Source organism: Cibotium barometz, chromosome 45 (genome assembly GCF_041138505.1).
Source record: "Cibotium barometz isolate CiBa-2024 chromosome 45, ASM4113850v1, whole genome shotgun sequence".
Classification (NCBI taxonomy): Eukaryota; Viridiplantae; Streptophyta; class Polypodiopsida; order Cyatheales; family Cibotiaceae; genus Cibotium; species Cibotium barometz.
This window is the reverse complement of record NC_141090.1, coordinates 7761371-7833459: the sequence shown is the minus strand read 5'-3', so window position 1 is coordinate 7833459 and position 72089 is coordinate 7761371. Positions and strand designations below refer to the sequence as shown.

Here is a 72089-nt window from a genome sequence, read left to right as displayed (position 1 = left end):
TGTTGACCTTCCCAAAACAAGTATTGAAACACCAGTTGTCCCAATTTCTCCTTGTTACACAATTCCACCATCAACTTGTGTACCTAAGACAAATCCAACTTTACATGAGTCTCCTTTGAGCATAGATTCTAGCACTTCAATGCCTAAATCATCTTATCTTGCTCAAATTCCTCGACAATTGCTAACCTTCCCACCTCTTAAGAAGGACATACCCAAAACCAAAGGTAAGGCATTAACACTACAATTGAAGCTCTTTGGTAGATCAGTGTTTGAATAGTCTCACATTTACTAATGTGGTTAATATGCCTTTAGAGGATTGTGTTCTTTTTGAGATGATCTTATCTACAATGTTTTTGATTGGGATTGTAATGATGGATATGAGTGTATAAAGTTTGAAGTTTCTAAATTTCATTGTTCTACGACCAGATACCTCCTGATGGATACTTAGCGAGATACATGTCCACCATGCATTGACCCTGATAGTACTCAACCTGAACATCGCGGGGGGTTATAGTGCTCCTCCTTTTCAAACTCATTCTAGGTACTTTTATGCTCCCTTAGGTGAAAATTGCTATGGGCATCACTTTGTCACTTTATTCTATCAACAGCATCACCCATTTCCACATTGTCAAGAGTGTACACGACTCGTATTAGGAGAAGCTTCACACATTTGTTGGCTATGCCACTCTTACTTTTGACGATATGGCACGGGCTTAATGAAACAAATTGTGGGAATTACACCCCAACGCCATAACCTTCTTGATGTGAGAGTACCAGACCGAGGACTAAATTAACGTAGATTACCTGAGGAGGTTCAAGCACAACAATGGAGAGATACATGCATAAATGACTTGCAACCACCTATCTTGCAAGCGCTCCTTCCCCCAGCCTCAACATGTCAATTTTGGATCACTATGAGTACCTATATTGAGAAATTCCAAAATCGGAATTGTTTGCTTAACCTTCCCATAGAACCAATGCCATATTTTAACGAGAAAGCACTCCTTCCTCTACCACCTTCTCCAGAGGCCGGTTTTTGTACAGGATTGTCCTTGCATCTCGTGAAGTGATTAATACCATCTTTCCAACAGAAGTGGACACGGATCCACCACCAGTACAAGGGTAATCAACTCCACAATAAGATCAACAAGCCAGGGCACTTTTCTCCCACTGGGTTTTTTCCCTTGGCTATATTGGCACCAATAACAAATTTTATTCCTTTCTTTTCTTTTCTTGTTTGTTAATAAACATTTTGCAGAGATCTCAGCTAAACAAGATCATACAAACACGCCCCAATAGTCCACCTACCGTGCACACAAATTAGGAAGGGGGGAGACATGCAATGCCTACAAAGAGCAAAGAGAAGCAATCTGCACAACATCAGCAATGCATCAATGCAAACGCACAACATCAACGAGTACTACAACAGGTGTATTCAAATCATAATCTTTTGTTCTTTATATGCTTTTAACTTTTGGATACATTGTTTGCATGTTCACACACAGTTGGCTGGTTTAAGTTTTAAATTAGTTGTTAAAATGTGGTGAGTGATTTCTAGATTCTTAGAGGACTTAGTAGAAGGTATTTCTATTTGAAGACCGTGTAGGATATTTACCAACGGAGTATGCCAAGTTCTTATGCTCTCGAAGTATATTAGTTATCCCTAGTGGTGGTAGATACCTCTTAGGTATGGGCTAGGTGCTAGGATTAATAAAAAATTTACAAAAATCATGTCCTAAAAAATATATACAAGTGAATCGAGACATGACGTGTCTACAGCCATGTGGAATGCTTGGTAGGACCTGGGGTTGTCTTAGCACCTTGGGGCCGATGCCTTAGTTTCCATGGGGTGAACACTGACGTCTAAAAGATTCAGAAAAAGATCTTCAAGGACTCTATCGCCTTGATAGATGTTGGTAGGACTCTGGGGTACATTATGGGCCCTCGAGACCGATGCCCTCATCTTCATGGGATACTCCTTATGTCAAAAAGAAAGAAAAGGGTGTGTCGCCCTTGAGATACTTAGCGGCCTTTAGATTCTCTTGGCAGAGGTCTCTTGGCCATTGCTTGGGTCTCATTGGGATGGAACCTTCCTCTTTATTCATCTTTTACACACACTAAAAAAAAAAGAGAGAGAGAAAATAAAAAAAAGAAAAAAGAAAAAAAAAGTCCAATCACCATTGCTCATATTTAGGAGTCGGGTTGCCACTTAGGAATAACTTAAACACTTGTAGGACATTGAGACTGCGGTCATAACCTATGGTGTACAAGCACACTTACCTTTACATAGCACTATCTACCACTTAGTCTCACTTTGACTAGTCTTTACTCACCTCTTTTAGCACTCTTTAAAACTCTAATCAACCTTTCACTTATATGCTCACGTGTGAGATTGTCATTGCTGGTTTTTTTTTCAATAAAAGGCTTTACTTGTATCCATTGTTTTTTGCAGCTTTTGCTTCTACCGCGCTCGAGGACGTGCGCAAAATAGGAAGGGGGGAGTGTTGCGTGATGAGTGGTGATCCATGCAAGGATGCAACACAAAGATGCAAGCAGGAAAACAAGAGACTTGACATTCTTATTTAGGGCTCTTGTAAAGAGTTCCAAGTTGTAGATGAGCGTGGGAGTGGGCTTGAGAATAATCCCACATGGGAAGTTTTGGGAGTTTTAGAGTTTTAGTGTAAAAAGTGGCTCATTTGAGAGCTTATGGACACATTGGGCTAAACTTATGCTTGAGCTCTCTTGAGACTAGCTCTCCCTCTTGTTCATAGAGGTGCAAGCTCTTCTCTCTCCCCATCTACATTATTGTATGAGTAAAACGATCAGATGGATTCCAACCAGGAGAAAAGCTAAAAATTGTTAGCAAAAATCACAAAAAAATGAAGAAACAAAAACCAAAACTCAAGTCTAAAACCGATTCAAAAGAGAATGTCAGAAGTGCAAAGATAACGGTTAAACAAAAAAATCTGATGCAAGATTGCAAAGGAGAGCTCAAAACCGCATGGTCTTCAATGAGTGACGACTCAAGTGGACAAGAACAAGGTCTCAATGTTCCCCCCAACTTCACACAGTAGACTCTTCAAGATCGGAAGATTGTTCTTCAACAGCCCACGCGACAAAAGCCAAGCATGCCAGGGGTTTCATATGATGGTCCAGAAGATGCAAAAAAAATTTGATATCGCTAAGCCAGGAGAAGAGCCTCGCTATGTGTGGATTGCCGCAGACTTGTCCTTAGATGAGGAGAAGCTATTAATTCAAACAATAAAGGAGTATCGCGATGTTTTTGCTTGGAGTTATAAAGACCTCAAAGGAGTTGATCCAAGTATATGTCAGCATACAATTCCATTGCGAGAGGATGCAAAGCCTTCCAAGCAACATCCTTATACCTACAATGAGAATTTTGCACGAAAGATAAAAGAAGAAATAGACAAGCTCTTAGAGGCAGAATTTATCTATGAGATTGAACACATTGAATGGGTCTCCCCTATTGTAGTGGTGCCCAAGAAAACTGGAAAACTTTGAGTATGTGTAAACCTCAAGAAGGTAAATGCAGCTACTGTCACTCCTTGGGGAGTGGGCTACATATAGGGCTCAACTTCCCATAAGCTCTCACTTGAAAGAAAGCTATGGAGGCTCACTCTCCTATATATATATATCAAAAGACCGAGGCCGGGGTCGGGGTCAGGGTCGGGGTCGGGGTCAATTGGGGGTTTTTCTTTTCAAAAAAAATTTCTCCAAATAAAAAATCTTTCCTCTCCACATGTTTAGTTTTTTTCTTTTTAAAAAAAGTTTATTTTTTTTCAGAATTAATTTTTCTTTCTTTTTTTTGTTGGGGATAAGTTTTCTAGGGTTTCTTTCTGGGGTTCAGACTTTGCCGCGGCGCAGTTCGCACACAGCACAAGCCTGGGGATTCAAAAATCCCCCCTCACACGCAGAAAACCAGAAAACAGAACGCACGCCCACATGCGGAGCAAAAAAGTAACAAAAGAAGCAGAATTGCAGAAGACAAGTTGCAGAAACTGATTTCAAAACACGGAAATACCTCAACAACAAACACACAGTCGCCTTTCCTACAGTGTAAATTTCACTTCACGCAGCAGCCTGAGCTGCAAACTGGAGCTTGGTGCAGGGCATATCCCCAGCACAGCGGTGCCAAAAATGTGCGTTTTTGCCGCACATTTTTAGCTAGGGACTTGCCGAACACCGTATGCGAGCCACGAATGGCTGCAAGCATACATCCAGGAAAGCAAGCTCAAACAGAATGCAAAGGTGTGTCACTCACCGCTCTAACCGCCGTCGCGAAGGATTCCCGCATCGCAGCAGTGAAGGAGGAGCCGCCGTCGCCTCGTCCCGCCGTGCCGCTACACAGTGCTCGATCACTCTCTCTCTCTCTCTCTCTCTCTCTCTCTCTCTCTCTCTCTCTCTCTCTCTCTCTCTCTCTCTCGCACACACGCAGGAGAAGGAAACCAAGGAGATAAGGCAAGAGCACTCTTGTATTCAACACATGAGAATGAGAGTTTTAGGGTTACATTTGGCTCTTATAGGTGACTTGGCCCTTCACACATGGGCGTCCATACATGGCCGGCCGATCCTAACCCTTACCCTGCTGATATTCAAGGTGCGCCTCTCATCGGCGATCACCCAATCCCTTTATCCTTAACATATGGTGCCGACAAACCCGGCCCATGACTCAGAATATTTAAATTAATGACGTAAAACATAGTACGTCTCAATGTCCGTCATAGGTTAACAAGTCTAGTAGTGTGTGTGTGGATAATAATGGCCATGTCCAGCTGGCCAAGTGTGTGGATATTAGACTTAGGTTATTTTAGTGTGAACTTATCACTAGTGTAGAGTGCTGTGTTTTGTGGTGTGCAATGAAGGAAAGCTATGGAGCTTCTCTATTATGTATATGTTGATGGTTTGAGATAATGAGAGCTAATTAGGGTTTGCCTCTCTACCCTTATGTCTATCTCCTCTCTCTTTTCAGATCATACACATGTGCAACCATTGTTATGAGTCCTTGCACAGGCCTAACATAATCAAAGCAAACCCAAGCTTTTTTAAATCACCATCTCTTATTTAACACATACAGCTCACTAAGTCTAAACCTGCTGATGCGGGCCCTATGTGGTTGACATTTTTAATATGTAGCACATCTCTGACTCATCCAAAGCGTGGCCTAGAAAACGACTACCACAGAAGAACTTAAAAGTGCATTGTCTCTTCAAATCTAGAATACTGAACTCTGCACCTTGTACTATATTGTTGTTTCTAGAAGCACATAGCATCCATGTATATACAAGAGAAATGGATAACTTAGCAATTTATTTAAAATCGTGTTGAGAATCACAATCATGTAGTTAACTTACCTTTGACATTCAGCCAGAGGATGCATATGTTACAATAATTGTGACAACTCCATGTTACTAATATTTGATACATCCCTTATATGCTTTCTAACAACTACATCCAATCTTATTTGTTTTGTGGTATCCATTTGAATCTTTCTCGGACCACTTATAAAACCTTCAACACTGCCTCTTACATATGTTACATTTTGCAATGCATGCCTCTTTACAGCTCATGCAAATGTTTCCCTTGATGTATTCTCAATCTACTCATATGCAGGTCATCAAATATACAATAGTAGACTGTAGCATCACACGCTTCTACATATAGGTCTAGTCTTACAGTGGAAGTAAGCTAGAGAGCCATATCCATCCAATGTTAAGCTAAGCAAGGGAGGCTTTTCTGTGATCTTAAAAAATATAAATTTTCAATATATACTCTTATCAATCAATGTTTATTGAAATTGAACTAAGGTATAAAGCTTACCAATACGTAAATTTATATTGTCATCATACTGAAAAATAACGCATAATCATTTCCTCACATAATAACATGTGGACATTAATAGATGGATATGCAAATGCATAACACAAAAAAACATACACCACGTGTCACCTATTATAAAGGAATGGGGGGTCCTTGATCACAAAACACCATATGCACAGTGGCTCAAAAGCAAGATCTATGGGATATAACTACATAATATCACTTATCCACTATTCCTCAACTACCCCAAGGATGATTATCTAAAAGATGAGAGAAAAATATATCTGCAGAGGCATTGCCAAAAAAAACAAGCAAGAGTGGTAAGTTGTCTTTTAACAAAATTTGTTGTATTGGTTAAACAACATGGTTAAACAACAAAGAATTACTATATGGGGTTTATATCCTTATATGAAACAAGCATTAGTTATGTATCTTACATTGGAAATTGTTACTTTATGCAAAGGAAAAAATGCTAAGGAGTTAGTCTCTGATTCTTGGAGACAAAGGCAAGGACAAGTTACCTTTCAGTAACAAGGAACAGGAAGAACATGAGGAAGATGCCAAGGATCAAGATGAAGATGAGGAAAATGCCAAGGATTAAGAAGATGAGGAAGAGGTTGTTGCTAGCGACCTCTCAACGTGTAGCACATGGATCACAAATCCCTACTCAGGCAAGAGAAACAATTTCACATTTATTGTTCATAGTCCCAATAACATTATTATAAGCAAGAATAATAGTTAATAATAATTTTTTATATATAGAGAATTAATGTAATAGGTGCACAAAGGGGTAAACCTCCTATGACTCTATTGTGAGTGAAGCTACTTTTATCATGGAATCCTTTGACACCAATCAAGTTCCATATCCTAGGTATTCACACGGAAACTTCAATAGTTGGTCTCTAATCTATAAAAATATTTGCTTAATAGTTACTTACATGACAGATGTCAATAGGAGAGGAACAAACGAGCGAAGTTAGAAAATCAACAATTCTTGATGTGGTGTAGAAGGTAATTGATCTCAACAAGTAATAACTAGATAATTGGCATTTTCATCTAAATTTTGTGTATGATGTCTAATATATAGTATACATTCCATGTGTCCCAGCCTCTCCTCTACAAAATGTATGCATTGATGTAGATGTAGGTGTAAGCATGTAGATGAGAGGTACATTTGAGAACGTTTATTGATGTATAATGGATTCATATAACATATAGGAAATCCACCAAAAGTTAATTGTTCATAGAGGAAGGCCAACATACACTATACATTGGTAGTGAAATTGTTGTTGCTATGGGAACCCATCTCTTAATCCATTCCAAAACAACAGTAAGCTTGCTTCTGAATACACAATAATAATATCTTTTCTAATAACAACTAAGTTTTCAGAAATCAATTAGAAAGTGGCTTTTCTTTACTTCAAGACTTTGGACACAGGGGAAAATAAAGACGTTTGTCGACAACCCTATGAAAATAGGACGGGCCATTAGAAGTTTGAAAGTAAATGAAGAATATATTAACCTCCACGAAGCCCTTCTAGGTAATGCTACTATCACGGACACCTTCAAAATTCAAGGAATTGATTCAAGCACATAGGCTGCCATACGATGATCGTAAAGCTACCCACTAATGGTCCCATGTTTGGTATTGATACAAACATAACCCCTACATGAAACGAGATTGGTGGTGAGTGCTTTTAAAGATAGTAGATTACATCAAAAGAGTATTTTGAACACCATACTTACAAGTGTTTATAAACTGCATTGTAGATGGCAAATAGCAATATCTATTTGCTAGGTTAGAGAGGAGGAGCTAAGCTAGGTTGGGCTGGGTTGGGATGGGATGGGTGGGGCTAGGCTAGGATAGGCTGAGCTAGGATGGGCTAGGCTAGGCTGGGAGGTGGTGGGAGATGGTGATGGGGAGAGTTAGAGAGAGAGTGCCCAAAGTAGAGAGAGAGAGAGAGAGAGAGAGAGAGAGAGAGAGAGAGAGAGAGAGAGAGAGAGAGAGAGAAAGGTAGAAAGGTATTCAAGAAAACTCTAAAGCTCCCTCCACCAAGCTCCCTCATTGACAACCCCCATCATGAAATGAGCAACATTCAAAGGCTCGCAATGGGAAGAGGAGTTGTGTAAGAAGCACTTCCCTTATAGAATTTTGTGCCAAGGGAAATGGCTATATAGCACAAGTACCACATAAGATCTAAGGCTAGAAAGATGCAGTTGAAGCATGAGTTGCATAAAATTTCATTGAAGATTAAAGGGCTTACCGATGCCGTTAACTGTATTGGAGATGATGATGACTTGGTCTCTATCACATTCAATGGGTTGGAAAAGATTATGAGCGGTTTTGGATTTCTATTCCAACTCAAGAAATTTTCCCTAACTTTCAGGACCTTATAGCCCTTTTGATTAGTGATGAGGAGATGAATGTTGGGGAGCAAATCATGTTCTAGTAATACGCATGAGAGCATGCCTTCTACCCATACATCGGTAGAGGTAGAGGCAAATCTTCATCTAGAGGCCCCTTTATGGAATTAAGAACGTGGATAACAAAGAGCAAGACTCTCAATCATAAATAGATGGAATATTCCTTTTTAAAGGAGGGGGAGCGAGAGAGGCCAAGATGAATGGCAAAGAAATTAGATTAGAAATAGCATGGAATACCGATACAGCTCACCCTATTTACCCATGTTGGTAAAGTTACTTTGTATGCAGGAGGATGGAAAAATAAAGTACCTTGCTGATGTGCTTCATGTTCCAAACATAACAAAGAATATGGTTTCTATTAGTTAAATGATTGAGCAAGGTTTGCAAGTGAAGTTTAACCTACATGGATGTTATGTGAAGATTTCACAATGAACAGTGTTGCTTAGTTGCAAAGGGAAATAGAGTTGGCATAATGTTTACATTGTGGATGTAGATATATAGAAGTATTATGTTGAGGACATAAGTAAGCCATGGGCACTTTTATCCCACTTGGTTTTTTCCCATAGCCATCCAGGTGTGAACGGGCACCTTAGTTAGTATATAAGCAACCTCATTCTCAGTTTAAGGTTGCTATTCATTTGTAATTTCTCTTTGTACTTGTAAAGAGCTTTATCTCTCTCCTTTTTGAGCTTGCCAATCTCTCTCACACTCTACACCTCTGTGTAGGCTTGTCTTTGAGCATTGTGTGTATGTAAGTCCAGCTCCATTTTGTGTGAGATAACAAAGCATACTTGAAGTGAAGGTTACAATGTTTGCACATGGTATAGGTGTGATTGCAAACATTGATATTTGACATAAACGTATTGGATATGTTAATATTCAACGGAAAATTTACAAGCCTAAAACATTGTCACAGGTTTGCCAAAGTTCACGGTGGATGAAATGTATAAATTATGTGAAGTATGCCAATTGGGCAAGTAGGGTAGGCATGTATTTACAAATGATAAGAATGTAAGTCAAAGATCTTTGGATGTGGTACACACTCAGATGTTTTGGAAGCAACTAAGTGAGAATCAATCAAAGGATAGCACTATTATATGACTTCCATTGATAATCACACTAGGAAAGGAAGGTTGTATTTCATGAAAGACAAGATTAAAGTGTTCACACTAGGAAAGTGTGGTTGTATTTTATAAAAGAGAAGAGTGAAGTGTTCACTCACATTTAGAGCTTCAAAGCTATGTAGATAAAGACAAAGGCATGCACAGACTTCTATAGCTAATCACACTAGGAAAGTGTGGTTATATTTCATGAAAGAGAAGGCTGAAGAGTGTGGTTGTATTTCATGAAAGAGGAGTGAAGTGTTTACTTGCTTTTAGAACTTCAAAGCTATGGTAGAGAAAGACAAAGGCATGTATATAAAATTCTTAAGGTCAGATAATGGGGGAAAATATTTCTCTAATGAATTTAGTGATTATTTAAGAGAGCATAGAATAAAGAGGCATTTTATGCAACAAAATGAGGTTGCAAGAAGGAAGAACATGCGCATAAGTTGCTTGTGCATTGATAACTAAGAAAGGGATGCCTCAGTATTTTTTTGGTGTAAAGTAGTAGCAACAACTGCAGTTTATATCATGAGTAGGATGCCCAATACAATAGCGATGGGTGTCCTATTCATGATATAGAATGCCATGCCATGAACTGCAGTAGTACCAGCAGATGTTCATGGCATGACACTAATGGTAGAAAATCATATTGGCACACTTGAAAGTGTTTGGGTGCATTACTTATATACAAGTACCAAATGAGGTAGAAGTAAGTTGGATCGCAAGGTTAAAAAATGTATATTTATTAGTTATCACTTAAGTAGAAAGGTTGTAGATGCTATAACCCCATTACATATGAGACAAAAGTGAGCAGGATGTTATGTTTGATGAGATGAGTAGCTAGTATATTGCAGTGGTGAGGAATCTATGGAGGCTTAAGCAAATAATCAGATGGGTGCCTCAAATACAAAGCAAAAATCAGAGACACTTAAGTGGACTAGGAGACTCCTTTAGCAATGAGTTGAATATGAGACCTTGGTTAGACAGGTTTTGGCACAATGTTAGGCATTCAAACATATCACATGATGTACTAGAGGTGTCTAAAAATTCAACAATTTTACATGTATCATGACATGAGGGAAAAGAGAAGGCATATCAACCTTTAATAATGCATTACAGAAATGGAGCTCAGTGTACTTGAGGTGGAATTAGGTAAATAAGAGCAGAGAAGGCACTGATAGGTTTATTCAAGTGAACAACTAACAAGGGTTTAGGCCAATCGTCTCCTACGACTTCTCAAAGAAGAGGTAAGCCCTCTTTTTCCATTCTTTGTTTATGCTTTTCTCTTTGTATTATTTCACCCTTGGGTGTCGGGATTAGGGTTAGGTCAAGTTATGCATAAGCCTTATGCATAACCTTACATAAGCCTTATGCAAGCTTATGCATATAAGACTTATGCATAAGCCTTATGCTTAAGTCTTATACATAAGCCTATGCTTAAGGCCTAAGTCTTATGCATTATGAAAGCTCTATGCATAAGCTCTCTTTGCATAAGCTTCATGCATAGGCTTAAACTTATGCATAGAGTTTAAGCATAAGGCTTAAGCTGGTGAAGAAATGGCTACATTAGATGCAAATATGATTTGGGAGTCGGTGTTTTGACTAAGGAGAAGAAAGAAATTAGATTTAAGTTAGTTTTCAAAGTGAAACACATTTTAGATGGGTTGGCATGTGCAAAGCAAGATTGGTTACCTAGGGATATGCACATATATATGGCATTAACTATGAGGAGACATTTGCCCCGATGGATGCAACCTTGAGAATAGTTATTTCTATATGTAACTACAGCTAAGGGATGGTCTTTATATCAAATGGATGTAGAGAATGAATTTTTACATGGTGATTTAATAAGGAGGTTTACATGGTGTAGCCACCAAGATATGAGGATCATGCACACCCCAATTTTGTTTGTAGGTTGCACAAAGCCTTATATGGCTTAAAGTAGGCACTTAGACCATGATTAGGAGACAATAAGTACATTGTAACTAGGGGATTATGGGATGGTAGTAAAATGTGTGATAAGACAATGCTAGATTCATAATATAAGAAACATGAGCATATACATAATTCATATTATAATAAGAGGATCAATCTTCAGCATGTTGTTTTTGAGATGCTAGATTTATAATATAAGAAACATGAGCATATACGTAGTTCATATTACAATAAGAGGATCAATCTTCAACATGTTGATTTTGAGATGCCTAAAGCTTACAATCTGAAGATAGTAAAATGTATGGTAAGACAATTCTAGATTTACAATGTAAGAAACATGAGCATGTATGTACTTCATATTACAATAAGAGGATCAATCTTTAGCATTTGATGCTTAAAGAAACATGAGCATGTATGTACTTCCTAATACAATAAGAGGATCAGTCTTTAGCATGTTGATGCTTGAAGAAATATGAGCATGTATATACTTCATATTATAATAAGAGGATCAACCTTTAGCATGTTGATGCTTGAAGCTTGCATCCCATTAGTGTTTATTAAGCTTTATCATCATATATCACATATTCTTGTTAGCTTGATCATTTATGTTCTTGATAGATAAATCATCCTACAGCTACTTTAAAAATTACAATCCAGCCTGTAGAAGAGGTTTGAGAGGATTAAGGAGTACACGGCAAAGTTTCGGATGGTTAACAATCACATGGATATCAATTTCTGGCCCAATGATTATAATCACATGGATATCAATTTCTGGCCCAATGATTATCTTTTGGTGGTATGGTTTGGGGCCTCTACAAAAGCGATTCAATGCCTCTATCACCTCTAAGGATTTTTCTCGCAAAACTTTTAAGTAAGTTGTGGTGGTAGCAACAACAATCCGATTGGAACACATATTGGATCTATTTGGGAAGGAAGAAGAAGACAATGTTGTATGATTCAAAGGAGTCCGACTCTTCAGACTTTGATGAAGACATTGACTTCGAATCTGATTCAGACTATAACTACAAAAGCAAAGTCCCAAAGAAAGAAGGATATGAAGATGGCTACTGACTTGAAGATTGAGGATCGATTGGTAGTCGCTTTATCCAAGATAATCGGTGGTGGTGCTACATGAAGTTTAGGACGAGTCCGCTCTGATGGCTGCTACACCAAGTGCTCAAATCAAAGTCGCATGAAGGAAGATTATAGGTTGTCAATATTGTGCCACATGCGGCATCACAAATTATTCGACAAATATTTGCTAATATAATTCAAAGGTGCCTCAACAGTCACAACAAGAGTAGCCAAACCACAACCAAAAATATCGGTGAACCAAGTGGGTGCCATTAGCAAACCACGGTAGTTAGTCCTTCATCAACCACAAGGAAGTACAAAACCACGAGGATTTCAACAATGACACCTGAGTGGATTTCAATGCTCTTGTATTGTAAAGGAGTAGGTCACCAGAAGATGGACTATGTGCTATGGTTAAGGCACCATTAAGAAGTATAGAATGTGACCCCACATACTTAGGGACCCAAAATACCTCGCAAAAGAGCATCGTGAGGTGCTTGCAATTACATAATCAAAGGGTCTAGCATGACAGTCCGCCTTGGGGAGTTCTTAAAGTAAAAAGACAAGCTAGTTGGATGGGAGAGGTGTAGAAGCAGGTCCGAGAGCAAGTCACCAAGATGGTTCAAAAAACCCAAAGGTGATGATGACTAAAGGTTGCAGTAGTCTAAGATGGACAGATAGCTCCTTCCTTTTTGAATGTAGAGTTAGAAGAAATTGAAATGGAACCCTCACTAAGAAAGAAGACCACACCAGATCTAGTGGAGCCAGTTATTAGCAAGCAAAATTTTTGGAATGAATGGCTCTAGTGGAGGCACCAATGGCTTCAGTAAAGGAAGTGCCTCATAAAATCATGGTGTTCGAAGCAAAGTAGACACCAAGGATTCCAGCAAATGAAGTATTTCAGAAACTAATGGCGCTAAAAGCAAAGCGACTGGTCAGCCATGAAAATAAAGGATAAGATATCCATCACATTTGATTAAAAAAAAGTATCGCAGTATGATCTCTAGGGAGATCTCAAATATATGAAGGTGAATATAACATTAAATTGTTGGGCCTTGTCCCCTCCATTATCAAATGTACCTGATCTAGAAGTTAGTGGATTGTTAAAGAGCAAACATTGGAAAGGAGGGAAACAAGGAAGATCCGCCGGATAGCATAGCTTTCAAGGTCCAACTAGTCGTCGTCTCGCGGATTTCGTTTGCGAGGGTTCTAAAGGTCACAATGTAGCTGCATGGGAAAAACTATCAAAGGGGTGGTCTTGGAAGATTAGGAGTCAACATTCTTTTGGATGGCACTTGCAAAAAATTAGGCATCACGGAGATGGAAGCAGCCCCATTCTTTGTGTAAATGGGGGACCAATGTAGAGTAAAACCCCTTGGCATGATTTGCAACGTGGATATTGAAATCGCATAATGTGCCAATATATTGTATATTGGATACTTCCTTCTTCTCGTGAGCATGCGAGGGAATACTATATGGTACAGAGTCCAATTCCTTATAACAAGATACATTATATATTGGATACTTCCTTCTTCTCGGCAAACATGGCACTCCTAACCTAATCACATGGGGTCACAACACTTGCAACACTTTTAGAATCTTTCACTAAGAAAAGGGATAACTCTTCCTAACTTGTGTATGAGGATATCGGTTCGTACAAGCATTTAGCTTGTTTGGGAGTTTGTCAAATCTTCCCGAGTCATTGATAAACCATTGGTCTTCATAGGGTACCATCCAATGATGCACATCTTTGTATCGACCCTCTTGGTTGATCAACCATGGCTGCTATTGTCATCATATGACCTTTTACATACTTAGATAGGATACAATTTCTCACTTATTTTTCTCTATAATCTAATATCAACTCAACTTTGTTAAACGCTCTTTCTAAATGATTCTCAAGTTGAACAAGCTCAAAATAAGGGAATCTCGTGTGAAGAATGGACATTGGATAACTGATGCACATGTATGCGAAGGCGGTCTTTGCTGCCAATGCGTGTTAACGAGGCCTTACGTGTGGATGGCCGGCAAAGGAGTATGTATACATACAAAAAGGTCATCTCTCTCGAGACGCGGGACTTGCATCTCCGCCGGTAGCCGCCACCGAGGAGCCACCCCCGCCTCTCTACTACATAAGCACTACAGCTGCCCGGTCTTCACGTGCCACATCTCTCTCTCTCTCTCTCTCTCTCTCTCTTTCTTTCTCCCCCCCTTCCCCGCCCTGCTCCACCCCATCGGCGCTGCTAAGCAAAGAGATCCCATCACCTCGTCTGTTCCTCTACCCTTCTCCAGCATCGCAACTTGGTATCTGCCTCCGGCCGGTTCCACAGGGGACCATCTTCACAACGTATTGTCTTCTCCTCTTCTGCTTCACCGGTTCCGACACCCTGCGCGTAGTTCATCGAACATTTGAAGCGTCTTTCCCCTCCACCGGCGCCTTCCGTCACACGCGGACTAGATCGTCCACTCACGTGACCCCGCGCCGCCGCCACTCCGCCAGGTTCTGCCCTTCTGTCTACCATATCCTCATGTTTGTGTGCAAATACATCTGTGCTTGTGCAGATTAACGCAAAGTCTGGAAGAGCTACCCACCTTGTGTGTTGCAAAAGCAGCGAAGGTTGTTATCAGGCTTTCCACTGTTCCCCTACTCTATCTTTGACGTGCCTGGCAGTTGCAGGCCGGCGTGTTTACGGCAGCACTGCATGAGCCAATGCATTGCGCCTCGACGGGGGTATAGATCTCCAGCCAACGTTAACGCAGATTCGTGTTGGACGTTTCGTGTTCCGTCACTTCTAAACTATTACGCCGTTGACGTAGCGGGGAGTTCTCTCACACCTTTGTTTCCGTCCCCAGTAACCAAGAATCTTCGCCGATCCTTCCTCGAAAGTCGTGCATTATAGCTACAGTCTACCGTCGGAGTCCCCGGATCCGGCGCCCAAGCACGGCCGGTAGGAACCGTTCAACGCAGTCACGTTGGCGTCGTTCACGACTGGCTGGGAATGTGGCGCCACTAGATCCACATTACGCTTTTCCCGTTCATAGTCTGCCTAAAGCATGCGTTAACAGATTGATGGAGTATGTCATTCTCCACTTCCTTTAGCCAATCTAGAAGAGTCTATAAGGAACAATGTGTTGGCCATTGGTTAGCAAATTGATGGGGTGTGTCCTTCTTTGGTATAAGTGCCTCAAAAATCGTTGTTGCCAGTCAAGTGTCCTGCAATTGTCAGGTGATCTTACAGCATGCCCCTGCCTCCTTGAGCCCCCTTGAGATGCGATGAACACCACCATGAGCCGGCAATAAAAGAGCAATAAATGCATCTTTACACCACCGTGAGCAGGCAAGCAAAGAGCAATAAATGCATCTTTACATTCTCTTCTTATTAGAAGCAGGGATGCCACCCCCCCCCCTGGCCTTTCCCCCACGCCGCAACATGTTTGATCTTTAGAGGGTGAGTATTTGGACAGCAACCTTGCTCAGATTTCAAAGGCCATTGACTTGCTGAGATGGTACATGTGGACGTTGGGACTTAGATTGATGCAGTCAAGCTGGTTAAAGCAGGCCCTCTATAAGAATTCTAGAGAAAACTTTGATCAAGCCAATCTGGTCAATATCTTCAAGGAACTGCCTTTGATTACATGCATGTGACTATAGTGGTCTGCTAGAAATTAGAGAAATAAGTCCCTAATGTTAGTTCAGAAATGGGCAGAATGATAGCCATGAGTGAACAGGGGCAAGAGTCAAGTTGAAGTAGAAATGTCTAAACAATAGACAGGCATTATATTGAGGAAGTGCAAGTTGTAGGCTTGCAGCCAAAGTTAGTGCAACCGAGGGCATTGAATATTTTCATCAGGCATAGGATTTGGAGGGCATGTTTTGCTGAATACAAGGCAATGCTTCCACTAGGCAGCATGCATGAGAGGGGGTTGCCAATTTTAGGGGCAAGAGAGGGCTGCTGCTGACTGGTTGAATAGCTGAAACCTGTGGCCGTGGAACCTCCAGTTGAAATCCACCTCCAAAGAGGTCATTGTGCATCATTCTCCTCACCTCTAGTTCGCTAGCAGACCGGAAAAGTGTTTAAGCCAAGCCTTGGAGGCCAGTAGCCTATTTGTTTGCAGCAGGGTCGGCAAGTGGCTAGTTCAAGTCTCCAACCGAGGGCATCGAATATTTTCATCAGGCATAGGATTTGTAGGGCATGTTGTGCTAGATACAAGGCAATGCTTCCACTAGGCAGCATGCATGAGAGGGGGTTGCCAATTTTAGGGGCAAGAGAGGGCTGCTGCTGACTGGTTGAATAGCAGAAACCTGTGGCCGTGGAACCTCCAGTTGAAATCCACCTCCAAAGAGGTCATTGTGCATCATTCTCCCCACCTCTAGTTTGCTTTGAGACCGGAAAAGTGTTTAAGCCAAGCCTTGGAGGCCAGTAGCCTATTTGTCTCCAGCAGGGTCTGGGATCCGGGCCAGCCACTCCGGGGGGATGGAAGAGTTGATGTCGAGGCTAAGTGTGTCCCTACCCCGTATTATCCCACTGAGGCTCCTCTCTTGAGCCTCTGGGGGCAGGTGTCTTAACATAAGCCAATCTCCAAGTGACCAAGCGGGACCTATGCTCAAAGCCCCCCACGATATGTGCAGGTGAGCCCCCAGCATGTGATCACTGGGCAAACGGACCAGGAGGTTCCAGATTAGAAGTTGTTGGAGATGCTCTACGGATGCGATGGGGGCGGACGGCTGAAGGGCTGGCCTGAGATGATCCCAAACATGCAAGAGACTGGCTGCAAATCTGTCCTCAAATGTAGGGCTAAAGCCACGAGCTCGCATCTCCTGAAGATCCAGCTCATACTCTAGGGCTAAGGGCCTCCTAAAATCGGGGCACGGGCAGAGATCCTAGCCAGGAGGAAGTTCTTCCAAGACTCGCAGCTTGGAAGAAGACGGGCTAGCTGCTGCTCCGGGGAGATATTGATGCCTGCCTGGCATCCAAGATAATGAATTGGAGTGCCACTCAGGATCCACCAAAAGGCCTCAACTGGACTCCAAGTTGGGGCAGGCGATGAGCCAACCCAAAATCCACACGACTTGTGCCAGTTGATCCGATCTCCAGATGCACGACAGAATGTCTCGCCTCGGCGAATTGTTGGAGGTTCCCCTCATCTCTGGATAGGTATGGTGCTGTGTCACCGACAAACTCAAAATCAAGCAGCTCCTCTTGCGCGTGGATGGGAAGATGCGGCCCCTGGGGCCCTATCTCCTAAGCGGAGAGAAAACTACTTATGGCCTCGGCTACAAACAAAGATAGATAAGGTGCTAGTGGACAGCCTTGCCAGACCAAGTGAGAAAGCGGAAATTTCTCGCCTCTGGCTCCCTGAATGTGAATGAGAACCTAGCTGTATGAAGCTGAGTAGAGCCTAGAAACACCTTGGACTACTCCGTAGGGAATCCCATCTGGCACATTGTCCCCTCCAAAAAGCCCCAGTGCACTCTGTCATAAGCTTTCTCAAAATCTAGAAGGAATAAGATCCTGCTACCTCAACCTGGCTGAAGTGGTTGCCTCCCCGAAAGTGAAGATGATGTCCAGAATGCTCCAATCTTGGATGAAACCTGTTTGCGTGCCATGGATCAAATTAGGGAGGAAAGACTGCGGTCACCGCGGCTGATGGCCTTGGCTAGGATTTTGTAGGCGGTACCTAGGAGGGTGATGGGCCTCCACTGCAGAATCTCCAATCTGTCACCACCCTCCTTGGGAATCAAATGGATCATTGAAGGCAGCTTTGAAGCTACCTGCCATGAGATCCCAGTGTCAAAGAAATAAGGAAACAAGAGCCCGTCTTCTCCCGGGCATTTGCCCCTAGGTAGTGCTGTCAAAGCCTCCGCAAGCTCCTCTGCAGTAAAGGGAGTCAACAGGAAAGTCCCTAGGGCGGGAGGAACCATCTGTCTCGTATGTCGCCAAACCTGATTGGGCTGCATTTAGTCAAGTAGCAGGCCACATTATGTAAGGGCTACAGCCTGTCTTGAGTGTGGGTGTAAGATACATCAGTGGCAGTCCCAGCCTGGCCAGCTGACTTGGTGCTGGGCATAAAAGTGAACCCTCTTCCAGACAGACATGCCATCTCTCCCCCATTACAGTTTCAGAGGGTTTTCCACCCTGCTTTATATTTTCCCTCACCACTAGCATGTACATTTGAAGCCAGGAAGCTGGGAGCAGAAGAAAACGTATTGGTTCCAGCAGATTAGCAGTATTTTGGGCCAAAGAACCCGATTGATCTTAATTCAGCTGTGAATACGCAAGAAACGCATTGGCCTCCACTCTGGTCTCCTTGTGCACCCTACAAGGGCTCTTCAAAGTTATCTCACATGATTTATGATTGCATACTGGCTCACTAGTGGATGTCATGTGAAACTTTGTATTGGATCATACTTTCCCTTTCCTCAGTGTTTTTAAATTTTTTTTTTCCAGCTTATATGGAGGCTTATGTTGACCAATCGGGCTTTACACCTTACATTGGAGAGGGATTCATAAGTCCCAACAGGCAGTTAGTAACAGATCTGGTGAAAGACATGATAACAAAGCAACCCTCCTTTGCAAGGGCCATTCAAAAGAGATGTCTTGGTCCAACAGGAAAATTGGTACATTGGCTTGAACCATGTCTGTCTCTGCATTTTGATTGAAAATATCATCTACAAATTCTCACTTTTACCAATGCAAGCTGTCATGTTTCAGGCTCTTCCTGTTACGTTCATGAGCAAATACCTGACAGGACCACAAGGGCAAGTTGTACTAGAAGATGAGGGTGGTTTGTTGTGGAAGGTTGATTGGATAGCTTACATGCAATCGGGGAGGAGGCTTGCATTTACTCGTGGCTGGCCTGCATTTGTTTCATATCACGATGTCAAAGACGGGGATGTGTTTATTGCTGAAATTCTGGCACCTGACCACTTGAAAGTCCAAGTCATTGGTACTGATTTTGGCTACACAAGGCAGAGCTATTTAGGCTTGGTAAGTATACTGTAACCTATAAAGCTTTATTTTAATACTTATGTGATCACTGATGGCTTTTACTTGTGCACATGATTGTCCTATGCTCTGTAAGGGTCATGCTTCAGAGGACTTCACAGATATCAACAATGCCAAGAAATATAGAGAAGGTGATGGGGACCCTCCAACTATCTCGAATGGTTGCCGGGCACAAAGCATCCGATACTCTCCCCTGGCATTCTTGGAAGCAGAGAACAAAGTAGCAAGACGCAAGAGGTCTAGGAAAAGGAAACTCACAGAAGGCTCAGATTTTCTTATAGAGGGCCCATCAAAAGCATCCAAGCTTTCGAATGAGGCTCCCTTGATTCAGAAGGGACAAGCTTTCAATTCCGATGAGGTGAGCATGGCATTGGGGAATGCCACAGTCGAACCTTTAACATCGACACTCAAACGTCACACACAGTTGGGACATGTGACTCAGGGGCAACAAGAGGGTAGGAAGACGCCTTTTTGTTCTGTTAAGACTGACATTCACCCATATCTGATGCCGATTAGGAGTGATCTGAATGTTGTACAAGCAGCAAAAACATTTGATAAGAGACAAAGATATGAGGCCCAGCATTGTCAATCTAGAAAGGACCCTTGCAGTCAATATGTATTACATGGATTTCATTTCTGTATACTGCACATACTAGAAGACCTTTCAGCCCCTTACAAGCAATGTGATTTTGTGGAAGAACAAACCCAGGCAAGATGTGGATTTCCTGTATGTCTCAATCTTGTTGACACAAGGTCAGTACAGAATCTCTCTCCCCACTTCCGACCCCCCCCAAACACACACACACACACACATTCCCTTCCCCCCTCTGAATTTTTTAAAGGGAATAATGAAAGACAATTTTGCAGGTTCTGTCAAGTTCACAAGCAAAATGGCATTTCTGTTCCAGACGCAGTCAGCCTACGAAAGACACTTTGGAACATCCTTCCTAAACTAGGGACATTTTCTTCGCTCATGATGGCAGCAACTGTGGCTCACCAATCTAATGAAGGGCCAGATCTCTGGGTTTCCACCAGTTCACAGACATCTTATGATGAGGTTCTGCTTTCTGACGCTAACTGTGCGAAGCAGCTTCTACAACTTGGTAAGGCATCAGACTTATCTACCGGAGAAACTCACTTTTTGGAGGGGGATTGGGCAGCAACACCAGTTCATCTGTGTAGAAGGGGAAAAAATCTTCATGCACAGGACGTGCAAGTAGTATCTATGAAGGCTAGTGTGGAAAATATTGCACGTTATGTTGGGTGGAAGCATTCTGCAACCACAAAGCGCAATCTAGTGTGCGTAGAGAATGGCAGGAATACATTGCGTCGAGCAGAGGCAGAAAAAGATGCTTTTTTTGAAGGTGAAGCAAAAGAAGAAAACAGAGATAGCATGCCTATGGGTCACAATTTGGCAGCCTCAAAAGTCCCTCAGCCATTGTTGTTGAGTGCTAATGAAAGGTCCAATGGACTGGATTTAACACCTATGATAGATATTGGAGTAATGGACACAGTAGAAATGGGATTGAATTGTGCCATGGAGGAGACTTCATGGTGGACTGCCCAAGATAAACACAAGACTCAGCAGAAAGGGCTATCAGCAATGCGAGTCCAAGGTAAACGCATTTGCTTTTCCAAGTTTGTTGGTGTTCGTAAACGTCCATGGGGTGCTTATGGTGCTGAGATCCGTACTCCTGAAGGAAAGCGGTTATGGCTTGGTACTTATCCAACAGAAGAGGAAGCAGCACATGCCTATGATGATGCTGCTCGTACGTTCCGTGGAAAGAGTGCAGTAACCAACTTTGCAAAGGGGGGGGATGGGCATGTGGCATCCTTGCCGAGTGCAATTGACTGTTTACATCTTGTGAAGCAGCAGGAGAGTGATGGGATGTTCTTGGAGGCCCCAAAGAAGAGAAGAACTTTAGTTGGCAAGAAGGGGAATGGGATTGCATCAGTTAAAAAGAGAAAAGCTGATGGTTCATCATTTGGTATGTCTGAAAATGCAATAAAGGAGGATGATTTTGGACCTTCTAGGCGTGAATGTTCCAATGGACACACGGAGGGAGTAAATCGTTGTGGAGTCGACAAGGTTGCGGCGATGGATGACGCCTTGTTGGATTCAGCGTTGGAAGAGGGCTTACAATGCCTCATGAGTATGAGAAGCGAAACCAACTTTTGCAACTTTAATGTGGAGAAAACAGTTTTTCATGAGCTGAAAGAAGATGTCAGGCAAAAGCCTTCTAAGTGCTTCAGAGAGGAACAGAATCCTAGTATTGGACGATATACTAAAGAAACCAAGAACGGTAGTGAATCCTTTTTGCTTGTTGCGAAAGATGCTTTTGATAGTCATGAAGATAATGGTGCAGAGTGCACAGTTGCAGCACCAGAGGGCAAGAGCACTTGCGTCAGTGTTCCGCATAGTGGCAGCAGGCAGAAGAAAAGATTCAAGAGGTTATCGTTAGCTGTGCTAGGAATGCAAGAATTTCAGGCCCAGTCAGATGACTCTCTAGATTCTTTAACTGGGCTAGTTGAACCTAAAGTTGCAGCACAGCTTCACAAACGTTTTGTGGACCTCAATGATGGAGATTGTAGTGACAAAAAAAGCATGCCGATGGAGTTTGACATATCTGCAAGTGAGTTGGCCAAAAATTATGCCAGTAGAGATAAATGTTCCAATGGAGAAAGGATAATATTTTCTGGAAGTTTTGAAACATGTGGGCCTCTCAGGAAGAGAAGAAAAAGAGTTAGTCCTAGCAGATTTGAGATAATGGAGAAGTCAGATCTTGTCAAAGGTAACAAGTCGCTTTCCCTAAGCTTCTGTCTGTGAGTGTGAACAAGGGGCTAAATAATGTGGACAAGGCCTTTTGTAGTAAACTACGCAGTTATAGTTTCCAGGTCATATGATGGCTTCCTTCTACCACCATTAACATCATGCAATGCAAGATGGAAGATAAGCAAATCCCGATTTCTATAGAAGTGAGAGGATGATCAAACATCCTCAGTATTCTCCTGAGATTGCTTTTGCAGTCAAAGAGACATCAGCAAAGGTGCAAGCAGCAAGTGGTTTTAAGGGCAAAACAGGGTGGCCTGTAGAGTTATCTCCATCTTCAAGAGCTTCAAGTGGAGCCAAAGAGGCAGTCTTGATTATAAATGCATTACTAGGTATCGAGGCTGTAGGTAAGGGTTGCCTGCTTAAGCTGGCACAGCATAGTCACACACAGACATTTGATTTGGTAGAGAAGGTTGATCATGCATACGATGAGATGATATATATTTATTATTTCCAGAGTGAATGCCCTAGCGGCACAGTGGTTTTGGTCAATTAGCAGCAGTGAAGGAATCAAGCTTCTGCCAGCTTCTTTGTATGCAGGGATGCCAAAATCTGCTGTTTTTTGATACTCCACTGACCAAAAAGTACATTGGGCATGGAAGCTGCAGACTGTGCATATAAATGGAGCTGGAAGTTGTTGTGGAATGTGCACACACTAATCCAGTTGCTTAACTGGTCTGCATCAAACAAGGCCTTCGGAGCCTTCGATTTTATAAGAGTAAGGTTGACATGTACAGTTCAAGAGGAGGCTGAATTAGACTCAACATTCTTTTAGAAAGGTCATCTTTTTCATGCAAAGGTTTGAAAGGTGAAGCATGAGAGCATGAGGTCAAGGAGCAGATCCTGAAGGGTCAGACCACACCGTGTGCCTTGACAAAGTTGGGACGATTGGGTAGGAGCTTTCTACCTTTAACTGCTTGGTAGTAAATAGGAGTTTTTGTGTAGCTCCTCAAAGCCTAAAGGGCCTTCAAACCTCAGCTCCTCCCACATTCTCAAAGACAATTTCTTCATGAATTGCGGAAGTATTTTTCCCTTTTTTGTCGACATTTTTCTGACATCATCATGAGATGAAGAAATTGATTATTTTTGTTTTGCAGCAACTGATAACAGGAACTAGATGATCTTCTCATGCTGAGCAATGTGACCTTATAGGGTTTTAATAGGCTTAGGATTGGGGCCAATGACACCAGAAGTTCAAACTGTTTTGTGAAAGCATGGAACCATAGTGTGTTTTTGTTTGTTCGTCTCCTTGACAGGTTCTTGGTTTGACTGCCTCAAATATTGCTTTATAGACTTTTTATAAAGAGCTTGATTGGACTGTTCGAGGGTTCATTTTTTCACTTGGTGGGCTTGAGCCCACATTCATATAATATTTAAGTTGTCAATTTTTTTGGCATTGTGAGGTTGACCCCCCTTTTACAAACTTGTCTCCATGTACGGAGCGAGAACCAAAGAACAAAAGGGGAAGACGGATGCACAGCTCCTCCGGCTGGCCGTTCTATGAGGAGAAGGCTATCTCATACAATGGGTGGGGGAGGGAATAACCAAGTGGGCTCACCACCTCTATCTGTAAGAAAAGGGCTAGGTCGCCAGAGCCTCAAGAAGGCTTCTCGACGCCTCCGCATAGGGTCAGAACCACCTTGTAGCTTCCCCAATGGTCGTGGAGAGTATGAACGATGTTGAGTTAGATGCTCCCGATGGACTCCGCAAGCAGAGTGTGGGTGCCTTCGATGACTTCGTTGCATCGAGCTCTCCAGATGTGCCATGCTGCAATGCTGCTACAAATCTCCCATCTTTGGCACGAACCAGGAGACCAAATGCGAAGGTGAGAGACCTGAAGGGCTAGCCCCCCACCTTCCTCGTCATAAGCCATGACAATCCCCGCCTCAGTGGCCCAAGCGACAGTGCCCCATGTAATAGTACAGGTAGAGGTCCTTGTCCATCGTGAAGATGCGGAGGATCCATTGCCAAATCTGTGGAGTCTTCGGGCAATCCCAAGACAATGTCACTAAGACTCCTGGGATTGCCACACCTCGGACATGCTGGGCCAATCACGTGCCAACCACCAAACTCCTATGTGCCAGCAACCACAAAAAGAGGGTGATCTTGTCGTCGTAGAGCCTCTTCCAAAAATTTGAGAGAACACACGGTGAGAGGCCTTGAGACTGCCAGTGTCTTGTCCTTATCTCAGGCATGTGGATCCTGTGGCCTAACCGTGCTGTGTATGCAAAAAATGAGGTACCCGGAGTTTCCTCCCTTTTTGCAGCATCAAGCAAAGTCCACTCCGTCCCATTGAAGGCGCGTGATGGGACGGCTCTTTGTAACATGCAACGGAAGTCTTCGTATTGGAGGATCCTGTCACACAAATGCTCACACTGTCTTCTGTATCCTGAGTTTCGTGAGTTTAGCAATCCACTTTAATACTTCAAACTTTAGAGAGATATGAGAGAGAGAGATGAGAATTGGACACCGTATGGGGTCCCGAATTACCCACTGAAGGGTCCCCTATCCCGTTACCGAGATAGTATTTGCTTTAGTATCTTTAAAGAGATTGACGGTGTGACTGACGATAAGCCAAATGCAAGACCACTGAAGACCAAGTGTTGGGCTGAACTGTACACTGCTATAGAAGCACTAAAGATGTCCAATCTTGAGCCTATGCACTCTTCCCAATGGAATGAGGGAGGGATGCAAAGCTAGGGCTGAGAGAGGGGGTGTTTGGGACTGTTCTAGACTGTATATGAATGCTGTAAATGAATGAGAATGCTGCGTTTTACCTTCACCAAGTGGCCGGAGCAAAACGATGAATGAATGAATACTGAAAATTGCATGGATGCAGAAAACGCAAGGATGACTGATGGCTGAATACTGTGAACTGATGGCTGAATTCTGAGAACTGATGCGTTTGCTGTAGGAGGGCTGAATGCACAAGCGTTGATGCTCCTCTTGCTGAAGGATGCTACACTTCTCCAAAACGCATGGATCTGAGGTGGATGCAAGGCTGAATGGTATGCGCCTGAATGCTCCTTGACTGACTTATGAGATGAATGAGGGAATGGGTCAAGCCCTTCTATTTATACTAGCTATATAGCCAGTCGGTTGGCACTAGATGCTGGCCGACTGCTCCATAAGCATTAAATGCTTAATGATGATGTATAAATGCTGAAAATGATGGGAAAAATACCAGAAAAATCCTAGATAAACCTTGGATAATTCCTAGATGCTATCTGAGGTTCTTGCAATGGTCTAGAATCTAGATGCTATGCATGAATGATGTGCAATATGCATGATGCTTTCTGATGCAAACCCTAAGGTTTCTACTGACTGTATATGCATGAATGCGTCTGTTTAAGTGGGTTAAGGGACTTAGACTGATTGATTGATTGACTATGGCTGAGAATGACCTACGTAGCTTATGTCTGACTTATCCTGGATTGAGGATATACAATGGGGTCACGGCATATGACAAATATCATCCTACTGGGTTCTAATAATGTACAGATGTTGCATTGTAGATGATGAGCTAGTTTGTCACCATGCACTACATTGCAGAGTGCATGTGACATTCTCTCCTGCTTAGCTTGGCGGTTCATGGCTTCCAAGTAGTCCGCCAACAACTGGGGGTACTCTTGAAAGAACTCCTTGTCTAGCCATACGTCTTCGTGGGTACCTCGATCTCGGAATTTCGTATAGAACTGACGTATCCGTCGACCGGAACCATGCTTCCAACGATGAAGGAGGATTTGCTCGGGCTTAATGACTTCTTTTTCGTCTACCACGTCTGGCTACTGTTCATCTGAAACATCAAACACTTTTGGACCAACATATAGTTTTAGCCAAGAAACATGGAAAACATCATGCATTGTCCAACTGGTAGGCAACTTTAACTTCATGGAGACATCACTTAACTTCTTAACTATTGGAAAAGGGCCAAAACTACGGAATGAAAGCTTGGAACAACGTTTGCCCACTTGTTTCAATCTTTGTTTCATAATACGCAGATAGACCCAATTCCCTTTCTTGAAGTGGACATCTCGTCTAGACTTATTTGCCTGTCTGCTATATGCTTCCTGTGCTTTGGTCAAGCGGTCCTTGACTGACTCAATGATTTTGGAAAATGCTTCCGTGGTTTTATTAGCCTCTAGAGATGGAGACACCAATCTCGTCAAAAGAGAAGAGAAATGGCGACCAAAGGCTGCTTCATATGGAGTCTGTCCGACACTGGATGAATGAGTGTCATTTAAAATAGCTTGGACCAATGGAAGATAATGTTCCCATTTGGACTGTTGGTTATGACAGAATGACTGGAGAACATCAAAGGCCAACTGGTTATAAATTTCTGTTTGGCCATTTGTCTGCGGATGGAATGCACTAGACAATTGCAACTTAGTTCCGAAGTTTTCAAATAATGCCCTCTAGAAATGCGAGGTAAACTTGGAATCTCTATTTGATGTAATGGTGCTAGGCAAACCACAAATTGGGTACCAATCCTTGAGAAACAGACGGGCTACGTCCTCGGCTGTGGCCGTATGCTTGCATGGGATGAGCATGCAGAATTTACTGAAGGGATCCACAATGGTGAAACACTGAGTGTTACGGGATCCGGTGGATGCTGGTAGGGCCCTACAAAGTCCATAGATATGCCGATGAAAGGTCCGTCTCGGGGATGGGCAAAGGTTGAAGTAAACCAGCCTTCTTTGTATGTGGAATCTTTACTTTTTGACAAATCTTATAGACTTGTACATGTGCATAGACATCACGCCTCATCTTTGGACCGGTCTAATTTCTCGAGGGTACCGTTGATACCCCTATGTCCTCCAACTAAGGAGTCATGGGCATCATGGAGAAGAGCGGAACGCTTTTCTCGAATGACACAGAGGCGGTTCTTGAAGAACAACCAACCGTTCTGGATGGAATAATGGCCCGGCTCAGAATCGAGGGCCAAACTGTACTGAGTACCAAACTCAGGGGAGTCGACATATTGGTCTTTTATACTATCGAAGTCCTTCCCCGTGATTTCGAGAATGGTAGATTCTTGGACTGCCTGGATGCTGGCCTTTCGACTAAGAGTATCTACGACTGGGTTATGCTTACCAGGATATATTCAATCATTCCTGGCCTGTCGATCACTCCACTAGGCACTTCGTATAGTTTGAAGCCACTTAAGTGCTTGGTGGTCTGTGAAAACCTGTCCATAAAGAAAAGACTTCCAATGTTTGAGCGTTGTGATCACACCTAAAAGCTCTTTGTTATGTACCGAATAATTTTTTTCGACATCCAACTTTCTACTGTAATATGCCACGGGTCTATTGTCCTGCTGGAGAACTGTACCTATGGCTACATTGCTTGCATCAGTAATGACCTCGAAAGGTTCATCCCAAGATGCTAACTTAAAACCAGGCGCTTCTGAGGCAGCTTTCTGGAGTGCACGGAATGCATCAAGTGCGCTTCCTGTAATTGAGACCTTTTGCTTGCGAGTCTTCACCCCCTTCAGTAAGTCGGTAAGAGGTGCTGCAAGGTTGGAAAACTGATGGACATGGGTACTGTGGGCTTGACAAAGACCTACGAATGAGCGGATTTCTTGGGCGGTCTTAGGAATGTCCCAATCTAAGATTTCCTGAACCTTTAATGGATCTAGTCTAATCCCATCGGAACCGATGATACAGCCCAAATACTGAACTTCCTTCACACCAAAGACAGACTTTTTGGCGTTTTTGTAGAGCTGATTATCTCGCAAAAGTTGCAAGACTTTCTCCACATCTTTCTCATGCTGCTCCGCAGTGGCTGAGAAGACTAGTATGTCATCAAGGAATATGAAAACACACTTTCCAATGTGGACTGCGAAAATCCTAGACATCATCTTATTGAAGGTTGCGGGTGCATTTGTAAGCCCAAAAGGCATGACTACGAACTCGTGTAGTGACCATGCTCTGTCCAAAAAGCTATTTTTGGAATGTTAGCTTCAAAAATGCGGACCTGATGGTAACCACTCTTGAGGTCCATCTTAGTGAAAAACTTAGCACTGTCTAAACGCTCCAAAATGTACTCTATCCTTGGTATAGGAAACTTATTCTTGATGGTGAGTTTGTTTAATGCCTTGTAATCTACACAAAGGCGTGCAGACTTGTCCTTCTTTTGGACAAATAGGATAGGTGCAGCAAATGGTGAGGAAGAAGGGCGAATAAATCCGGCTCGAAGAAGCTCAGATAACTGCTTTTCTAACTCGCCCTCTAAAGTCTTGGAAAGACGATAGGGAAACCTACTAGGAGGATCTGATCCAGGGACCAAATCAATGTGATGGTCCTCAGGGTGAGAGGGTGGGAGACTGAGCGGGAGATTGTCCCTGAGCATAATGTCCTGATTGGACAGGAGGTCTGCTAACTGAGGGACTGAAGATGAAATGGATGCTACCAATGAGGTAGAGGCTGTTTGAGCACGAACATAAAGTAGTGCTCCTTCTGCTCTCTTGCGGATAGCTCGTCTGGCCTGGAGATGCAAAATCAATGGGATGCCAAGAATGCTTCTTTCCCCACGAATCATGACAGGCTCAGGAAAACCTTTACAGATAGTAAAAGTGTCATGCTCCCAATTGGGAATAGGCTCATACTGACGGAACCACTGAATTCCCAAGATCATGTCACACCGCAACAGAGGCGAGACGATGAAATCTCGTTGAAATGAGGTCTGTTGAACTTCAAAGGCAAATTGCCATGCCTTCTGAAATGTGAGTGCGAAGACCAGGTGTAAACCCATCCACATCCAGATGATATGGGACTAATGTGCAGTTCAATTTATTAGTCAACTGGGGAGAGATGGCGTCTTTAGAACTACCGATATCGAAAAGGACTACAAACTGGCGGCCCTTGGCAGAGCCATAAGCTCGGATGAGGCTCTTCTGTGCAGCATCGCTCTCACTCTCCTGCTTAGCATCAAATACCACTGATGGCATAGGATGCATAGAAGGTAAAAGTCGAACCGCATTGGTGGTAGTAGGCAGGGTTGGAGGAGCTGGGGAGGCTGTGGCAGAAGGGGCTTTAGTGGCTTGTTTCGCTTGCCATTTGTGGCAATCCTTCTTACCATGCCCTATGATGTGACAAAAAAAACATTTATTTTTTGACTGATACTTCTTTTGCTCCTCTGGAGGAAGATAACCACCAGTAATGCTTGCTTTAGCCTTTTCATCGGGGGTTTTCTTGGGCTTAGATTCTTTATCTTTCTTACCCCTTGAGCTGGAGCTATTACTGCCGTCCTTCTTAGCATCTTTAGAAGATGCATTACCTTTCCCTGGCTGTGCAGTGGATTGCTGCTGCTGGGGTTTGGTACTGGACTGAGATGACTGCTTGGGCTTGCCTCCGTTCATCTTCATTTCTTCATTCTGAGCGAGAGTCAGAGCCCGGTCATATGTAATGGGTTCAAAGTTACGAATTGTGAACCGAATGTTAGGATTCAATCCATGAATGAATTGCTTCATCTTGGCCTGCGCAGATAGCCCTAACTATTGTGCTAAAGTGATAACCTTGCCGGAAAACTGAAGCACTAGGGATCCGTTTTGTCTGAGTCCATAGAACTCATCTGCCAGACCGGTCATGTACTGGGGCGATAGGAATCTGGTCTTCAGGTCATGGACAAAGGTATCCCAGCTAAAAGCTGTGACACCTGTGGTCTGGTCTGTATAGAGATTAGACCAATGTTGCCACCAAGTGACTGCCTCACCAGTGAGATGGGGAGCCACTATGTGGACTCTATCTTGAGGATCTGTGATCTTAGCTAATAAAAAATGAGCAGTAAAATGATGAATTAATTGATTCACTGCTAAATGATCACACTTACCATCATACTTACTGAAATTAGGTTGACTTCGAATGACGGTAGTTGATGCTACGGACTACTGGCTGGTGGCACTTGAGGCTGGGGATGCTGAAGAGAGGTGCTGGTATCTAAGATGGATGGCCTCCTTTTCCCTTTGGTGCTCGAGGAACATACGTTCTCGATCGAGCTCTTGTTGGTGCTCCCAAGCGGCGAGTTCAACCTGACGCGGGTCTTCGTCGATCCTGCGTTGGGCTTCCTCATAGTCCTGTCTTTATGATTTTTCTTGTTGCTTTCTAGCTTCTAGCTTTTGCTTTTTCTTCTCTCCTTTGGGCCTCATCCTCTCTCCTTTGTTGTTCCATCTGAAAGAAGAGGGAGATGTAATCGGGTGTTGTTGGAGGTGGTTCGTATTGAAGGATCCTGTCACACAAATGCTCACACTGTCTTCTGTATCCTGAGTTTCGTGCGTTTAGCAATCCACTTTAATACTTCAAACCTTAGAGAGATATGAGAGAGAGAGAGATGAGAACTGTACACCGTATGGGGTCCCGAATTACCCACTGAAGGGTCCCCTATCCCGTTACCGAGATAGTATTTGCTTTATTATCTTTAAAGAGAGTGACGGTGTGAGTGACGATAAGCCAAACGCAAGACCTCTGAAGACCAAGTGTTGGGCTGAACTATACACTACCATAGAAGCACCAAAGATGTCCAATCTCGAGCCTATGTACTCTTCCCAATGGAATGAGGGAGGGATGCAAAGCTAGGGCTGAGAGAGAGGGGCTGTTTGGGACTGTTCTAGACTGTATATGAATGCTGTAAATGAATGAGAGTGTTGCGTTTTACTTTCACCAAGTGGCTGGAGCAAAACGATGAATGAATAAATACTGAAAACTGCATGGATGCAGAAAACGCAAAATGCTGTCATCACGAGTCTGACAGAATATCACATAATCCATAAAAAGTATAGTTTATTATCTGTAGGCAAATGGGCAGGCTGAATCCACAAACCATAGAAAATCTTGAAAAAGATTGATATGGGATCCTGCTTCAAGAGGAGGTTAGTCAGGAAAGAAGGGATCGTTAACAGAATCATTCAAGTTAAGGTGGCATTGCCAATGCCAACTAGAGATGGGTGAAGGGTCCTTGTATTCCTAAAAATTTAGGTTGACGACTCTATAAGGAGACTAATTGCATTTTGGAGGGTTTAAAAGGCTCCATGATTTTGCCCCATTTCTTCCTTTTCTGTTCCTGCCCTATGAGGTTGCAACTTGCAAAATGTGAGTTCGCCTTTAGATTCGGAAGAGTTGTCATCGTACTTGTGTCTAGATTTTTGGACCCTTATGTCCTATAGGTTTCAAAATACGAGTCCGTTGGTTGGCAAAAGCTTCACAGATTTAATAGGGTGTGCAGAGGAAGGCAGATTTTGACACACCACTGATTGCTTTGGGCCAAAGTTGGGAAGGGCTGTTCACTATACACCGGTTGGCCATCGATGGTATTTTCTAGCTTGTGTGAGCACAGAGAACAGCTCTGACGGGCCAGTTCAGGTGGGTCACCAGCGTGCACTCCATGGAGCGTTGTGTGTCTTCCCGGCAAAGTGGGGGGCTCAGAAAGACGCTGGCTGCTCTTGAACCCTTTCTAAATTCAAAATTCAAAACCCTGTCAGCTCGCAGCAACTCTCCCAGCTCGCCGCCGCAAACACAGCTCTAGTCAGCTTCTTCTGGTGCGTGCTGCAGGTGGGGATGGATGTTTCAGGCGAATCTCCTACCTCCAGCACAAGGTGGAGGCGCCTCCATGAGCCCCTTCTGAACATGCTCTAAGTAGTCTTGTGGCCACCGGCTAACCTAGAGATGGATGTTTCCGGCGAATCTCCTACCTCCAGCACAAGGTGGAGGTGCCTCCATGAGCCCCTTCTGAACATGCTCTAAGTAGTCTTGTGGCCACCGGCTAACCTAGAGATGGATGTTTCTGGCGAATCTCCTACCTCCAGCACAAGGTGGAGGCGCTTCCATGAGCCCCTTCTGAACATGCTCTAAGTAGTCTTGTGGCCACCGGCTAACCTAGATTCCTTTGTAAAAGCACTCACATCAATTTCATGAGACCGCCCCTATACCCTTTTTGACTTTGCAGGGCTGAAAAAGAAAGAGCCTCTTGCTGTCTTTGTATGTCAGCGTTAGGGTTAGTACCGTTTTACCCGTGTGTTACTGCGGCCAGGCCAGGCCAAGCGTGAAGTTTGAACCCAAGCTTCACTTAAGGGTGAAAAATTATACCTTCATTTCAAATTTCAAAAATCTCCTTTTCTTCCTGGCCCTTTTTCTCTCCCGTTTGGCCATGTGGAGACAGTAAACTGTGTTTAATAAACAAGCGGCCCTTCTTTGCACATTCTCCCCACAGGAAATCAATGAAGTAATGTCAAAATGACAGATGAGGTATAGGGTTCTTAGCAGACTAATTTCCAGATCAACAGAGGATCGTGAAAAGCAGTTTGCAAGGGTTGCACCCCTCTTAAAAGTTGGTTTTAAACATTTGGAAACAAGAGGCAAATTAAAGTGAAATATTGCTAGCAGCCAAGTGAAAAGAGCTAGAGGCTCTTGGACATTCATCATTACTAAATTACTTTGATTACACATGCGACTGTTCTGATCAGATGAACCTGCTTTTTTATGGCATTTTATGCTTGATGGTGGTCGATTATCAACATGTCTGCATAGATTCTTGAGTTGCTGAGGTTGTTCCACCTTTATGTTGCTGGAGACTGGTCGTGCTATTCAAGTTAGGTCTGTGTAGAACAAAAATGGTTGTAGTGGCAGTTTCAAAAATTTCTGTGATGCGGTGGGGAGCGTTGTTTTCAATTCAAGATGGAAGATAGAAAGCACCATGGAGAAGGGCACAAGGCATTGCCACAACCCTCTAAGGCATGTTCCCAAGCTGGAGCAGAATCCTATTTGTGCGCATGCAGCAAAGATAGTATCTGTCTCTCTCTCTCTGTTTGACAATACTACCTATTGCCCGCGCACAACTTCTGCCTTACCAGCGTGAAATTCCTTTACCTTAAAAAACCTTCACCCTAGAAATTCAAAAAGGTTTTTCCAAATTTTGGGCTTAAATTTTTTTAAAAGTTTGAAATTGCAAAGGTTTTTTATGGTCAAACTTAAATTGAACCCTTGAAAAACCTGTTACAAATTTTTTTAGCAGGTTTCCACATATGTTAAACAAACGAGGGCAACAGATTCTAAGACTTGTGACAGAAAGGCCTAGAAGAGTTTGTAAATTGCAAGAAGATGCGGGGGGAGAGAGAGAGAGAGAGAGAGAGAGAGCCTCTCTACATTGTACACTAGGCCATTGGATATAAAAGAACATTAAGAAACCCTCAAAGTCAATGGATATCAAATAACATTCTTGTTTAAATTTTTTATTTTGCTTAAAAACAAGAACAAGGAGAGTCTATCTATCTTCTTCAAAATTTGAGAGTGGCGAATATTATATGGGTGGTTTGAGTGGAGCATTGGCTAGAGTATGATGAATCTAATGTTGATGATGAAATCTCTACCATAATATCGAGGTCCAAAGACCAAAGTAAGTTCAAGTGAAGGAAACACAGCTCTAAGGTCTAGTTGCTAAGGTCTTATTTCTGATTTTCCAGCCAATGGGATAACCCAAATGTCTTACTATGTTTTTCAGATAAATAATCTGGCCGGGCCACCGAGTTGGTGATGTAAGAACAACTTAAGGTAAGTGGCAATCGTAACATGATGTTGCTTAGTGTACCATTTGTATTGAGAATCATATGGCAGAAGTGTGTCCCCGCTAAGGAGCTAGGATATTTTATTGTCAAATATGCAACAAGGTGAAAACCATGCTACCTAAAAAGTGTATGTATGGGAAAAAGAGGCAGCCCATGCCTACATATCAAGGGCCACAACATCCCCAAGTTTAGTTTCAAGGGGTCAATGAAGCTTATCCAAGGGGTGTCCTTACAATCCTCCAAAGAGCGTGGAAATAGCTATGATGATCAATGGAAAGAGTGTCATATCTTGTACTACATGGAGGATGAGGTAGGAGGTTGTTTCGAGGGTATGCGACAACACAATATGCACTATGAAAACTAATGGAATGGTTTGGATTAAACCAAGATCCAAGGAGTAGTTAACCAAGGCAAGAAAAAGAGTTCCCCATGGCAAGAAGTACTCTCTTATTATCTCTAGATTAACTTCCTTGATGAGCTACCTAAGTCCTTCCATATGAAATGTGATTTGTACATCTCTTAAAGCTAGCTTGAGGTTTAGCAAGAGAAGGCACAAACTGCATGGTGGAAGAAAGATCCTCAAACATGGTTTGACACATGGCTTGGAAAAGGCTTTGAGTGGCACTTAGTGGAAGATTATGGTTTGAGAAAATGTAAGATCAGTTAAACAAGGCCGGAAAACATGAATGAAACCCATGAGGCACCCCCTTAGTGCTAAAAAGGTGTAGTTTTAAGGACTAGAAATGTGTTGAATTAGGGCCTCAACAAGATATAAGTGGTTATGCAAGGTCATAAGTGTAGTCAACAAGGTTTTAATAGGGAAAGAAAAAGTAACCTAATTTTGGTCTAAAGGCAAGCGAATTTAGTGCCTAATAAGGTCCATAAGGTTGGAAAGGCTCATAGAGTACCTTTTTAAAGGTCAAATGGGCTATGGCAAAACGCTCTATTTTTTCCAAAAAGGAAACTATTATATACGTAGGAATAGACCATATAAAATCATGGCTAGAAGGCGAAACAAAAATAGAAAAATATCCCTTGAGCTCACTCCCTCATGAAAACAATGTGCTTTGTTTGCACAAATCTGGATGGTCCTTGTATACGAGCCCATGTAGCCATATTTTTTGGCGTTCCGACCGTCGAATGCACCTAAAGTTGCAAGAGGTATTTCATAGAGAGAGAGAGAGAGAGAGAGAGAGAGAGAGAGAGAGAGAGAGAGAGAGAGAGAGAGAGAGAGAGACTCTACATTGTACACTAGGGCATTGGATATAAAAGAACATTAAGAAACCCTCAAAGTCAATGGATATCAGATACCATTCTTGTTTAAATTTTTTATTGTAAAACAGGAACAAGGGGAGTCTATCTATCTTCTTCAAAATTTGGATGTGGCAAATATAATGATAACCTATTTATGATATCAGGATTGCAAAAACAATATCTTTATTTGCAAATCCACATGGCAAACTCAAAACTTGAAAGCGTTTGTTCTTTGTGCCTTAGAGTATATCATATAGCATAGTTAAGCTACAAGACCATAAAGAAAAAGAAATAAAAAAAATGTGTACTCAAGAAAAAAATAAAGATTAAAGAAAAGAAAAAACCAAACCACAATCATGTAAATAAAAAGAGAGAACATAATTAATAACACTATACATTAAAGATAAAATCACAAGATGAGAGCAAGAAATTGAGAAATAGAAGAAAAAGAAAAGAAACTAGTGAAAGTTGACATAGATAAAATTTTTTAATAAAGAAAGAGAAGACAAGGTATTGTCTGGTGAGAAAAGAAGAGAGCAAGAAAGTGAGAAAAAAAAAAGAATACAAGGATTGTAAGAAAAACAAGCTTGCAACTTATCATTGATGAAATGATATATCTTATTGTCTCATCATTGGTCAAGAATATGCTATTTAAGCTGAATTCAACATTTGAAACAAAAGACAAAGAAATACTACTATGTAGAAAAGTTATTTCATTTGGTAAAAAGAGTTATCTTTCAACATTTGAAACAAAAGACTAAGAAATACTACTATGTAAAAAAGTTACATTTCATTGGTTAACAACATAAATATGTCGAGTTGTTGTCACATCATCACGCCAAAGAACCATCGGTAAAATCAAACTCATCTACTGGAGGACCTTCAATTGATATCTGCATCAATGTAGCTACAGTCTATGTATTCATTTGATTTTTAAGCTTTGACTTAATAATATTCTGAATACCAAAACCACGCTCACAAATTGCTGTGCTACAACATTGTACTAAAGCCACTTGTGCCAACTTAAGAAAAGTACCCATACTTTTCTTGTAATGTTTGATTATTACTAATAATCAATGACCATGTATCTCTCATATTCCAACCTCTCCAATGAGTGACAGCTTGAATTTTAAATGTTTGAAATTCACTCCTCAATATTCTTGGGTCCAATAAGCTCTCATGTGAAACATCTCCATCTAGCATTGTCTTGCTTTGACCATAGAATGATATCAAAGTATCTAGTTCTTCACCTCCAAAATTCTTCAACAGTTGTATCTAGTTCTTCACCTCCAAATTTCTTCAAAAATCTAGGAACAGAAGGATAGTAAGAGGGAGATAGCACTTCCAAGCAAGCCAAAACTGAATTGTCCACAACTCTTTAAAAAAAAATCTTTGATAATATATGTTGTGATTTTTTTTTTGGAAAATTGATAGCATGCTCAAGATGTGAACCATCAAGAAGACGTCTAATCTTCATACTTCTACTGGCCGTTGGGCAGTGAGGCGGTGGATATAGTCCTCGCTACTGCAGAGCTTGCTGCTCTTTCGCTGCTTGTAGATTCTCGACTCTTGACTCCAGGCAGATTTCAAAAGGTGTTAAGCTTAGCAAGCTAAAGCCTAATCGGCAAGCCTCAATTGGAGTCAGATAGAGACTCCATAGTCTAGAAATGACAATAGAGGTTGCACACGTTTTGGAAGGAAAATTGATGAAAAGCACTCAAAACTTGGAGGGAAGATTAAAATTTTCTTTGTGAAAAAAATTAGACTACTGTTAAATAGCCATTTTAAAATGAACGTTAAGACAACTTAAGAGTGAACGTTAAGACAACTTAAGAGTGAACGTTATGAGTCAACAACAAAACTCGACATTTATAACATCGGGCGCTTGTTCTAGTGGTTATAGGGGGCGGCTTGTAGCCTGGAGGTACCAGGTTCGATCCCCGACTAGACACCCTATAGTTACTCTGCCCTTACATCGTAGAGTATATGAGGGGTCCTCATGGAGTATGTTGCTCCCTTCTAGTAGTCGCCAAATTTTTTTAAAAAACTTAACATTTATATTCCTATTCATAAAAGCTCTTTATGGCATGGTGCAGACTCCATAAAGAATTTCAAAAATATTCTATATGATGTATCACCCACGATTCTTCTAGTTAATGTATTTTTATATTTTGGATTTTTTAATTCATGTAAAATATGTATACATATTACATACTACATAATATACATACTATTTATATCTGATATATATGCATAATATATATATATAACCTTTTACCTTAGTTTTAAAAGTTTAAAAACCTATAGGTACATTATTTCTTACTTTAACTACCTTCAACATGATATGACTAAGGTATTTAAAACCTTTGAACTCTTAGGTCTACCAAACCTTTGATTTTTTTTATATAGATGAATCCTAAAATCTATTGGTGCACTTACAAAGACCTCAGTTTTTTTCCTCATATTGTCCCTTACGGGCAATAGGTAGAGCTATATGACTAGCTGCACATCATCATCACGGTGTATGGTAATTGTATGAAGAATACGAAGGGATGTACTTCAACCTACCACATCGAGAGCTATGCGGCACAACCTGCCACGTTAGGAGCTTGGCTTTGTTGCATAGGTATATGGCCAACCAGATTGCTTTTTGTGTCATGCCCGTTTTTAGATTTTTTTGATCGTAAAAAATAATCACTTCTTTAGTGGTCGTTAAAAACAAGGTAAAGTGTGAAAAAACAAGTATTATTTCTACTAAAGCCATGATTTTGAAAAGTTACCCAACCCATAAAAAATCATCCTTGTGTTTAACAAAAGGGATTGTATGGTTGATTGCGAAAATGTTGTAGTACACATGGCAACATTGGACAACCATCGACAATAGGGCGTCAATATTTCACACTCACACTTGGACCGTGACTTGCTCACACCGCTACTTGGTTACATTACCACTCGCTTGTTTCACCACTTTCTTGCAACACTTGCATTGTAAGTCTCTCGCACCACCACTTGCTAGTTCCACCACTCACTTGATTTTAAACCTACTTGTATCATCACATTGTTTCATGACTTGCTTGCACCATCTATATACTTGCTCGTACTACATGCTTGTACTGTCACTTCCTTATTCACCACTCGCTTATTCTATGACTTGCTCTCACCAGCACTCGTTGGTTTCACCACTGGCTCATTCAACTACTTGCTTGTTTCATTGCTTGCACACTTTCTCACACGATTATATCACACTTACACTCACACTTGTACCCACATTGGCATTGGCATTGGCATTGGCATTGTCACTTAGTCATTTACCTTATGTGTTCATCTAAGTTTACAAGCAAGAGTAGGGCCCTACAGAGCTCGGATCTTGGATTCACCCTCAAAATCAATGGATTAGCTCTCAATTAGTGTAGGTAGGACAAAGAAGAATAATAGGAGTAAATGTAACCAGAGTTATGGTGTTGTCACTGCTAGTTCTTCTAGATGACATTGGCATTAGCATTGTCACTCATTTATTCACCTTATGCATTCATCTAAGTTTAAAAGCAAGAGTAAGGCCCTAAAGAGCTCGGATCTTGGATTCAACTTGTAAATGTAACTAGATTTGTGGTGTTGTCATTGCTCCATGTTGGTCAAGCACTAGTTCTTCTAGATGACAATTAGAAGAGGAGGAGCAGGTTGACCCAGCACCTAGTGGGTTACCTTAGGCCTCTTCCAATCCACCTCAATAGAGTAACCACCTATGAGGCTACTGATTATAAATCCTAAGACATTTGTGTGCCCTAATGATCAGCATGTTAACAACATTTTAGTGTCATTGGCAAGGCATGTGCACCATTGTGTGGGTAAGAATGCTTAAGTAGTATATTAATTGCAAGGTGTGTGCACCATTGTGTGGGTAAGAATGCTTAAGTACTAGATTAATTATAAATTAATGGATATTTAACCTTAATAAGGGAAATGATCCTCACCTAATATCAAATTGATACATGTGGTTAAGGTCTAGTGTGATACTTGGTTTTGCGCAAAGCACAAAAAACTTGGACTCATTTAGCAAGTACCACACAATGTAAAAATAGTGTGGTTGAGATCTAGTGTGATACTTAGTTTTGTGTAAAGCACATAAAACTTGGACTCATTTGGAAACTACCACATAATGTAAAAATAGAGATTTAAGACTAACCCATGCCATCGTTAGAAAGTTAAATGGAGAAATTTTTTAGATAAATCTTTCTTAAGAGAGACTTTGTGGCATAAAGACATGAATAAGTGAACATGCCTTCACACGTACCAAGGCCAGTGAAGACCATCACCTACTATCACATGCAAAAATATAGAGGCCAAGGAAATGCTCAAGTATTTTAATAATGTGTTTGGTAGGTGAAGCTCATAATTGTTAAGAGGATTTGCCATCTACCATGAAGGAATGGAAAACATCTATGACCATAATTCATCACGTTTCCAACCCACAGGGTTTTGGGACCGGCCAATTCTATTATTTTATGAGAACTAAAACAAACAAAGGACAAGGTAAGAGACTTTGTAGAAGTATATAGTCTCATTATAGTCTCATTGTATATAGTGCATGGAGGAGGAAAGACCAAGGGATTAGGGTTTAAACAAATACTTTGGTGCTAGACTCTAGTCTCTCATTATAGAATTTGAAGAGAGGATCAATTAGAATATGATGAATCTAATGTGGATGATAAAATATCTTCCATAATATTGAGGTCAAAAGATGAAAGCAAGTTTAAGGGAAGGAAATAGAGCTCCAAGGTCTAGTTTCTAAGGTAGCCACCAAGGAGTTGGTGATGCAAAAACAACTTAAGGTAAGTCTAGCCAACCCTCTTTTTAAGGTGAGTCTATCCAACCCTCTTAAGTGGAAATTGTAACATGCAATGTTGCTTAGTGTACCATTTGTATTGAGAATCATATGGCAGAAGTGTGTCCCTGCTAAGGAGTAGGAGTTTTTATTGTCAAATATGAACAAGGTGAAAACCATGCTACCTAAAAGTGTATGTATGGGGAAAAGAGGCAGCCCATGCCTACATATCAAGGGCCACAACTTCCCCAAGTTTAATTTCAAGGGGCCAATGAAGCTTATGCAAGGGATATGCTTACAATCCTCCAAAGAGAACTAGTTTTCCCTCCAATTTTTCCTCAACCACCCAATGCAACACGAGTAGTCAAACTAGTAGCCAACATGGCAAGGAAACTGGGTGAAAATAACTATGATGATCAATGGAAAGAATGTCATATCTTGTACTACATGGAGGATGAGGTAGGAGGTTGCTTTGAGTGTATGTAACAACACAATATGCACTACGAAAACTAATGGAATGGTTTGGATTAAACCAAGCTCCAAGGAGTAGTTAACCAAGGCAAGAAAAAGAGTTCAAGCTAGATTTAAGAGATGTACAAATCATATTTCATAAGGAAGGGCTTAGGTAGCTCATCAAGGAAGTTAATCTAGAGATAATAGGAGAGTACTTTTGGCCATGGGGAGGTGGTTCAACAAGATAAGGCAAGCAAACTGCATGGTGGAAGAAGCATCCTCAAACACGTCTTGACACATGGCTTGGAAAAGGCTTTGAGTGGCACTTAGTGGAAGATTATGGTTTGAGGAAATGTAAGATCAGTTAAACAAGGTCGGAAAACATGAATGAGACCCATGAAGAACCCCCTTAGTGCTAAAAAGGTGTAGTTTTAAGGGCTAGAAAGGTGTTGAGTGAATGAGGGTCTCAACAAGATATAAGTAATGTGGGTGTGCAAGGTCATAAGTGTGATTGACAAGGTTTTAATAGGGAAAGAAAAAGCAAGCTAATTTTGTTCTAAAGGAAAAGGAATTTAGTGCCTAATGAGATCGAAAAGGTTAGAAGATATGGGGCACAAAGAGTGTCATGTAGGGGTTGAAGAGAAAAAGATCCCTTGATCTCACTCCCTCATAAAAACAATGTGCTTTGCTTGCACAGATCTAGATGGTCCTTGTATATGAGCCCATGTAGCCATGAGAGTGTGAATAATATCTCCCACATAGTAAAAATGCACTCAGTGTTATGTTCTCAATAGTCTATGTGCATCTAGCCCTCCAAATGCACTCAGTGTTGATCTAAATGTTCTCAATAGTCTATGTGCATCTAGCCCTCCAAATTTGCCAAGCTGTGATATTGATAATAATGAGCACCTAAGTAGTGTATCAATCCTTAGCAGAGGTGGTCTATATTGTGTATGAGGAATATCCATAGCATGCATCAGTCAGCCACACCTTCACATATCCTTATAGCGGTATCCAGATCCCTACCTTCAAAATATATTTGTGGACCAGATTGAGTGCGCCAAGCAATAAATGGTATCTCGCCCCTCACTCTGCATATAAGCTAAGCTATAGAGCCCCAAATCCTCCGAGCATCTATAAGCTAAGCTATAGAGCCCCAAATCCTCCGAGCATCTCTACACCCCCATATGCAATGTTACACTATCTTAGAAGCTATTAGGAATTTGGACATGTGGGGCCTGCTCCACAAATAGCCCTACATTGATTAGAGGGGAGAAATAACCAAAAGAAGTGGGAGATCTGGCTCCTTCTGTATGAGTGCCAAATTCTATGCCAAAATCTCTTTTGAATCAATGGGGTGATGCCACAACTCTCTCCCATTGTAGCTTGAGTGTAGGAGTCCTGTGAAGGAGCTTAGCATTACAGACATTATAGCCGAAAAACGGCTGACTGTTCATAGGATTGGCAATATCAATCCATTCCCACTCACCAGGATCCCAATTAAGATATATGATATTAGGACATCCACCATACAACCACAAGCACTAAGTCCCATGGGTTACAGTATTAGGTGGAGGTCAACATGCAAATCCTGTGACTAACTACTCTCACTGGATGAAGGGTAGTGCCATTAATAATCTCCTTTTTGTTACATTTCAATGATCTCTATCCTATCTGGATATAATAAAAGACATGATCTCCCTCCTCATCCTAATTGAGAAAGTCAACACTTGTAATAATGGTACTCTTATCCTCCTTTATTCCATCCTATCTGGATAGAATAAAAAACATGATCTTCCTCCTCATCTTGGGGGGTGCACTACCGAGAAACCCTATGTATCACATGCGTTCAAGGGGTATTAAAAAAACCCCTTACCTGTGATTTCTTCATGAATAAGATGACCCCTTTTTCTTTATGAACTTACAAGCTTTTTTTCAAAATCAATAAAGAAAACCCCTTCCATAAATTTATTTCTGTACATTTAACTTAAAATTTTGAATTAAAAAACCCTTTCATTTGAACTCACATGGTATACTTACATATTTTTAGGTGAACTCCCAGATCTCCTCATCCTAATCGAGAAAGGCTCACACTTGTAATAATGGTACTCTTATCCTCTTGGATAAAACTCCCAGCCACCTAGGATGATGCTAATCATGAAACGTGACAGTAATCCACTCATGAAGTATAGTTGCATCAATTTGATGGGTCCATCTAGGACTTCCTCTGAAGTGCTAGGTGGATGACAGTTTTTGAGATCCATAGGAATACTTTTAAAAGTTTTCTCAGAAATAATTATCGATGCACATATTTTCTAGCCTTCTGATCTCAAAAAAGGTCTCATGCTATTCTAGGGTGTGATAATGGCGACTATAAGTGGAGAGGAGGGTGCCCTATACTATAATGGCGACTGTAAGTGGAGAGGAGGGTGCCCTATACTATAGGCTATCTCTGTGATAATGGCAACTATAAGTGGAGAGGAGGGTGACCTATACTTTGCCTTAGTAAAGATGAAACGTGAAATGAGCATCTCCACCACATGAGGTGTACAATTAAAAATGTGAAACATAAAGAAATTATTCAACAAGGCTTAGTGCCTAGAAGGAATCCTCAAACCCTTTACATGTTATATATATATGGATCTACAATATTCATCCCCCCTTCCTGTTTGGGATGTATAACAATCTTCCAAGTAACATTGGCCTGGATGTCTAGTGTACCATCCAAACCTGATCTCACAGGAAGTTATGGACCAATCTTTGCAAAATTGGCCAATGCAGCCACATGAGAGAAGCACCGACACAAGGCAATTAACTAGGTTGAAGGGATAGTACTTAGTTAACCACCATGGCTCTGGAGGCTAGATCCAATATCCTAGGACTCCAATGAAGAAGTTTCTTCCTAATGCTCATAAACATTGGTGGAAACTACTATGTAGGTGATATATCAACCCCAACTTGATGCCCCAAATATTTGGCAATACAGTCTCTCGTTTCGTCAATCCAAGTAAACGTCAGCTCTGCACCCCAATCATCTCTTTGCAAGTCACTAATCCAAAAACCAACACACTTATGACAATTAATGGCCACAATAAAAAATCCTCCAATGCAATCCAAAAAAGAAACATAAACATATGTATGAGGCCTTGAGGAACATAGTTGTATCATCAGGCAAGCTCGAAGTCTAAAAGATCATCCTCCAATGCAATCCAAAAAAGAAACATAAACATATGTATGGGGCCTTGAGGAACATAGTTGTATCATCAGGCAAGGTTAGAGTCTAAAAGATCATCCTCATTGCACAAGGGTAGACTCAAACCAGAAACTCCAGCAGTGGTGGTGGCAGATCAAAGAAAGATACTCATAGCCTCGACAACGGTGAGACATAATAGGGGGATAAGGGACAGAGGCATCCATTTCATAATGAGAGATGTAGAAGCGATCACCTCTTCCACCATATGTAAGAACACTATTGTGAGAGCATCTTGATACAAGCATGAACACCTTTGATCCAGTACTTAGAGAATCCCATACATCTAAGAGTTCCTTAAAGGAAGTCCCAATGAACTCTATCATATATGCCATCTCAAAGTCTAGCAATAAGATGTGGTTTCTTCCCTTATCCCATTCATTCACATCCCAAAAAGAGAGAATATGATCAAAGATTCTTCTTCCTTGAAGGAAATAATTCTATGTATCATGAATCACATCTTGCAATACCGGCTACAACCTCATGCTTACTACCTTGGTAAGTACTTTGTAGATGGTCTTAAGCAATGTGATAGGCCTCCATCAACAATTATTCATCTTATAACCTCCATTTGGGATAAGGTGACTAAGACCCTTAGTGAGAGAAGAAGGCATACTCCCTATGTTCCACATTCCTAAAGGGCTATAGTGATATGCTCCCCAAATTCATCCCAAAATGTCACAAAAAGGTGGGTGGAGGCCATTATCCCCTAGACACTTACCTTGAGGTATTTGCATGGAGTGCCTGCCTGAACTCCTCTCTGTAGAGAATAGGGCACAAGTAAAGTACACAGATTTGGAGGTATGGGGCTCATTGGTAAGAAGCCAACAATAAAAGCCAGAGGCAATCCTCCTCACCATAACTGCCTCACCATAGAAGGACCCACCCGAGTATTCTACAACTGTCTAAAGATTTTATCTACTATGAGATGGGACATGATTAGCAAAGAAGTGTTTATTGCAACTACCTCTCCCACCTAAGACCAAAATGACTCCTGGGCATGGTAACGATACTTCGTTCTCGGCTCTAAGGAGTACTTAAGCTTAGCCCTAATAGTATATTAAGTATATGAAATCCATTAGGCATTAGGGTGCTTTTTCCCTCTATAATATTGATAAACTAAATCGCCCTCGTGGTCAATGACATTATATCTCCTAAGTCAGGCAATCTTGTGGGGTGAAAATCACTAACATGCTCCAATGCAGAATGCCACACTCTATGGGGGGGCTATTAGAAAGATCATGAGATACCACCTACCACAAAAGCTCTGCATATGAGTAGAAATGCTCAGGAATACACACATGATGAGTACATCCATGGTAGAGAGCCATAGAATCTTAGATCTTTAGTACTTGTTAGATTTTGAAAGTGTCAAATCAGATGCTATGATTGTATGTCCTCCCTTGTTAAGAACCGGATCATCAATAAAGAAGTGGTCTAAGAGTGCATAGATGCAATTTGCATCCCTCTATCAGACCAAGAAAAGAGGAGAGAGGATGGCCTCCTTTGAATATCATCCTCAAGACAACAACCTCTGCCATGTATAAAGAAAATAAACCTCTCCCACCAAGATGCCTTCTCAAGTCCTAGTTTCTCAACCATATTAAAGTCACCCCTAATGATCCAATGATAAGAATAAGGAAGCAACTCAATGAGGGAATTCCAAAAGAAAATCCTCTTCCCTCTATGATTAGGTGCGTACATGTTTAGAATATTGATGTGTCTTCCATCCCACAATGATGATCCACTATGCTCTATTAGGTTGAATGACACCATGGCCAATGATACAAGACAAGATAGGGGTTGATATTGAAATACATACACCAAATTTGGTCCCTATAGCTCCCAACCAAAAGGTGTGACTAGTTAATAACTTGCCAGATCTACCACATCGAGCTATGCTCTTGCAGCAAGAGTAAAATGTTCATGGGACCTTCCCTGACTTCAGAGTGAAGCTCGTCCTTGATAAGTTGTTTTTGATGATGCATAAAAGCACCATTAAGTCCCTTTATGTTCCATGAGACAATCATCACATGAAAATAAGGACTAAAAGTTACGACTAGATATCATGGTCAATGAAGAAGGACCCCCTTTTAATATAAGAATGCGTATTGCATAAGTGAGCAAGGGGAAATGCTTCAAGGAGAGGTCCACTGTCCTTCCCATTCTGAGGATAAATCCTTTCCCTTCTGTTGCCATATATATATAGGCAGTGATGTGTGTGAACACACTTAGGACCGCCGGGGCACTTTTTCCCTCTTTAGGAGGTTTTTTTCCCCGGCTTGTATATACGCCCATCCTTCTAGGGCTAACTTATCTTTGTACATTGACACAATCTAATACACTTTGTGTTGTGTGCATTCTTGCTTCTTCTTCTCCAAGCTTTGTGTGCTTTCCTGCAACCCTAATTCCAACAATTGGTATCAGAGCAGGCATCGGCTCCCAGGGCTACACCGTCAGCACCCTCCGACTCACGTTCTCCGATTGAGGTGAGTTTTCACGAGCGCTTGCAGGTCCCTATACTCTGCATGTAAGCCCGTTGGCCTATCATTCTCAGAATTTGCATCTGAGGTCGTTTCGGGCTCCGTTTTTGCATTTCAAGTTCTGCACAGGTGTTTTCGTCATTTTCTGTAGAAATTTCGACAGTGCAGTTTTCTGCAAAACAGGCATACGTACTCTATTGTGGACCGTGCTACATAGCACGAGTTGTTTTCTATTCAGTCTTTGCTTCATTACAGGCAGCTTTTGCATCAGTTTCAGTCAGTGGCCATGGCTGATAACAGCAATGATGTATTTCGCATGTTGTCTGCTGAAGACAAACTGGATGGAGACAGCAACTACCCACTTTGGGCATACATGATGCAGCATGTTTTGGTTGCAAAAGGAGTGTGGAACATTGTGCAGGGTATGGATGTACGTCCAGGTTCTGTGGATGTAGGATCTGTTGAGGATGTTGCAGGTTCTAGCAGCTCTACTGTTGGTGCTGTTTTACCCACTGCTGAACAAGCTCGTTGGGATGGTAAAGATGCGCAGGCTCATGCCTTGATTGCACTTTCTGTCAAACGTAACATCACCCCACATATTCGTTCAGCTAAAACAGCAAAATAGGCTTGGGATATTCTAGCTGGTTTGTATGCAGGTCGTAACGAGGCAAAAATCGCTTACCTGCGTAAAGAGCTAGAATTGAAGATTATGCAAGAAGATGATGACATGAATGTTTTTCTTGCTGAGATTAAAGATCTCAAAGAACAGTTGATTTCTGCAGGTGAGATTATTCCTGATCATTCTCTTGTGCAGACTGTTCTTGATGCTTTACCTGAGACATATCAGACTTTTGCTTCCACATGGAGACTTCTTAACGAGGACAGACCTGATGCTGTCAAGTATGATACTTTAGTCAACAAGCTCTTGCAAGAAGCGCAGTCCAGGCAAAACAGGGCCAGGCAGCGTGCAGTTGATCAAGCATTTATTGCTGCCCAGCAGCAGAGAAGAAGTGGTAAGGCAGCCCCTTCCACTGTTTCTTCTCCTATTAGTAGGTCTGCAACTTCTTCTCCTTCCATAGGTAGTAACAATAAGTCTGAGAAGGCTCTTGATAAAGGCAAGAAAAAGACCAGGTGCAACTATTGTAAGGCAAATGATCATGTCATTAAGAATTGCCCTAAGCTAAAGGCTAAAGAGGCAAAGAAGAAAGAGTCAAATGCAGCCACAATAGCGGATGCTTCTACAAATGCAGATTCTGCAAATGTTGTGCAGGATACAGAATGGGCGTTTAGCGTGTATTGCCAGTATGACCCATCTGTACATGATGCATGTTTGGCAGTTTCTGTTGACTCTCATGTTTGGTATTTTGACAGTGGTGCTACAAAGCACATTACCTCGCATCGTGATATGTTCACTTCTCTTGAGGCTGTCCCTAATGGGAATACTGTCACATGTGCCAATAATGCTTCTTACCCAGTGAAGGGCGTTGGTAAAATTATGCTTACTGCTGCAAATGGCAGCGCTTTCACACTTTCAGATGCTTTGTATGTGCCAGGGATAAAGAAGAATCTATTGTCTGTCTCTGCGCTTGCTAGACTTGGATTTGTAGTCAAATTTGTGGATGACAGATGTACTGTTCATGATTTGACTTTTGGTGATACGATTATTGCATCTGGAACCTTGTTTCGTGGGCTGTATAGGCTCAATTCTTATGACAAGTGTATGGAAGATTTAGCAAATGCAGTTTCTGATGAAAAGGCAGTTTCAGATGCAAAACTATGGCATGCTCGTTTTGGTCATCTGAACTTTGCTAGTTTGCTGCGTTTGCAGAAATTTGATATGGTTGCTTCATTGCCCCCTCTTGAGGCACCATTGAAACATGTTTGTGAAGGCTGTATTTTGGGCAAAATGCAGCGTTCTGCGTTTCCAAAGGATGGTTCTGTGCGGGCCACTCGCAAATTGCAGCTTGTACATAGTGATGTATGTGGGCCTATGCAAACTCCGTCATTTGGTAAACACTTGTACTTCGTGACTTTCATTGATGATTACTCAAGGCATGCATGGGTATATCCACTGAAGGCAAAGTCCGAAGTGTTATTGTGCTTCAAACAGTTTTTTCTTATGGTTGAAAATGTATCCAATTGTACTGTGGGCACCCTCCGTACTGATCGAGGGGGGGAGTACATGTCTAAAGAGTTTGATGCTTTTCTGGCTAGTCGTGGGATAAAACACCAATGTACAGTGCCGTATACCCCTCAGCAAAATGGTGTTGCTGAGAGGAAGAACAGGTCACTTATGGAGATGGCACGATGTATGGTCAAGAGCCAAGCTTTGCCACATGCGTTTTGGCTTGAGGCTGTCATGTGTGCTGCATATGTACTCAACAGGTGTCCCACTAAGGCCTTGCAGTCTATTACTCCATATGAAGCTTGGCATGGCAGGAAGCCTTCTATTGGTCACTTGCGTGTCTTTGGTTGCTTGGCCTATGCTTTAGTGCCTGTGCAACAATGCAGAAAATTGGATGATAAGGCTGTCAAATGCATTTTTGTTGGTTATAGTGCTGAGAGCAAGGGTTACAGATTGTATCATCCGCAGTCAAAGCGTATCTTGATTAGTCGAGATGTTGTTTTTGTGGAAGATGCTGTGCAGCCCTTGTTATCATGTACTAAAGAGACAGGTGTAAGCTCACGGGATGTATTTGATACGTTGTTGCCTCTCTTTACAGGTGGGAATTCAAATGTAAGTCCTAATGAGGCAAATATTCAGCCTATGCAGATTTCAAACGACATCATAGATCAGCCTATTTCTGATGCAGATTTACAGGATGTAATTCATGAGGATAGGGCTGAAAATGAGCAGGCTAGAGGTATGCCTAAATGGCTGGTGCAAACCTTGTGTGATAGTAAGATTGATGCACCTATTACTAGTCGTACTCGTTCAGGTTTTCAGCATGCCTCTTATGCATCAGATTGTTATGCTTTGGCTGTGTCTAGTATGTGTGAAGAGGAAGAACCTCTTTCATTTGATGAGGCACAAAATTCAGAAAATTGGTTGGCTGCAATGCAAAGTGAATATGATGCTATAATGAAGAATGGTACATGGTCTTTGTGTGATTTGCCTATTGGTAAAAAGGCCATTGGATGTAAGTGGGTTTTTAAATTGAAACGAAAGCCAGATGGTAGTGTTGATCGCTATAAGGCTAGACTTGTTGCAAAGGGTTATGCTCAAGAAAAGGGCATTGATTTTGATGAGACCTTTGCTCCCACTTGTCGTATGACTACCATTCGTAGCATTTGTGCATTGGCAGCTCATAATGGTTAGAATGTACATCAGTTGGACATAAAGACTGCGTTCTTGAATGGAGATTTGCATGAGGAGGTGTATGTATCGCAGCCTCGTGGTTTTGTTCAAAGAGGGCAGGAAAACAAAGTGTGCAGGTTGAAAAAGGCTTTATATGGTTTAAAGCAAGCTCCACGAGCTTGGTATGAAAAGATACATGCATATTTGACTGCACGTGGGTTTCAGAATAGTCCAACAGAAAGCACTTTGTATGTTAAACGTGTGGATGGTGTACATCTAATCATTGCTCTCTATGTCGATGACATGTTGCTCACAGGACCAAATGAGAGTCATATTGCTGATTTTAAGGCTGATTTGAATGCCTCTTTTGAAATGTCAGATTTGGGGCATTTGCATCATTATTTGGGGATACAATTTAAGCAGTGTGATGGAGGTATTGCTTTGTGTCAGACAAAGTATATTGAGACATTGTTGCGGAGATTTGGCCTTGAAGACTGCAAGCCTATTGCTACTCCAATGGAGACAGGTTTGAAGTTGAGTCTTCATGATGCTGGAGATCACTTTGATGTCAAACTCTATCAGACAGCTGTTGGTTGCCTCATTTATGTATGCATTACGAGGCCGGACATTCAGTTTGCAGTCTCACAGATGAGCAGGTTTATGCATAGCCCAGGGTCTCAGCATTGGAAGGCAGTTAAACGCATCTTTCGCTACTTGAGTGGCACCATACATCTTGGGTTGTTTTATCCCAAGGGGGGATCGTTGCCGCCAGATTTACATGCTTTTTCGGACTCAGATTGGGCTGGTTGCTATGACACAAGAGTGTCCACAAGTGGTTTTTGTTTCATGCTCGGTAGCTCATGCATATCTTGGTTGAGCAAGAAGCAACCTACTGTGGCCACTTCTAGTTGTGAAGCTGAGTACAGGGCAGCTTTCACAGCTACGGTTGAGTGTGTGTGGCTCAGACGGCTTATGGCTGACTTGGGTGTTGGACAGGAGTCTGCCACCTCTATCTTCACTGACAGTCAGAGTGCATTGGCAGTTGCGAGAAACCCAGTTTTTCATGCTCGCACAAAGCACATTGAGGTGCATTATCACTATGTCAGGGAGAGACTCTCAGCAGGAGAGATCAGCTTGGCCTATGTGCCAACACAGGACAACCTCGCCGATCTTTTCACAAAGGCGCTTCCTCGTGAGAAGTTCGAAGCTTTCCGCAAAGCTTTGGGCTTGCTTCCCTTTGTGGACTGATCTACTTCGGGCATGGCACTCCCCTATACATGAGTGCCAGCTCTCGTTCACACCATCACTCCCAGGGGGGATTTGTTGCCATATATATATAGGCAGTGATGTGTGTGAACACACTTAGGACCGCCGGGGCACTTTTTCCCTCTTTAGGAGGTTTTTTCCCCCGGATTGTATATACGCCCATCCTTCTAGGGCTAACTTATCTTTGTACATTGACACAATCTAATACACTTTGTGTTGTGTGCATTCTTGCTTCTTCTTCTCCAAGCTTTGTGTGCTTTCCTGCAACCCTAATTCCAACACCTTCTCAGGAAATAGTTTCTTAAGAAGAGAAATCATTTCCCTTCTCAATAATGGGAGAAACAAATAGCATCATCATCATTACAATCTGACTGTAATGCTTGCAATGCATACTGTGACGTATCATCTTCATTACAATCCAACTGTAATGCATAGTGCGATGTATCATCATCATTACATTCTAGCTCCAATGCATTCTCATCACCGTGATAATAAATCAATTGTAAAGCATGTAGAATCATCATCATGTGTAGCTAGGGATGTAAAAGGGGTTAGGGTGTTCCGGTGATGTGAGTGAACATGTATAGGTGTAGGGATGGGGTTCGGGCATGACTATCATCCCAAACCACCACCCATCACCGTGTGTTACGGCGTAGGATTGGCTATAGGGGGAGACATTTGATGAGCATATATGTGTCACCTCCTAATGCCACATCCTAATGTAGCCTTTGGATCTGGGATAATCTCTAGCAAGATGACCCTATTGGCAACAAATACAACACTAGTATGCTGTACTAGTGATCTTGTTGAGAAACATGGATATCTCAAACATGTACATGGCTATGATGAGGGTGAATTAATCCTATACTAATTATAATATGATTAGTGCTAAGCTATGATGAATTGATCATATACTAATTATAATATGATTAGTGCTAAGCTATGATGAATTGATCATATACTAATTATAATATGATAAGTGCTAAGCTATGATGAGGGTGAATTAATCATACACTAATTACAACATGATTAGTGTTAACCTAAGGTGGATGATACCTAAGTGCAATCATAAAGATAAATAAAGTATACTAATTAACATTTAGACTCGAGCACCACTTAGCTCTCTTGTAGCTCTCAAGTGTGAGTAGTAGACCCTATTTATATAGGCTCAGGAGAAGGAGGCACCTAGGGTCCTTGAATCTCTCCACCTCCCTTAGATTTCTCACCAAACTCACCTAAAAGGTGTTGCCCCATTCATAGGAAGGTATCTACTAGACCTACACCTAGTTACTCTAGTAAATGAGCCTTCTAACCTTAAAACAAGATACTCTAAGATATCACTAAAGAAATCACACTAAGAATGGATGCTAGATCACATATTTTCTAACAAAAAAAACTCGACTTTTTCCTCCAATTCCCCTGCTGTTGATGTGCATTCCCTCTTTCAATTTAGCAACATCACTTACTTGCTATTCTGAATTATCAATTTCCTACCCCTTCCACGACTGGTGGTGCCTCCTCATTTTGCCAAGTGGAATACCTCCATGTATAGATATGTAATGTATATACTAATGCTCAAACATATGGCATCTTATCATACATAAAGATGAAATAACCACTATAACCAGGAAGGTTAAAATATTGAAAAAAAACAACCATCCTTGATAGATCCACCATCAAAATGAAGCTCTTCGTTTGCCATCTCCTAACTCCAGCTCATATTCTTTCTTCTCAGACTCACCCTCATACCCTTTACTCTAAAAGAAACTTAAGAAACACACTATCCCTATTCACATGATTAGCCATGAGAGCCATGTTTTTACACTCACCTATCTCATCATCCCTACATGGTAAACATGCTATGAATACTCACAACCATGCTCTCCCAGACTGGTACTTCCAACGAATTCATGCTATCCATATGAATAGACTCCATGTGGATGTATACATCCATGTATCATCATCATGCATATCATCCAAGAGAGGTGGTTTCCATGACTTTCTATATGCATTTCAGTCATCTACTATCAAGAATCCAATCATAAGAACCTAAAGGCTGCCTAAAGCTACTCTTTTCATATTTACAACAACCATGACCTTCTAGCTAGAGCTCTGATCCCTCCTGCAAGCATCATCAAATTTCCCCTCACATTTGTCCCAACCCAAGGGTGGAACACTTTCAAGTGTCCCACCATGCTGCATACCTTACATGATCGTGATATGATATGGCCTCAATCTCAGGCCATTTACTCTATTGGCATGTAGTCCTCCCATCCAAGTCCTTGAGTTGGCAGCTTTCATTAAAAAAGGTGTGAGATCCCTGTTCCCACTGAGCAACGGATTCAGGATACTGGCAGCGGAAGTAACACATCATGCGCGGGTAGGGGTCTCACACTCGGGGCCTCGCCCACGAATATCCGGACAAGAGACTAATCCGTCGGTTTGAAACCAGAAAAACTTCCTTTACCCGGAAAGCATGGGCGATTCCACCAGGATAACTCTTTACTCTAACGTAGTCAAGATCATTACGGATCAACTGATCTGACTGCACCTCTAACGGTACTTGGTCAAATCAAGGAAGAAACTTGCACTTGGATCATTGGGATCAACGCTTTTTTCCCCATCAAGAGGCACAGCCGTTGATTCCTATCCATAGAACAATTTCTATCCGGGATTTACTTCATCTATCGTAATAATAGAAATTAAATCTCGATTTACGGATCCATCAGTCCAGCCTAACCCCATCCGATCCCATGGGTTAGCCAACCGCCCAACCACTGTAGTGATGGGATCCAATTTTGGAATTTGGTTAGGTTTTGTCCCGGGTACCAAGGAAAAGAGTTCCAAGGCCCCCTAGCCGGAAGTTCATGCAAACATAGAACTAGCCACACCACTTACACACCCAATATGAAATTGCCTTTTTCTTAGCATCAACTAACTTTAAAACAATCCTTTAATGAAACCATAGTACCACTGATCATAATCTTCCAATTTATCCGGTTGATTCATAATTTCCCATCATTCCTTCATCAGAGTATCTATGGCATCATTGGCAACTAGAACGCTCACCACCTGTCCACACAGGGGCCTTTTCAATAGTTCCTAGCCCATAATACTCGGCAATATAATCACTTATAAAAATCAAGATGGACTCTCGTTGAAGATCAGCAAGATCAACCAACAGATCCATATAAAGAGCCATGGACTCATCCATTGAAGACCAGCAAGGTCAATCAACCAGATCCATGTCCGGTTTCACAAAACAACTCTTACTCCTTGTTCCAATATCTTCCTCGACGCACGCGTGGGTATCCTAGGCGACCCAGAGCCCGAGCACCGTATGGTCAGCACCCTCTAGGATCCTTCGCAGGTGACCTAGCGCTTCACTCATAGGCCGCTTCCTTGGTCCCTTATCCACCGTACCGGAAGCTCACCATTTAAATCGAACCGAGGCTGGTCAAGACCTCGGTCGACCTTGCTACGCGAGACGTCCTCCATTGACTCTCCGTCAGCAGTTGCAACTTTAACAGTTAGGTCTTCATGACCTTAATCCACAAGATGGTCAAAATGCTTCCCCAGCATTCTTGACATAAAACAGTCATTTACAAACAGTCACAAAATACAGTTTCTAAATCAAACTCTCATCTTTCCACATTATCCCTCCTTAGTCCACATTACTTATTCCACATTCCATTCAATGTGTACTCATTCTCATCCATTTCCTCATATCGACGGCACATTAATTCACATTCACATTCATACATCCACATTTACATGGATACATCCATTTTCACATCCTCATTTATACATCCACATCCCATATCCACATTCATACATACACATCCATATCCACATCCATACATCCACATTCACATCCACATTCACATTCACATCCACATTCACATCCTCATTTATACATCCACATCCATATTCACATCCATACATCCACATCTACATGCATACCTCCATTTTCACCTCCTCATTTATACATCCACATCCCTTATCTACATTCATACATACACATCCATATCCACATCCATACATCCACATCCACATCCACATTCATATTCACATCCATATATCCACATCTACATGCATACATCCATTATCACGTCCTCATTCATACATCCACATCCACATACATACATACATCCACATCCACATACATACATACATCCACATCCACATTCCCATTCACATCTATACATCCACATCTACATCCACATACATACATACATCCACATCCACATTCCCATTCACATCTATACATCCACATCTACATCCACATTCATATACATCCACATCCACATTCCCATTCACATCTACATCCACATACATACATACATCCACATCCACATTCCCATTCACATCTATACATCCACATCTACATCCACATTCACATCTATGCATATACATCTTCATGCATACATCCATTTTCACATTCATACATCCACTTTCACATTCATACATCCATACTCCCATCTCCACATCCACACATCCTTACATACATCCATTTCCACATTCCCATTCATGTAACCCCATATGTCTTCACATCTAATCTTTTACATCACATCCATTCTCGCCCTAACCCATATACATCCTATTCTATCACATACACTTCTTACCTCATCCCATACACATCTTATCACATCCTATCACTTTCCATACGCATCTTATCAATTCTTATCACATCTCATACACCTCTTATCACATCTTATCACATTTCATATCTTTTTTTTTAAAAAGAGAATTCTTATATTTGATATAAGATTTCTCTACACATTTATTTATACATAAATTCCATTTAAGGAGACTAACACTTTCGAAATTAAAATCAATCTTTTATGCATCTTCTTATGCATAAATTCAGTTTGGTAGGAAATTACACTTTTAGAATAAAAGAATTTCTCTTATGCATCTAAGTTAAGCATAAAATCCATTTATGAGGAAAATCACACTTTTAGTATAAAAAGAATATCTTTTATGCATACCTATATGCATGAAATCCAATATGATAAAAGTAACACTCTTACAATAAAATAATCAACTTTTATGCATACCTCTATGCATAAAATTCAATTATGATAAAAGTCACACTTTTATAATAAAATAATCAACTCTTATGCATACTTCTATGCATGAAAATTAAAAATGATAAAAGTAACACTTTTGATATAAAAAAGTTTCTTTTATGCATACTTCTATGCATGAAAATTAAAAATGATAAAAATAACACTTTTGATATAAAAATTTATCCATTATGCATACTTCTATGCATGAAATAAAAATGGTAAAAATAACACTTTTGATATAAAAATTTATCCATTATGCATACTTCTATGCATGAAATAAAAATGGTAAAAATAACACTTTTGATATAAAAATTTATCCATTATGCATACTTCTATGCATGAAATAAAAATGGTAAAAATAACACTTTTGATATAAAAATTTATCCATTATGCATAATTCTATGCATGAAATAAAAATGGTAAAAATAACACTTTTGATATAAAAATTTATCCATTATGCATACTTCTATGCATGAAATAAAAATGGTAAAAATAACACTTTTGATATAAAAATTTATCCATTATGCATACTTCTATGCATGAAATAAAAATGGTAAAAATAACACTTTTGATATAAAAACTTATCCTTTATGCATGATATTAAAATTCAATTTCTCCATGATTGTAATGAAATTCTTTCAATTAATCTAGGATGATAATTCCTAGAATATGGTAGGAAGTCCTCTTTTTTTGCTTTGAATGAAATTATTTTATGCATAATTTTTATAAAATTTTTGCCATAGCTCCGCTGCTATGACTGATAAATCTCAATTTTTCTAAGGGATAATGCTTATCATTAAGGAAATAATTAAAATGATCTCTAATTGGATTTTAATCCATAATGGATTGAATCATCAATATACATAAACTAAAAGCATAGAAAAAGCCATTAATTTGACCTCAAGCATAGCTTAATCTTGGGTTAAGGAAAAGCTTTATGAAAAGCTTGATTTGGATTGAGAACGGGTCATGAGTATGACCATTTCTTGAGTGAGAGAGAGAATTTACATAAAAATCATTAGAATTTAAACATAAATGAAAATTAACTTCAATAGCATTTATTAAATTATGTAACTCTTCACTACTATTCAAACTTCAATAGCATTTAAAAAAAACCATACCAATTAAACTTCTCAAGCTTGAGAGGGGTTGAGAAGAGAGAAACATTGAGAAATTATAGAAAGATCAATATTCACTAAATTATTACCTTACAACTTGCTTGATTCTTTGTTCACAGTAGAGGCCCCCAACCAATCAATTGGTTAAGTATGTTGATGGAGCCACTAATGGGGATTGAAGAAAGAGGGAAGCTCCAAAAACTAGTGAATTATTAAATGAATTCACAGTTCTTGGCTTAGGTGGAGTAGAGTAACGATGCATAAACACTGTCTATTTTTCAACAAGGGGTAGGCTTCTATTTATATGAAAAATTGAGCTCCTAACCAAACAAACTGATTCTAGAATTTTTTAAATCAGTTTGGTCAATATTTGACCATTTTTAGGTCAGTTAAGCTAACTTTTTGGAACTAGACTTGAATGAGGAGAGAGGAGAGATGAAATATCTCAATTTTTATGAGTTTAAAACTCATTCAAGCATGTGAAATATGCACCTCCTTTAAAGAACTCCCCTTCCTTACATATGTGTCATAATGGAATCATTTTAATATTGCTCATAGTTTTTTTACTAATAAACCTTGTACATTTTCAACTCTTCATCTTATGTGAAATATGCACCTCCTTTAAAGAATTCCCCTTCCTTACATATGTGTCATAATGGAATCATTTTAATATTGCTCATAGTTTTTTACTAATAAACCTTGTACATTTTCAACTCTTCATCTTATGTGAAATATGCACCTCCTTTAAAGAATTCCCCTTCCTTACATATGTGTCATAATGGCATCATTTTAATATTGCTCATAGTTTTTTACTAATAAACCTTGTACATTTTCAACTCTTCATCTTATGTGAGCATTTACTCATTTTTGGATACCCAAAATATCTCATATTTTTAATATTGCTCATAGTTTTTTTACTAATAAACCTTGTACATTTTCAACTCTTCACCTTATGTGAGCATTTACTCATTTTTGGGTATCTTCTTTTTACAAATTTGGATTTATCTCTTCCCTACACATGGATTGATGCTATTGGTCCATAGGAACCTTAATTGGACCATAGTCTAAAGATTTCTGAAAATCTAGACCCTTAGACTAAGGTTCTTTATACCTATTTCCAATTAATTCCAATTGCACATTGGAAAATTCTTTTTGAATTTCTGTTTCAGGGGGACTCATCTGAATTATAAGAGATATTTTTCTATCCAAAAATATTCAAAATCTGAATATTCTCTCTCTAGAATAATTTTTCTCTCTCTAGGCTAAAATAGTTAGCAACAGGGTCTTTATATTTCTGAAGAGGGTTGATTACAGGGGAAGATACTAGACATCAAAAAGGGGGTTGGGGGAGGAATCTTACATTCTACCCCACTTAAAAAACGCGAGATGTCCTCATCTCGCAACTTGTGATAATTTCGCAAGATTCATGAATATGAGACTTAGAGAAAAATTTTAATCAAGATTAACCACCAAGATAAGTCTTAAAGAGAGCAAGATTCAAAATACGAACAAGATTTAAACTTTATTCATTCTCGGAACTTATACAGTAAAGATAGAGGAACTCTTTACACTTCCATAAGCCCGTCCATCATATGGTCACAAAAGCAGTCCTCACAAGCTGCACAAGTATAAGGTAACTCATCTATGGGAATGATTCTGTGGGTTATTGCTGCGCCTATCTCAGTGGTATGAGGTGTTCTAACAAAAGGACCTCTGAGAGGCAAGCCAAAAACGGGGTAAAGGCATATCTTCTCATGAGGAAGAAAACACGCCAGTAAGAAGACCCGCTCAGAAAACCCAGGATGCCTTGATCTCATGACGCAGTAGTATCGGGGACCCAAACCCAAAGCTTCAATAACCATGGCCAAGCGGACATTGTTACGAAAGTGCTGCTGACCCCAGGGTGTTACCCTAGTTATGTTTTGATAGGTCCGCCATTTTGTCTGCGCTACAGAAGTTCCCAAGTGAGGGAAAAGTGAGCGCTCATACTGCTGAAAAGATGCAGGGGGGAAGAGAGCTTGAGCTCTTGCAAGCACACACACACACTCACAAAACCCTAATAGAGAACACACAAGGTGAGAGGCTGAAAATCTTCTTCTTCTCTACTCAACACTCAACACACATATACAAGATAAGAGTACACAATAATATGAAAGGTACTCAACCAATACATACACGGGTTCTCTATAGTGTGAACCCGACTAAATGAGCTGGCGCTATAACTATGCCAGTCTCTAGAGTGGCTGTCACACAGCCTGTCATCCCACTGGCTGCATATCACCCAAGATCTCACCAACCATGCCAGTGGTGTAAGTGTGGGGCCTATCCCCCAGGCGGGTCATCAGTGTCCACCGCCTCACTAGAGCTCGATATCTCAACACTCCCCCTCGAGCTCAACTCCATCTCATGTACACCAAGCGAAGCCCTGAATCTGCGGAGCTTCTCTGTACCCAATGCTTTGGTGAAGATGTCAGCTACCTGATCCTCTGTGCTGACATAAACAAGGTCAAGGTCTCCTGCCAAGACCTTCTCTCTGACGAAGTGGTAGTGGACCTCTATGTGCTTCGTACGAGCATGAAAGACTGGGTTCCTGGCCAACTGTATACTACTAATGTTGTCACAGAAAATGACAACTTGTCTATCCACCACTGATAGACCCAAATCTGCAAGTAGCTTTCTCAACCAAGCTACCTCACATGCTGCCATAGCAGCTCCTCTGTACTCGGCCTCTGTACTCGATAGAGCAACCGTAGGCTGCTTCTTGCTGCTCCAAGTCACAGCAGCACTCCCCAAAGAAAACATGAAGCCACTGGTAGATCTTCTATCTGAGATACTACCAGCCCAATCAGCATCTGTGTACCCATGTACACATATCTCTGTCCCAGTCTCATAGAATAGTCCACAATGCAAAGTAGACCTCACATACCTCAGTATGCGTCTGACTGCATCCAAATGCGGTTTCCGTGGAACCTGCATAAACTGACTCACCAACCCAACAGCATAGCTCAAATCTGGTCTGGTGATCGTCATGTAGATCAAACTTCCTACTATGCGTCTGTACATAGTAGGATCCTCCAAGATCTCTCCTGAATCTGCACTCAACTTGCCATTCTGATCCAATGGCACAGAAATAGGCTTACAGCCTGTCATACCATACTTGGACAACATGTCCAAGCCATACTGTCTCTGCAGTAATCCAATACCATGTGGTGACCTAATCACCTCAATGCCCAAGAAATATCTGAGCTCCCCCAGATCCTTCATCTCAAACTTCTGTCTTAGCAAGATCTTTACATCAATGATCTCTGCATCATGGTCCCCCGTAATGATTAAGTCATCTACATAGATGACAACAAGCACAACCCCTCTATCACCATGTCTCACATACAATGAGAAATCTGCATTTGCTACATGAAAGCCAATAGTGACAAGATATTCAGAAATCTTGTCAGACCATGCTCTTGGTGCTTGCTTTAAGCCATACAAGGCTTTCTTCAACCTGCAAACATGCTCGGGGTGACCCACATCCTCATAACCTGGTGGCTGCAACATATACACCTCTTCTTGCAAATCACCATGCAAGAATGCATTCTTTACATCCATCTGATGTAAAGACCATTGCTTTGACGCAGCCACTGCTATCACAACTCTCACCGTTGCCATCTTGGCAACTGGGCTAAAAGTTTCCTCATAATCAATCCCATATGTCTGCGCATATCCTTTGGCTACCAATCTAGCCTTGTACCTGTTTATGCTCCCATCACTGTTATGTTTGACTTTGTACACCCACTTGCATCCAATGGCTTTCTTGCCTTCAGGCAATTGCACTAAATCCCAAGTTTCATTTCCATATAGTGCATCCATCTCCTCATCCATAGCTTTCTCCCAATGCACATTTCCAACAGCCTCATCAATGCATGTGGGCTCAACAACCTGCACAACCTTTGCCATATATGCGTAGTGATGTGCCACATAACCATCATATGTAAATCTCTGCACAGGGTTCTTCACTCTCCCTGATCTTCGCAGCTTTTCATTCATGGCTTCCATAGCCTTCTTTACACCAGGTGTTCTCATAGCTGGGATTCCAAGCTCCTCATCAAGGCTCATATCTGAGCCACTAGACTCTCCATCAACATGAGAATGCCCTGCAGAAATGTCAGGCATACCAAGGGGCTCAACCACTTTCTCTTTTCCTTTACGTGATGTACTAATCACATTTGCAGGGCTGGTATTATGACGTAGCCTGCCACTCCATGGTCTATCAACAGACCCACTAGATGAGGACTCTCCTGGCCCACTCAAGGACTGTGATTGCTGACCTGCATTCTGTGCAACCACACTTCCACTCACATCAGCCCCAACAGCTTCTTTTTCAGCAGCATACCAGCTGCTCATCTCATCAAAGACAACATCCCTGCTTACCCTCAACTCACGTGTAGCAGGGTTATAACACCTGTATCCCTTTTGCTCAAGGGAGTATCCAATAAACACACATTTTTCAGCTTTCGGATCCAGCTTAGTTCTCAGCTCATCTGGCACATGCACATATGCAATGCATCCAAAGACTTTCAGATGAGACAAATCTGGTTTTCTGCCAGTAAACCTCTCCTCTGGAGTTACATCATGTATGGCTGCAGTTGGAGTCCTGTTCATGATGTATACTGCTGTAGAAACAGCCTCAGCCCAATAGCAATGCGGCATATTCTTCTCTTCCATCAATGCTCGCGCAATCTCAGCAATGTGCCTGTTTTTCCGCTCAGCAACTCCATTTTGCTGCGGAGTGTATCTGCATGTGAACTGTCTCCGAATACCATTCTTCTTCAAGAATTCAGAGAACTCATTGGAGAAGTACTCTCCCCCTCCATCTGACCTTAGGCACTTTACATATTTTCCTGTTTGCTTTTCAACCAAAAACCTGAAATTCTGAAAGTGAGTGAACACCTCACTCTTCTCCTTCATGAAATATACCCACACTTTTCTTGTGTGGTCATCAATGAAAGTGACATAGTACCTGCAGCCTCCCATAGACACGGTCTTCGTAGGACCCCATACATCTGAGTGCACAACATCTAGTGCATTTCTGCTCACATATCTGTTACGTGGAAACACATGCTTTGTTTGCTTCCCAAATTGGCATGCCTCACAGATTTTCTGCATACCTTCCACTTTAAATTTTGGCAGCCCTGTCACGATTCCTTTTGTCTGCATAGACTTCAATCTCTGAACATTTACATGTCCAATTCTTTTATGCCATATGTCTGTGTCTGCAACAACTCCTGAACCATTTGCAAACATCGCAGCACTCATCTCAGGCATGTCTACATTCAACGTAAACATTCTGCCCACTCTGTTGCCTTTTGCAACCAACCTGCACTTGTCTTTGAAATCTTCAACATAACACCCATCAGGGTTAAACCGAACTTGCAACCCCTGCTCAATCATCTGGCCAACTGAAACCAGATTCTTTGTTATGTTCGGTACATGAAGTACATCTGCAAGGTACTTCACTTTGCCATCCTGCATAGATAATGGCACATCTCCAACGTGGGCAATTGGATGAGCAGTGTCATCCCCTGTTTCCACAAAACCTGGTCTTTCCGGGTTTTTCATCTCCTTGAACCACTCCCCATGACTCGTCATGTGGTTCGAAGCGCCTGAATCCACATACCATACATTATCTTTTTGTGCTGCATCAGCATTTTCAGACATGGCATTCACAACATGCTGCATAACAAACAACCTTTCATTGTCCTCATTATTTCTGCTTGAGGATGCATAGTTGTTTTGCTGCACTTTCCCATTTTGCATGTCAGCCTGCTTCTTATAACATTCTGACTGCACATGTCCTGGCTTACCACAATAGTAGCATTCACGTGCATCATTATATTGCCTTTGCCAATTTCCACGGCCTCTTTGACTCCCCCTGCCTCTGAATTTGCCTCTTCCACCTGTGTGTTGTTGTTGTTGTTGATTCTGGGACTGTTGTTGTTGCTGCTGCTGCTGGCCATAATTCTGATTACCTGTTCGGCCACCTCCTTGACCGCGTCCACGGCCTCCTCTACCTCGTCCTCTTCCTGAACTCGTGTAGAAGGCCTGTTGCTCTGAACTGTTTTTACTTTGTGAAGACTGTTGGTCTTCACCCAAGCTCTTCTCTTCGATAATCAGCATAGACACCAAATCTGTAAAGTTGGGAATGTTTTCCCGAGTCTGAATGGACGTCTTGAACGCCTTGTATTGTGGCCCGAGACCACGTAGACAGACCTCCACCTTATCATCATCATCTACTGACACACCAATAGATGCAAGGGATTCCACAATACCCTTTATCTTCAACGCATAGTCATTCACAGACATGCTCTTTTTCTCCACAGTATGAAGTTCATTCTTCAACTGTATCTTACGTGCCTTGGTATTTGTTTCATATAGCTTTACCAAGGTGTCCCATGCCTCCTTGGGGGACTTGGCATCCTGAATATGCCCAATCATGGTGTCCTGTATACTAATGGATAGCCAATACATTACTTTCCTGGCTCCTTGGTTCCAGTCTTTGAACTCTTTCACATCTGCAGCAGTCGGATTTATATCCGGTATCTCCGGTGCCTCTTCATGCTCTCCTTCTATGTAGTCCCAATAGCCTTTTCCCATCAGGAAATTCGTTAACCTGAACCTCCAAGCATGGAAGTTATTCTTGTCCAGCTTCTCAGCCACAATCTGTGTTATGCCATCATTAGACATCTTGCGAAACACACAATTTTACCAGAAACTGCACTCTGGTTTTTCTGCACAAATGCTGTATTTTCTGCACAGCGGTACTGTTGTACTCTCAAATGTCACAACCAGTGACCTCAATGCACATACATACACCCAATGGCAACTGTAGACCTCTTTGCAGCACCCACAGTGTCTGCACAGTCAATCTGTCTTCCTGCAGTACTTGAAACAGAGTTCTGCAGAGAATCGATAACTTACCCGCAGTGCTCAAAATCGCCTGCTTTCTGAAAAACGGAGGTCCGGACGCGCCCGAAACGCGTTTTCGGCCCGAAAATTTAGTCCGTAGGACTGTATAGTTGCCCTATAGCTTCACTCCCGCGAAGAAAGCTCCTCAATCGGAGATCGTTTGCCGGTGCCTCCCGTAGAGCTCCCGACAAGGGTGTAGTCACCAACACAATAGGGAAGAGTAGTTGCAGCTCTTACCCTCGTACCGCTTCCTGTGGTTCTCTTGCTTGCAGCTCAGCCCTTAGCACGAACCAGGCTCTGATACCATGAAAAGATGCAGGGGGGAAGAGAGCTTGAGCTCTTGCAAGCACACACACACACTCACAAAACCCTAATAGAGAACACACAAGGTGAGAGGCTGAAAATCTTCTTCTTCTCTACTCAACACTCAACACACATATACAAGATAAGAGTACACAATAATATGAAAGGTACTCAACCAATACATACACGGGTTCTCTATAGTGTGAACCCGACTAAATGAGCTGGCGCTATAACTATGCCAGTCTCTAGAGTGGCTGTCACACAGCCTGTCATCCCACTGGCTGCATATCACCCAAGATCTCACCAACCATGCCAGTGGTGTAAGTGTGGGGCCTATCCCCCAGGCGGGTCATCAGTGTCCACCGCCTCACTAGAGCTCGATATCTCAACAACTGCTCTATAAAATCTTTCTTCACAGACTCCCTTGCGTCTTGAAGGTGAGAAATCATCATGGATAAAACTAATTCTTGTTGCCAAGCCATGAAGGAGATTAAGAAAGAAAGAAGATCGATGGAAGTAAGATTACTGTGAACGACAAGTAAAAGTTACGACTTATATAAAGGAAGGAGCTAGCGTAACTTAGAAGCCAACGGTAACTTGCCACTGAAGTTTTACCGTCTTTCCATGATTTGGGTTTGGCATATTTTTCTATAGAAGGCATTCAGAACTTTGAGATGAGGAGATAAAAGAAGTCTTGCTCGGCTTGTTTGAGTGCGAGTCTTGCTCGGCTTGTTTGAGTTGAAGCGGAAGAGATGAGATGCTCGAAGGCAATTGCAATCATATCTTGAGACTGGGTGAGGTTGGGAATACCAGATAAATGTGGAACTTCCATCTATAAAAACAATTTCTTTGATTAAAATTTCTTCATTAAAGAAGCTTACGGGATGAAAATACATTATGAAAATGCTGTTTCTGAATTCTTATTACCAATTTCAGATAAGAATTTAATTATCTTTATTAGCTTTCAAAAGCTGCTCTGATACCAACTGTGAGATCCCTGTTCCCACTGAGCAACGGATTCAGGATACTGGCAGCGGAAGTAACACATCATGCGCGGGTAGGGGTCTCACACTCGGGGCCTCGCCCACGAATATCCGGACAAGAGACTAATCCGTCGGTTTGTCCAAAACCGAAACCAGAAAAACTTCCTTTACCCGGAAAGCATGGGCGATTCCACCAGGATAACTCTTTACTCTAACGTAGTCAAGATCATTACGGATCAACTGATCTGACTGCACCTCTAACGGTACTTGGTCAAATCAAGGAAGAAACTTGCACTTGGATCATTGGGATCAACGCTTTTTTCCCCATCAAGAGGCACAGCCGTTGATTCCTATCCATAGAACAATTTCTATCCGGGATTTACTTCATCTATCGTAATAATAGAAATTAAATCTCGATTTACGGATCCATCAGTCCAGCCTAACCCCATCCGATCCCATGGGTTAGCCAACCGCCCAACCACTGTAGTGATGGGATCCAATTTTGGAATTTGGTTAGGTTTTGTCCCGGGTACCAAGGAAAAGAGTTCCAAGGCCCCCTAGCCGGAAGTTCATGCAAACATAGAACTAGCCACACCACTTACACACCCAATATGAAATTGCCTTTTTCTTAGCATCAACTAACTTTAAAACAATCCTTTAATGAAACCATAGTACCACTGATCATAATCTTCCAATTTATCCGGTTGATTCATAATTTCCCATCATTCCTTCATCAGAGTATCTATGGCATCATTGGCAACTAGAACGCTCACCACCTGTCCACACAGGGGCCTTTTCAATAGTTCCTAGCCCATAATACTCGGCAATATAATCACTTATAAAAATCAAGATGGACTCTCGTTGAAGATCAGCAAGATCAACCAACAGATCCATATAAAGAGCCATGGACTCATCCATTGAAGACCAGCAAGGTCAATCAACCAGATCCATGTCCGGTTTCACAAAACAACTCTTACTCCTTGTTCCAATATCTTCCTCGATGCACGCGTGGGTATCTTAGGCGACCCAGAGCCCGAGCACCGTATGGTCAGCACCCTCTAGGATCCTTCGCAGGTGACCTAGCGCTTCACTCATAGGCCGCTTCCTTGGTCCCTCATCCACCGTACCGGAAGCTCACCATTTAAATCGAACCGAGGCTGGTCAAGACCTCGGTCGACCTTGCTACGCGAGACGTCCTCCATTGACTCTCCGTCAGCAGTTGCAACTTTAACAGTTAGGTCTTCATGACCTTAATCCACAAGATGGTCAAAATGCTTCCCCAGCATTCTTGACATAAAACAGTCATTTACAAACAGTCACAAAATACAGTTTCTAAATCAAACTCTCATCTTTCCACATTATCCCTCCTTAGTCCACATTACTTATTCCACATTCCATTCAATGTGTACTCATTCTCATCCATTTCCTCATATCGACGGCACATTAATTCACATTCACATTCATACATCCACATTTACATGGATACATCCATTTTCACATCCTCATTTATACATCCACATCCCATATCCACATTCATACATACACATCCATATCCACATCCATACATCCACATTCACATCCACATTCACATTCACATCCACATTCACATCCTCATTTATACATCCACATCCATATTCACATCCATACATCCACATCTACATGCATACCTCCATTTTCACCTCCTCATTTATACATCCACATCCCTTATCTACATTCATACATACACATCCATATCCACATCCATACATCCACATCCACATCCACATTCATATTCACATCCATATATCCACATCTACATGCATACATCCATTATCACGTCCTCATTCATACATCCACATCCACATACATACATACATCCACATCCACATTTCCATTCACATCTATACATCCACATCTACATCCACATACATACATACATCCACATCCACATTCCCATTCACATCTATACATCCACATCTACATCCACATTCATATACATCCACATCCACATTCCCATTCACATCTATACATTCACATCTACATCCACATACATACATACATCCACATCCACATTCCCATTCACATCTATACATCCACATCTACATCCACATTCACATCTATGCATATACATCTTCATGCATACATCCATTTTCACATTCATACATCCACTTTCACATTCATACATCCATACTCCCATCTCCACATCCACACATCCTTACATACATCCATTTTCACATTCCCATTCATGTAACCCCATATGTCTTCACATCTAATCTTTTACATCACATCCATTCTCGCCCTAACCCATATACATCCTATTCTATCACATACACTTCTTACCTCATCCCATACACATCTTATCACATCCTATCACTTTCCATACGCATCTTATCAATTCTTATCACATCTCATACACCTCTTATCACATCTTATCACATTTCATATCTTTTTTTTTTAAAAGAGAATTCTTATATTTGATATAAGATTTCTCTACACATTTATTTATACATAAATTCCATTTAAGGAGACTAACACTTTCGAAATTAAAATCAATCTTTTATGCATCTTCTTATGCATAAATTCAGTTTGGTAGGAAATTACACTTTTAGAATAAAAGAATTTCTCTTATGCATCTAAGTTAAGCATAAAATCCATTTATGAGGAAAATCACACTTTTAGTATAAAAAGAATATCTTTTATGCATACCTATATGCATGAAATCCAATATGATAAAAGTAACACTCTTACAATAAAATAATCAACTTTTATGCATACCTCTATGCATAAAATTCAATTATGATAAAAGTCACACTTTTATAATAAAATAATCAACTCTTATGCATACTTCTATGCATGAAAATTAAAAATGATAAAAGTAACACTTTTGATATAAAAAAATTTCTTTTATGCATACTTTTATGCATGAAAATTAAAAATGACAAAAATAACACTTTTGATATAAAAATTTATCCATTATGCATACTTCTATGCATGAAATAAAAATGGTAAAAATAACACTTTTGATATAAAAATTTATCCATTATGCATACTTCTATGCATGAAATAAAAATGATAAAAATAACACTTTTGATATAAAAATTTATCCATTATGCATACTTCTATGCATGAAATAAAAATGGTAAAAATAACACTTTTGATATAAAAATTTATCCATTATGCATAATTCTATGCATGAAATAAAAATGGTAAAAATAACACTTTTGATATAAAAATTTATCCATTATGCATACTTCTATGCATGAAATAAAAATGGTAAAAATAACACTTTTGATATAAAAATTTATCCATTATGCATACTTCTATGCATGAAATAAAAATGGTAAAAATAACACTTTTGATATAAAAACTTATCCTTTATGCATGATATTAAAATTCAATTTCTCCATGATTGTAATGAAATTCTTTCAATTAATCTAGGATGATAATTCCTAGAATATGGTAGGAAGTCCTCTTTTTTTTGCTTTGAATGAAATTATTTTATGCATAATTTTTATAAAAATTTTGCCATAGCTCCGCTGCTATGACTGATAAATCTCAATTTTTCTAAGGGATAATGCTTATCATTAAGAAAATAATTAAAATGATCTCTAATTGGATTTTAATCCATAATGGATTGAATCATCAATATACATAAACTAAAAGCATAGAAAAAGCCATTAATTTGACCTCAAGCATAGCTTAATCTTGGGTTAAGGAAAAGCTTTATGAAAAGCTTGATTTGGATTGAGAACGGGTCATGAGTATGACCATTTCTTGAGTGAGAGAGAGAATTTACATAAAAATCATTAGAATTTAAACATAAATGAAAATTAACTTCAATAGCATTTATTAAATTATGTAACTCTTCACTACTATTCAAACTTCAATAGCATTTAAAAAAAACCATACCAATTAAACTTCTCAAGCTTGAGAGGGGTTGAGAAGAGAGAAACATTGAGAAATTATAGAAAGATCAATATTCACTAAATTATTACCTTACAACTTGCTTGATTCTTTGTTCACGGTAGAGGCCCCCAACCAATCAATTGGTTAAGTATGTTGATGGAGCCACTAATGGGGATTGAAGAAAGAGGGAAGCTCCAAAAACTAGTGAATTATTAAATGAATTCACAGTTCTTGGCTTAGGTGGAGTAGAGTAACGATGCATAAACACTATCTATTTTTCAACAAGGGGGAGGCTTCTATTTATAGGAAAAATTGAGCTCCTAACCAAACAAACTGATTCTAGAATTTTTTAAATCAATTTGGTCAATATTTGACCATTTTTAGGTCAGTTAAGCTAACTTTTTGGAACTAGACTTGAATGAGGAGAGAGGAGAGATGAAATATCTCAATTTTTATGAGTTTAAAACTCATTCAAGCATGTGAAATATGCACCTCCTTTAAAGAACTCCCCTTCCTTACATATGTGTCATAATGGAATCATTTTAATATTGCTCATAGTTTTTTTACTAATAAACCTTGTACATTTTCAACTCTTCATCTTATGTGAAATATGCACCTCCTTTAAAGAATTCCCCTTCCTTACATATGTGTCCTAATGGAATCATTTTAATATTGCTCATAGTTTTTTACTAATAAACCTTGTACATTTTCAACTCTTCATCTTATGTGAAATATGCACCTCCTTTAAAGAATTCCCCTTCCTTACATATGTGTCATAATGGCATCATTTTAATATTGCTCATAGTTTTTTACTAATAAACCTTGTACATTTTCAACTCTTCATCTTATGTGTGCATTTACTCATTTTTGGATACCCAAAATATCTCATATTTTTAATATTGCTCATAGTTTTTTTACTAATAAACCTTGTACATTTTCAACTCTTCACCTTATGTGAGCATTTACTCATTTTTGGGTATCTTCTTTTTACAAATTTGGATTTATCTCTTCCCTACACATGGATTGATGCTATTGGTCCATAGGAACCTTAATTGGACCATAGTCTAAAGATTTCTGAAAATCTAGACCCTTAGACTAAGGTTCTTTATACCTATTTCCAATTAATTCCAATTGCACATTGGAAAATTCTTTTTGAATTTCTGTTTCAGGGGGACTCATCTGAATTATAAGAGATATTTTTCTATCCAAAAATATTCAAAATCTGAATATTCTCTCTCTAGAATAATTTTTCTCTCTCTAGGCTAAAATAGTTAGCAACAGGGTCTTTATATTTCTGAAGAGGGTTGATTACAGGGGAAGATACTAGACATCAAAAAGGGGGTTGGGGGAGGAATCTTACAAAAGGCTTGATGTATGACATAGGGCCCTTCCCATCTAATCCTGAACTTGGTTTAAAAAGTGATATCCAGAGCACTGTTATACCTTAAAACCAACATGCCCTCTATTAGAACCTTGTTGCCCAGCCTTTCATTGAATTTCTCTAAAATCGGCAGAATGTCCGTTGAATATGATAAGGATTTCGTAGTGGTCAGCTAAGCTAGTTCATAGAATTAGTTAAGGATGAAATCTTGTAGCCTAGTTTGTGCCGCCAATAGCCTGGCAATCCCTGAATCCGTGCTACAATCTGAATCATGCCAATTATGCCACCACTTTTTTGCTATTATGGTAGAATGATGTCTGATCACTAACCATGATAGATTGCCCTTGCTAGTGAAAAAGCCCATTCCAATGATAATGATAATCTAACTTCCCTCTTCATACCAGTTGATTGATTTGTTTATGTCTAGTAAAAGAGCATGTAGCTATCTACTCCCCATTTCTCAAATTCCCCATAACTCATGATATGTTGCATGGGCTATGGCATCAACATCATTTTTTGGAAGTCTTGGCATTCTCTACAGCTCCTACACGAATGGTGATGTCCTTGTTCATGCTTGGCCACATAAGTTGAGCTCCTAAAACCTTCTTTCTAGTGATATCTGCTCCTAATGTCCTCCACAGCCTTCCTCATGGCATGCTGCTAAACAGGGCTATATCTCATCATGATACAATACTATCCTTAGAATCCCATGTGAGCCTTTGTGATGTAGTTGCTCCCCTATGAGTACATACCTCATGGCCCTCTTAGCTACTGTTTGTCTATTTGAAGCATTTATATCTATTCTGGAAAACACAAGTATGCTCTTCCTCATGTAAAGTATCTCTCCCCTAATATAACGGCTCCTTGAGTTTTATTCCATGTACAAGTGGGGTCAATACTTGCTCAGCCATCTCATGGGCTCTTTGATTCTATGACCTGAATACATGCCAAATCTAGACAGCTCGAAATCTCTCAAGAAACCTCCTAACTCTGAAGAACAACTGCTTCAACTCATCCTTGTTCACTTTCCAAACCTCTTGTACTTGTCTGATAACCAACAGATCATCTCCTTTTATGATTAACTTTTTGATTTTTCTCTTTGTGCACTCTTCTAGTCCCTAGCACAAGTTGTTGTACTCAGCTTCATTATTGCTTTTCACTTGTACTTCATGGCATCCACACCATGCCTCTTGTCATGTGCATTCAAAAATACATATCCATCCCCACCTCTACCCAAACTCCTCTTGAAAGATCCATCAAAAAACATGGTTCCTTCTGCATCTTGAAATTCCTGATGTAGACTAGGACTGGGAACTATTTGTCTCTCCATATCTTTCATTGTTTGGGGTTTGACCTGCATCTCTCTATATGTCAATAAATCAGCCATGTATGCCCTGCTGACACTATCCTCTCTAATGAAACTTATGTCAAACTCCTGTAGTAGAGCTAAGATCCATCTCTACAAATTGGGGTTTTCTCCTAGGAATCGTAGCAAATGGGGCAGCAAATTGCAGGAAGTCAACACCACAAAGGATCTGTATATCAGAAAGCTTCTATTAAAAGATTGTTTTAAAGTCAGCTGAATCCGTGAAAAAGGCAATTTCATATTGGGTGTGTAAGTGGTGTGACTAGCTTTAAGTTTGCATGAATATCCAGCTAGGGGGCCTGGGAACTCTTTTCCCTGGTACCAGGGAACTCTTTTCCCTGGTACCCGGGACAAAACCTAACCAAATTCTTAAATGGATCCCATCACTACAGTGGTTGGGCGGTTGGCTAACCCATGGGATTGGATG

The 72089-nt window shown here is 40.9% G+C and overlaps 1 protein-coding gene across 1 annotated transcript; it reads left to right on the top strand.

The window, feature by feature from the left end:
• The first annotated feature begins 14443 nt into the window (after positions 1–14443).
• On the top strand, positions 14444–23346 carry LOC147612378 (uncharacterized). Its single transcript, XM_086782998.1, has 5 exons — positions 14444–14877; positions 18827–18996; positions 19091–19366; positions 19461–20137; positions 20252–23346. Exons 2-5 carry the CDS (start codon positions 18832–18834, stop codon positions 22209–22211), a joined length of 3078 nt encoding a protein of 1025 aa, XP_086639124.1. The 5' UTR covers positions 14444–14877; positions 18827–18831; the 3' UTR covers positions 22212–23346.
• Positions 23347–72089: the final 48743 nt, after the last annotated feature.

What these genes read in the sequence shown, in the direction of transcription:
- LOC147612378 (XM_086782998.1), top strand. Translation starts at nt 18,832, where the DNA reads ATGGAGGCTTATGTTGACCAATCGGGCTTTACACCTTACATTGGAGAG. An exon ending in TTGGTCCAACAGGAAAATTG is followed by an intron (nt 18,997 to 19,090) that starts GTACATTGGCTT and finishes GTCATGTTTCAG; the next exon opens with GCTCTTCCTGTTACGTTCAT. An exon ending in GGCAGAGCTATTTAGGCTTG is followed by an intron (nt 19,367 to 19,460) that starts GTAAGTATACTG and finishes ATGCTCTGTAAG; the next exon opens with GGTCATGCTTCAGAGGACTT.